At 38.0% G+C, this 72,089-nt stretch overlaps 1 protein-coding gene, 1 long non-coding RNA gene and 1 pseudogene across 5 annotated transcripts in view; 1 reads left to right on the top strand and 2 right to left on the bottom strand.

The window, feature by feature from the left end:
• edil3a (EGF-like repeats and discoidin I-like domains 3a) overlaps window positions 1–8,488 on the bottom strand; it is a 237,402-nt gene extending 228,914 nt beyond the window's left edge. Inside the window, exon 1 of one of the 3 annotated variants that reach the window (XM_065266725.2) lies at window positions 8,061–8,488. In XM_065266725.2, the coding sequence (XP_065122797.2) occupies window positions 8,061–8,124 (64 nt within the window). In that variant the 5' untranslated portion in view covers window positions 8,125–8,488. The remainder of the gene's footprint in view (window positions 1–8,060) is intronic. The other 2 variants (XM_065266726.2, XM_065266724.2) reach the window with 2 other exon arrangements.
• Window positions 8,489–45,483: 36,995 nt separating this feature from the next.
• LOC135744711 (uncharacterized) lies at window positions 45,484–47,232 on the bottom strand. 2 transcript variants are annotated; one of them, XR_012336745.1, is made up of 3 exons: window positions 46,934–47,210; window positions 46,321–46,612; window positions 45,484–45,690 (listed from the first exon to the last, which is right to left on the bottom strand). It is a non-coding gene; the product is annotated as an uncharacterized lncRNA (long non-coding RNA). The 2 variants fall into 2 exon arrangements; XR_010530818.2 differs by lacking the exon at window positions 45,484–45,690 and having other exon boundaries at window positions 46,282–46,612; window positions 46,934–47,232.
• An 11,756-nt stretch (window positions 47,233–58,988) lies between these two features.
• Window positions 58,989–59,105, top strand: LOC135744759 (5S ribosomal RNA; annotated as a pseudogene).
• Window positions 59,106–72,089: the final 12,984 nt, after the last annotated feature.

Below are 72,089 nucleotides of genomic sequence, written 5' to 3'. Positions count from 1 at the left end.
TAATTTCATAAGGTTTAGGTAATAACCATGATGCAGTATCTTGAGTAATGTTGCATACTCTCTTGGTTATGTAAAAATTACAAACAGCACATTATGTTATTTTTACTCCACCAAAGTATACAAACCCAAAAACATAAGATGCAAATATTCTAATCCTAAAACCAAACTGTTTCAGACATCAGGAAGAAAGCAGGTGTTTTCAAAAACATGTTTTAACTTTAAAAGGAAAGGCTGCCAAGCTTGCAGCCTGTTTGAATTTTAAGCATTCCTCCAATTAACATGAGCTGGTGCAAGATGCTGCAACCTTTCATCCAATTACACACCGTCAAACCATCTGGACAATAGCAAAGACAAAAGACTTCAAAATATTTTCACTCCACCCTCTCTGTGATTAAGCTTGTAGGAGTGTTTGCAGTATCCTAGTGTGTCACAGTTTCAGCTCATGAGAACAATTCAGCTGTAATGTCTAACAGCTGGACAAACTCTCATCTCCGGTCTCCAGAGGTTGCGATTGCGCAATTGTTTTGTTGTTAAACATTTTTAAACATCACATGGCAAGTGAAAACATGAATTATAATCCTTTAAAGGCTAAGCTTTGGACTGGTTTTAAAAGTGGAGAAGTTAACATTATCGACTTCAGCCTGCGTGTGCTTGTAAACAAAATCATTCTCTGGGGAAATATTTGGGGATTATCTTCACCGCTGTAAGCCGGAACCCATACTACATCAGCTAAAAGTGTCCCTCCAATCAGATTTAAGACTGACAATAAATTGCACACTTAGCTTGAGCACATTCTGAAATGAGTAGGTGTGTAGAAAGACTTGTGGTGCCGCACAAGATGGCACAGAACTTTCTGAAAAGCTTCTCTTGCTTGTAAAGAACTCCTTATTAATGTGATGACATTTCTGGGTTAGCTTTCAAAGATTTTGAGTACGGCACACACAGCACCTCATTATGCAAAAATACATCTACTTGCCTAGCACACGGTAAATGCACTCATACACGCACACACACAATCACACAACCAAGGAAACTAAAAATATAGCCCCATGTATTCCTATACTATGCACCAGGCCCTGACACATAATTCTTCAACATACATATACTGTACTGTATATTCAGGGGTATTCACACATTAAATTAAATCAGAACTAGCCAACTGAAAGCGACTGCCTTGAACTGGGTATAATGGGATGATGACTTTTGAAACAGAAGAACACAGTTGACAGTTGAGGGTGACAAATCCTGAGATATTGCCAGTGGTTAATTTAGTTAATGTGCCAAACAATGCACTGCACTAGTTGTCTGGGAGCAGAGTATAGTAAAAGCCATGCCACATTGTGCAGATGATTGCTGATGTAAGCCCTGAGCTGAAGCAGACTTCTACAGTGAGTGGTTTTAAATTAAATAGAGTGGAAAAGAATCAGTGAGTAAATAAATTACACCTCTATCTTTTGATATCAGTAAACAAGGCATAAAATAAAATTTGTCTTTAGAATAATTGAGATCCTGATTCAAGGGAATTCGTTCTGATCCAGAAAATCATCATACAATGACACCTATGTATCTAATTCTTATGTCAGTGAAAAGTCTATAATAGCCCCAAAGACACAAGTAAGATGGCGATACCCAAGAGAATGCGCTGTACTGCCGGCACAGCATTTCTGTCCAGAACAGCTTAAAGATGCTCAATGTCAGGGCAGCACTTGGACAGTTAATAAAGTCTGTATGTAAGGCTGTGAGTGACGGTGGCAGTTTTTTACCACGGCGGTGGTAATGCACAAATTCACCGCGGTGGTGCGGTGGTTATAGATTGATTTTGTGTGTGCGTGGGGGAGCATGCGTGTATGCGCACATGCACATTGATGCATATAGGTCTTATACATAATGCATACATATATTTTGAAATATAAAAATGTAAACGGTGATCAGATATACAGTTCTTAACAAATGTGCGTGTTTATAGGCGCCAAATTCTTTCTCCGCCGTTGGGTGCTTGTCACAGCGTCAAGCAATGCTTAGGTTACTTAGCAACGGAAGACGTTGACTCCACCACCGCGGTGGTGCGTTGGTAATTACAACCATCCCAGCCCTATCTGTCTGACTAACCATTTTGTTGAGGACTTAAAATGAAACAATTCTAATTATACAAAAATAGAAAGGATCTAAGATAACACAACAACATAAGTTCAGCTAATAACGTTTGAGCAATCCACCCACTGCCAGTGCACCAAGGCAAGCCAAGGAGGCACCTGAATAGACATGATGTTTGGAATCTATGTTGTTTTAAGATGCAAGCTTTTTCCCCAAAATAAAGTATGCACAGAGCTGATCCTCTCTAAACGCAGGCTACGCGAGCTGCGTAGGGCCCCGCAACACTAGGGGGCCCCCTTTTTCTTAACTTCATGCAGCGCTGCACAGATCAGCTGGCGAGTGACATCATTGTGCCGCAGGAGCCATTCGAAATTATAACAAGCAGTCTGATCTTACGATACTTTAATTTCAGTTGTCAGTCCATCTATGCAGCTCCGCATGCAGTTGATGCGCCTATCAACATGCGTCTTCATTCGGATATTAAAGCTATCCGCCCGGAGCAGGAAAGACAAGCGCCATGAAGGTGAAGTAAAAAGATTAAGAACACAAAATTCCTATCTAGTCTTGACTAACCATGCAATGGATTTATAACAAACACTTTAGTCCAAATCCCTAGATTCAGTTTTAGTCCAGTGTGTTTTGTTAGAAGTGCTTACACATTAATAATCAAAATCTTTCATACGTGTTAAAAAAGCACATTTATTCATGCAAGATGTTGTGTGACTCCTGTTAGCATTTTAAAACAATGCACATTAGGTCTAATGTCTGCATATTTAGTGAATTATTTATGTAACATGCCTTAGTTTTTAAACAAATTGGAAAATCTGTTGAGTTATTTGTTATAGTTTATCTGACAGCTATTTTGGTTTTATTTTATTTATAATTTTAAATTAGTTTCTCTTATAATCTACATCTCTTAAAAAAAATCTAAGTACTAATATAACAAATTAAGGGTTTTTCAGAAAACATCTGTCAATGTTATAATTAGGAAGTATTCTGATGAGTGTAACAGTAATTTACATGTGAAAAAATGAACGGCTATAAGATAATACGTGTTTTAGTTAACATTTTGTTTATAGCTACAATTAAACAAAGACAGTGAATGTTTTTATGAAAACGAGGACAGGGCCCCCTCACAAAGTTGCTTAGGGCCCCCAGAAGCCCAGGATTGGCTCTGAGTATGCAGTGAAGATGAACTAGCATCTTAAAAAAATCAGGATTAAGCATATTTTAAAAACCAAGTGGTTGCTGGACAGTTCATAGTTTTATAATCTTCACTTATTTTAAATTACATTAAATCTGACTGTGCTACAGTACAATTGAATAAATGTCTGTTAATGTCAGCTCTGAGATTAGACTCTGCAATGCCTGTTCAACTGAAATCAAATTTAGTTTTTAAACTGATATCTTTAAAAGAGCTATGGACCTAGGGGAACTTGCGGCACTGTGTAATTTGAGCACAGTTTTAAACTGTTTAAAAATGCAACGACCCTGATCACATCCATCCTCTGTTCCATCACTCTTAGTCACAATGGTATTAAGAACTTCAGTGGTCCTTGTTAACAGGTGCCATGTGAGGTAGACGTGTTCTGAAAGAGGATGATTTCTTTGCCACAGAAAAGACAAGAGTTATTTGCACATCTTCATTCGGTTTCATTTCCTGCCAACTGCTCTGTTCTAATTCATCACACATGAATGTCATTTTATTTCAAAGTGGCGATAAAACAGTACACCCACTGGAAGCCTATCAAAGTATGACAAAAGAAAATAATTTGCCTGATGTGTAGTAAATTACTATAAGGAAATTATTTGTCACAGCGCTGGTGAATTAGGTTGCAGAATGAATTAATTATTCCCTGTCTCTAGTTAGTATGTTATAGTCCGTGGTGTTGACATATTAGGACCATTTACAGAAACCACATGGGTTCACTCGATTTCATGTTAAAGTTCTCTTGGTTTTGACCACTTTAATTGTCAATGCTTCATACTGTAGTGAATACAAAGAATATGCACGGCTTGCAAACATCCCCAGGACACAGAAATTGTGTGAACATCTTTTTTTTATTGTAGGTTACAACTGTTCAAAGGGTTGCTGAATCATTTTAAAGTGACAGATTTAAACTCAGGTGTTACCATGAGTCGAACTGTGTAGCACTGTAAATCAGACAAAAATGACGGTATGCAACCTATAGCATGCCAACATTTCTTTACTGCATGACTGCATCATGCATGAATAGTCTCTTTACAAGTCTTTTTTGTTTCATATTTTCCTTGCTTTGAACACTACCATACTATGAAAAAAATCTATCATTAATAATCAGTCTGACTATTTATGTATTTTTAATAACCTACCACAGTACCTAGTTTGATGGATCTCCACATGTGACATGGCCAATCCCAGAATGCCTCAGAGGCAGAAGGAATCAAAGGTCTCATTCTTATTGAGAAAACACTCCACCATAGGCATATCATTCAAACCAATGTACACCATCTGACCTACAAATAAAATTCTTATACTCTCCACAAATAGCACGATCTGATTTCTGTGAAGAAGATGCCTCAACATAAGACAACATAGGTTGAGTCTTGCTCATTGGCAAATACCACTGGTGCTATAAACCTGTCAAAACATGTGAAAAATGAATTCATCTTTTATTATTAAGAGGATAATGTGGGCACAGACTCCAGACGGTGATAACCACAATTACACCCCAGTGTACAGGAGGCTAAGGGCAATGACTACAGTTCAATGACAACTCATCAGAAGGAAAGGTCATTATGGAAAGATTGAGTTTTGTTTCACCAGAGCAGCCATATTGTGCTTTAGATTCTATGAGGGCTCCATCAATGATTAATTGTGGTCTGTAAGCCAATCAGAGCCAATGATCTGGCAAGGCAAACCCTCTATACACTTATTAAGGGGGGAACTATTAGGAGTGAAAGTGAAGGTGGAAATGAAGAATGACATAACTATCCTCAGCTCCTATCGACCTACGAAATGAGCCTTGTGAGCGCTTAAGACGGTACAATTGTATAATAAAGCTACACATTTTCTCAAAGGGGAAAAGTCATTTCCTTAACTAAGAAAGCGTTTCAGCTCGCATTCAATCCTTAAAAGCACACACCAAAATTACAATCATAACACCTCTGAATTTCATCTACTGTACAGCTACAAGTTCATTTAAAAATATAGAGGTCACATTTGCACCTTTACAAAGAATCTGATTGCATGAGCATCAGATTCATGCAACAAGGAAATCTGGTATGTTTCACAGTTGTATACAGTTGTATCGAGCGAGCCCAAAGTGGATATTTTTTTCCTTGATTTCAAATTACATTTTTGTATTTTTTAGACATAAAGTCATACAATATATAAAGCATGTAAGACTCATGCAGGGAATCCTTTGTAATGAAGTTGCCAGCTGATGCTGACAGCACAGTTCATGTGTGCAGGATAAAGACCTGCACTGCTTGGACTTAAGGGCCCAAAGGCTCAACCAACCAGAACAAATTTGTCTCACATTCTCAACATGGGTCCCCTGTCAAACACATTGCTGTCCTCAAGCTGGGATAAAATAGTTACACCGTAACAGACAGAATGCTCTATGCAAGTCCAAAAATGTGTTACAATGAATAAATAAATCCAATAAATAAAGCAGAGGTTGTTTAACATTTTCCATTACAATGAAAGCAATTTGGGCAACAATAAAAACAGAGTTACACACAACTTTATTTGGAAGGTGTCAGCACACCCACCCACACACAAAAACAGCAGTATGTCATCGGCAAGCATTATTTCACAGCCTGACACAGGCTGTTGGTAGGTTGACAAACAAAATGCCTTTGTATCAGCCACAGAGAATTCCGATACAATGCAAAATAGCATGATACAATGCGGACAGCCTTGCCAGCCAAGACAAGTTTAAGGAGCATCGATTAACTCAAGCTAGCAGCTGTGGCCTATGACACGGAGGGTGTTTGCACGTAATTGCCCCCCAACCGTTGCAGGCATCAAGGATAAAACTGGAGCCACTGAAATCTCCCACGCAGAGACACACAGAATGGGAGGAACACGTGATACTGTATACTGTGTGAGACATTTCATATGTCATACTTTCCAAGTTGAAACTAAGCGAAACTGTGAATACATAACATCTTTTTTCTTGTAACTATGCACAATAAGAATGTCTTTTTTCACAACAGTTAAACAATGTCATCACTGTTTAAAAAGGTGAAATGCGTCATTTCGTTGCCGATATATAGTAGAAGCACTTCACACATTTACGGCAATAATTAGTTTTTATAAAATTTTCCCAAACACCCAATTGCCTCTATTAACCTGCCCCATCTCTTACTTTTATTGTTCAACATATCCAGACAGACTTACAGTAAGCCAAATTCATGTTTTTTAACAGATACACAGCAGGCTGAATCACTGCAATATGTATACATTTTAGACGTGAACCTACAAATGACTTATAATTGTTTAATTTATACAAAATTCACGTGTAACTCCAAAAAGTAATGTGCAACTTGGTTGCACCTTGCCAAATGTGTGATGTCTGAATGTACTGTGATTAATTGAAAAACTGCCATTGATGATTTAACTCTCTTACCATGCCAAGGAACAAGTGCACCCTAAGGTATCGCAGCTAAAAATCCATTATACAAGGATGAGGCTGCGGCTCTGAGCTGCAGATGCACAGTTGACACCAGGAGGCTCTGAAGCCAAGCTAAGTTACAATTATAGCTCCTAGCACATCTAGAGTTGAAGAGGTGAGGACACTTGACTTAAAACCAGAAACCTGTGAAGCTCAGAGAACTGGAAAGTTACAAACAGGGTACAAGCGAATGACCTATGTTCAAATATATCACATTAATATTTTTTATGCCTTGCACACAAAAACATAGCTGTCAGCGAAAGAATATTTGGATACTTCCGAGCTGCATAACGGTTGCCTTATATACCTTTATGTTAGTTATTAATGTAACACTAAAAAATGTCCTTGCTATAACCCCTAAAAATATTATCTAATAAAATTACCCTACACTGTTAAAAATGAATTTCCATAAAGGGTAGTTTGCAATCATGAAGGAACCATTTTTGAACATTTTAGTTAAACCATTTCTTTCTTACATTTTATAGTCTGTTGATCCTTTTCCCACCACAAATAACCTTTTGTGCAAATGAAAGAATCTGAGAGCGAGCATGCGTTAGCAGTGCAAATGTTATAGATTCAATTCCCAGGAACATACCCACACAAACTGACAAAAACGTATAGCTTGAATGCACTGTTGGCTTTGGATGAAGGGGTTGCCAAGTGCATAATGTAAAATACACAGTTTGATTACAGGACACAAGTAGACAAAACTTTCTGTGGACAGTGTGTAGCCTATAAACTAAACATCTTAATAGTTCAAAAAATAAAAAATGATTTTTAGAGGGTGATGAATGATGGGTGCGTGTTATGATGGAACATGATCGAGCGCACAACGACCCCAAAAACTAAAAATCAGGGTTATATCCGAATGAGCGTGCATCTGTCTCGCGTCTACTATAGACGATAACATTCACCCTGATCGATAAGTACGGGGAAGGACATCCATTCATCTCCGGTAAACAGATCTCAAGTCTATCGAGCTTGACAACTGATCAGTCTCCTCCTATTTCTCCAAAATCTTGATGTACAACCGTGAGAGTATAAGGAAAGCCGTACCAGCCTGTCACTGACCGTGTAAATAATTGTCAACAGCACCTGCTATGCATGTCGCAACATACAGTTGCAAACTAATCGTGCATTGTGGATAAAGACGCACAATACACATTGTGACTGAACCCGTTTAAGGTCATGGCAGTGACGCGCTGAAATATTTAAGCCCTGTTAGCTTTTTTTATTTATCTATCTTGTTTTAATTTAAACTTCAGGAAATCTTTCACAAAATACGGATCTTGCAGTGCTACATACCTTGGACGAGATGCGGGACAGCGAGCTGTAGGCAAAGGGCGATGGAGACGAGGAACGGTCCCATTCTCACCAACAGCAGGTAACGTTACGAGTTCCAAGGTTAAAAACGTGCAACGACACCGTCAGGAAACTTCTTTTTCCCGCTAAGTTATACGCCAATCTATTCGAGTAGGTATCTCCTAAGACAGGTGTCAGTTAAGTCCGGTTTTTTTTCTTCCAGAAAGGTCAGCGGAGATATAAGTGATCCTCTGGAGGAGTTTCTCTTGCCCTTCTGCTGCAGTGGTGCGATGTGAGATAACGGAGAGACTCCGCGCGGGTCCCGATCAAACGGTGATTGTGTGTACAAACAGAGCGCGCGGCTGACGGTCACTAAAGCGCTCGAGCAGCGGCGCTGTCTCACTGATAAAGACGAGCCTCGCTCCTCCCAGGCAGCCAATGACCGAACGCTGAAATCCAAATGGGTGGGACGCTCGGTGTATTTCGCTAGACCTGGGAAAGACGGTCTTTCTCCTCTGATGTTAAACAGGTATAGCGGCTTAACTGCTTTGACCTTTCTTCCTCTCGGAGATTTATCGCACATACACAATTCTCCGTGGATGAGATTGCGAGTTGCTTTTGTAGCAAGAGGTTCCCTTATTCTGGTAATCGCCGTTTTAAGGAATACGTGACGTAGTCATATATTAATTCAGTTGAAATAAACGTGGGAATTTGTGCTCTTTGCAAACAACTGGATCTTTGACTGAGCGTAGAGAAAGCTATTACAATGAAATATGAATCAATTTAAAGCAGAAACAGCTCTCAATTCGTCCCATATTTCCCTTAATTAAAATGAGCCAAATTGCCATGTATCTGCTTCATTTGTGGCTAGGGCTTGGTGTAAATAATTTACCAACATAATTGTCAGTTTAATATGACATATAATTCGTTTTAAACAATAGGGCATTTCTCTACACATCACTTTATACTGCTTTCAACATCATCAAAAATGGTAAAACCCAAGCCTCACAGGAGTATTTTAGAGGGAACATTGTTCTCTCTTCCTCTCCTAATTGCTTTCTCTATCTTTAAAGAGTGCAAAAAAATATTTCATACCTTTAGGGATACCTGCAGTATTGATTTCAGGCTGTCACACCCTGCAGCATGCAGTTTTTTCTTTAAAAACGGGGTTTTCTCTCATTTTGTTAAAGTTTAAGCAATACGGCGGACAGTAGCGATCTACTTTTGTACATTTTTCAAGTATCTGTATTTTATCAGTGTTTTCTTTGGATAACCTACTTCACTACATTCGAACGCATGATATCATACTTTTTAATATACTACATTTCATAAATACAAGTTGTCGTTTAACATTTTAGCAGGCTACATTTCACGAGTTTTCATTAACATGTAATCAAATATTAAATAACGCATATTTGGTGTGCTGGATGAGGGGAGGGCTCCAAGTTGCAAAAAAACAGGACAGAGGTGAGGGATGGCAATATATAATGACCTCTTTGCACTGATTGGTTGCATTACACGACCATGCTTCTCATGTAAATCTAATACATTCTTACTTTTAAAACTTCTATTTACTTGAGTGAAAATATAAAAGCACTTGATTTTTATGCAATTATGTATATATTAAATTAAATTTAAACTTGATTATATTAAATATTGAATTATGTGGTCAGACAATAATGCAGGAATCAAAATTTAATTAAGCATCACGTGAATTCAGAGGGGTTTCGACATTATTTACATTATATGTATATTATATACATAATTTCCCCCTTACTAGTTGAGTTACGTGTTTAGATCCCCCTTTTCACAGGCCAATTGCTACCCATCCTTTATTTTTAAGATATTTCATTCATGCGCCCACTTACATCCCTTCTCCCAGGGATTAAAAATGGTCATCGGAATCCTCTGGGAGAGGGACTTTGCACATGCACAGAATCAACAGGTCTTCATTCTCTTCTAACAAGACCTGAAGGTGTTTGCAAATATGGTGGTGGAGTGAAGCGACTTTGAAGGACTTTGCTTTAGCCTGGTTTTCAAGCAGATGTAAAATAGTTGAAAGCATTAAAGATATGTTTTAAGTAGTTAAAGCCTTTTAATCATTGAGTTCTCTTTAAAACATGAATCTTTACCTATTCTTTTCATCTATCTTTTTGCGTTCTGTTTTTGAATTTAGAAAGTAATTGTATCTCTTTGCCATGTTCATTATTACTCAGTTTTACAAACCCCACAGCACTAAAAAGAGAAGAGACAGGAAACTCAGAATAAGAGATTTTTAATTCAGCAGATAATACAGTAGTACTTTTCTCCTCCTGAACAGCAGTGGGACACAGCAGTGCAATGCGTTCCCTAAAGCCCCTGAGCTTTTGCTTCAAAGGGGCACTCTTAAAACTCACTGCGAATCATGATCTTTAAAATATACATTTGCATCAGTGTTTCCACTGACTCGGGAAACTAAATCCAGCATAGACCCCAATACGTTTGAGTGAGAATTTTTTTCCATAAGTCTGAGAGACCATAATAACTGCACTCTAACTGCCACTGTGCTGTGTTCTCCATCTGTTCTTCTGACGTATCTATCCAAGGAACCCCGTGGAAGTCTTGTGAAACGCTTGGCCTAAATTAACAGGAATCTGCACTTCTGGCTGTGCAGCTTGAAAATAATATCTGTATGGTTTTCCTGACTGCTGGTCCTCTTAATGCATTTAGATTAATGGCTATCAGACACTAAACCACTGGGTCAAAATGAAGTTCTTTTTTGTGTCTGAGTGGCGGTTATATTTTCGCCTATTTTCAATAAGCCAAGAAACATAAACTCAAATCCATGTGGATTTGAGGTCACTCACGGATGAAACTTCATTTTTGCTTCGTTCCTTAAGTAGTGACAAAGAATATATGCAAACCTGCACATGTGTGCAAAAGAAATAACAATGACCAAAAAACAAGACTTAACTTTTTTTTGTAATCCTATATTTAAAAATCAACAGTTGACTTAATCACATTACTGATTGGTATTTTTTTGTTATAAATGCACTCAAGGCTATGCCATGTTGTGAATATATTCACGGCTAGAGGGTTGCAGGGTCAAACAATGACCCTCGGGCACAACTATTTCCCAAAATATCACAACTCTTTACCTTGTTGGTTAATTATTCATCTGAAGAATGGGAACATGATTATGTATGAACAGCTCATTGATAATTCTTAACCATATTTGTATTCTATGTGTGCTTTGAGGCTCATCTCCATGACATACAACTCAATTTCTTTCTTTTCTCGTGTTTTCTTTTTTGTTTGCTCTGCTTAGTCAACATCAGATGCCCATTATGTTGAGTTAAATTTGCCAACTAACAAGCAATTACGTAGTTATTTTCTATAAAAGGTATACCTTGTCTGATATTGCTTTTGGGTTCCCAACTGATGGATAGCAACCCCAAAATAGGTTTCAAGTGTGTTCTGATGAAGCCACAGACAACAGGGGAGACAATCCATTCTTAATATGAATATTAAAGAATCCCTATTACATTGCTAAAAATAACGTTATTTTGTACTTTACTGTGTAAAAGCCTTGGGCCACCACCACCAGCTTTGTTGTTTTAGTTTTAATGTCCATCCATATTTATTTTTGAATCCTTTTGGGTGTTTTCACATATTTCATTTATTCATTTCATTTAATCCTCTTCGCCCCTTCGGGAGCATAGGGCCTCTGTGAAGTGTCTCCACCGTTTCCGGTCATGTGTGGTCTTCTTCACCTCCTGCCATGAGGTGTTGGCTCTAGTCAGGTCTTTGATGACCCCTCTCCTCCAAGACAGCCGCGGTCTTCCCCTCCTCCTCTTCCCTTGAGGGTTCCACTCCAGAGCGGCTCTCGTAATGGATGCAGGCGGCTTCCTTAAAGTGTGGCCTATCCATCGCCACTTTCTTCTTCTGATGGTGATTTCCACTGGTTCCTGGCCTACTTTCTCCAGTAGGTCTTGGTTACTAATCTTCCTGGGCCACCAGATTCCAAGGATGAAGCGTAGTCTTGAGTTAATGAAAGTTTGGAGTTTCTTGATATTAAGTTGTGTCAGGCCCCATGTTTCACATCCGTATAGCAGGATGGATTTCACACTTGATTCAAGTATTCGCAGCTTGGTTTTGAGGGAGATGCTCCTGGCCCTCCAGACTGGTTTTAGCTGGGCAAAGGCAGCCTTTGCTTTTCCTATTCGAGCCTCGACATCCTTGGTTGCCCCTCCATCATTGCTAATGACACTCCCCAGGTACGTAAATTCCTTCACTGTCTCCAGCTCTATTCCTCTGCAGCACACAGGTTTGGCCTTCCCAGTTGTTTTGACCCTCATCTCTTTTGTTTTTGTTGCATTTATTACCAGCCCCACTTGACTCGAGATGCGCTCTAATTTCTGCATTTTCTCTTTCATTTGGCTGATGCTATGGCTCAGGAGGGCGAGATCGTCTGCGAAATCTAGGTCATCTAACATGTCCCTCAATGTCCACTGTATCCCTGTCCTTCCTTCTTTAGTGGTCTCCCTCATCACCCAGTCGAGTGCGGTTATGAACAGCAGCGGGCTTAGGAGGCACCCCTGTCGCACTCCAGTGGACATGTTGAAGGGCTCTGTCAAGTCTCCTTCATGGGATACTTGTGCTTGAAAGTTAGTATAGAAAACTTTAATCATGTTGATAATCTTTATGTGGATTCCGTAGTGGGCCAGGATTTTCCACAGTATGGTCCTGTCGACTGAATCGAAAGCTTTCTCATAGTCAACAAAAATAGCATACAATTGTGAGTTAAGTTCTGTAGATTGTTCCAATATAATTCTCAGGGTTGCAATCTGGTCACTACACGATCTGTTTGGGCGGAAGCCTGCCTGGTTGTCTCTAAACTTGGGTTCCATGGCGTTTGTTATCCGGTTAAGGATTATTTTGCAGAGTACCTGCTGGCAACTGAGAGGAGCGTTATGCCACGCCAGTTCTTACACTGGCTCAGGTCTCCTTTCTTTGGTAATTTTATGATGGTACCTTTCCTCCAATCTATCGGTATCTTTTCTTCTTGCCATATTTTTTCACATATAGTTCATTTTAAAATAACCAAACCCAGTTCACTTAAAGTGAACCAGAAAAGGAACTAGCTGAATGTGACCTTAGTCCTTTTGGTGCTCACAATATAATGGACCCTTTCTTGTTCACATCACAACTTCATAAGAACTCAGATCCAAGCTTTCCTGCAGCAGTTGATTTTGATACAATGTCAAAACGACATGCAAAGTGGACCGGGACCTCATTGATGTCACATATCAAAAAGAAATCGAACCACAAAAGAACCCAAAAGCGAACCGGTTCACTTTTGGGTCATTTTAGGGGGGTCTGAGATCACTTGGTTTTAGGGCAGTCGCGTGGGGTGAAAGGTGGTGACAATTATAGGGATTCCCCATATATAGGGGCGGAGTGTGACCAAAAAATCTACCGGGAAATTCCCGGTAGCACTTTATTTTACAGTACGTGTACTTACCTTGTACATATATTGTAAATAAGTTGTACTTACCGACAAATGTGTGGTACTGTATCTACATGGTAATTACTGTCCTTACAAATAAATGTACAATATAAGTATTTAGTATTTACAGGCAAGTTAGGGTAAATGACAGGTATTAATAGTGTACATATATGATAACACCTAATATAATATATAATACATATAATATCAAACACTACTGTACTTACAAATTGTATATACACAATAAATGTGTACTAGTGAATGTACCCAGTAGTTAATGCGTATGATAGTCAATGGTTGGGTTTGCCTCACAATGACATGTATATGATGTTATATCTTAGGTGGTAGGTCCTATGTAATAACTGTGTAAAAAGCAACACTTTATTTTACAGTCCTGTTTCCATGCAGTTACCATAGACGTACTAGTGAATGTACTCAGTAGTTAATGCTTATGATAGTCAATGGTTGAGTTTGCCTCACAGTGACATGTATATGATGCTATATCTTAGGTGGTAGGTCCTATATAATAACTGTGTAAAAAGCAACACTTTATTTTTCAGTCCTGTTTCCATGCAGTTACCATAGAGGTACTAGTGAATGTACCCAGTAGTTAATACATACGGTTATTTAACGTTTGGTTTAAAGAACAAAGATACTGAGTACCAAAATGGCACACCAGTAATGTTTGTTCTTAGTCATCATATACGTATGGTATAAGTATAACTTACACTTGCCTGCAGGTACCACACACTTATCGTGTACAATTTGTAAGTACAGTAGTGTTTCTCGTTAGTTACAGTATAGATGGAAATCAGTCATGTGACCTTTTATGTCAGGCCGCCATCTTGAGGACCTACCGAGTACCACCAAACCACTGACAAGCATTGGCTAGCTTGCTACGATTTACGGATTTCTTATCTTTTACTGTCTATGATTCTTACGGATACAGTAAAGGGCTACGAAAGACAACATGTCGCATCTCGACTGTCATGAAAAGAAACGCTACTTTAAAAAATATATCTTGGTTAGGGTGTGATGCCTACTCGATCCCTGATGCGTTCTTCCAGCTGCTGTCTGCTGCTACCGAACTACCCCTATTTTACAACATAAGAAGGCGCGACACAACATGAAACTTTGCTTGAAGTATAAACTGGATCTCTACACATGAACGCGAGCATTGAGAACATTGTTTGTGTACACGGAGTTTACTAAAAATAAAGGTTTTGTACAACTGACTATGGCTGTTATGTTGTCCGCTCGTCATCTCTGCCAGACGTAAATAATCAATTTCCGAATGTGAATGAATTAATCTCATATGAGGCTCCTTTTTCAACTAGAAGGTCAATATTGTTTTTCACTTGCGCCAAAACAACGAATTATCCGTGCATTTTTATGGAACTATGCTTTAGGAGATATCAATCTTTACTCTCCTCCCTCCTTACGTCGCAATTGAAGATCGATACATCTTGACTGGGAAGAAGGCGGCGAGCAGACGCCAAATCGTCCAAGGTCAGTTGTTCAAAACCTTCTTTTTAGTTAACTCTGTGTTCACAAACAATGTTCTCAATGCTCGAGTTGTCACGGTAGGATGAGTCCATCGTGACTTTCTGTGTTGTGTTTGTTTGGATGACTGAAGTGTGCATGTGCGTGTCTGATCACTAACGATCTGAGTGAGTGCAGGTGTGCTTGATTGCTTTACTCCAGCTGGCGGTGGTTACCCAGGCGGCATATATACTCACTCATTCTCTCCTCTCACTGCCAGATGATTACGCTACGTGTCTTACCTGTGTATCGTGTTCGTATGTTCCTGTGGTCTCGTCTTCGCGTGGAGTTCTGCCTGTTTGTGTATCCGGTTTCACCCGTCAACCAGACTTCACCCACGAGCACCAGGATCAGTCACCGCAGCCCTTTTCTGTCTTACCATTTTCACCATATCTCCTGTGTTATCTGTTTCAATAAACCGTGTTCATCTTATCTTGCATTTGCTTCCTGATTTATACATCCAGACATCACACGAGTTCACGTGTAGAGACACAGGCGATACTTCGAGCAAAATATCATGTTGTGTTGAGCCGCCTTAGTGTTGTAAAAATAGTGATTAGTGAATAGTGATGCTCACAGCATATTGAAGGCATAGCTTCTAGTTCATTTGCGACTACTTCAGGTCCTCAAAATGGTGGAAGACAAGTGAGTGACGTCAGCTGATATTCATGTATACATACACCATTTGTGCCGGTCATTTACTGACACTGGCCTATAGGTACCACACACTTATCATGTATATACAATTTGTAAGTACAATAGTGTTTCTTGTTAGTTACAGTATACATACAGGGGAGACGGGCTTGATAGAGAGAGCGGTGCAGCCAGATACATTTTGGGCGCTGCAGCATATTAAATATATGATAAATAGTTTTTATATAAATAGTGCTATTATCAGACCGGCCCTCGCGGCCTCAAAACACTACCTGCCCACCGGGAAAAGTCCCAAATTTCCTGATCGCCACTAGGCCCCCACTGCCCAGAGGGCCCCACAAAATCCTGAAATTATAATATACTGGCCCCCTTTCTTTTAATAATATGTAGTATATATTAGTTAAATGGCTAAGATTTAACTGAAAACCACAGATAAAAGCGATTTTGTGAATAAAGTTTTTTCCAAAATCTAATTCTGTCCCCTCTTTTAAAATGGTTTAATCTGATCCAACAGCTTTTAAATTATTTAGTTCAGTCAGTGACAAACATCAGAGGTAGCCAAGTCACACCTTCAGCATGTAAACATAACCAATCAAAGTGAGGCTGCCGCTAACTTCGTGGTTGAAGTTTACAGTGGAAGAGCTGGAGACTGACTGACTGACTGAGAGCTGTTGTTTCTTAAAGCTTAACTAAACCCCTGTTCAGAGTCTGACTCCACCCACTGGCAATATTTGAAAAATGCAAGAAAAGTGGGCAGATCCCAACGGAGATAGAGGGGACGAACTAAGCTCGTACCAAGTGTGTGGTGAGATCGTAACAAGGGCGTGGTGAGCTAAACCTGCTTACGTCACAAGTTATTTCTTGGACCCAACATCCAATAGGAAAATTCAACTGCAGTAGCCACCGTTCAACCTGAAGAGGGCAGCACTCAGACGTTTTTACACCATATAGTATTGAAACACTTTATATCCAAATGTCAAAAAACTTACTAAAATCAATGAACAGCACTAATAAAGCATCATTCTTACAGATCATTAACTAAAAAAAGTTGGTTAAGGGTTTAGTTACTCTTTAAGAGATTTTTTTAAAAGACAGGTTAGTTGTTGTCATCTCAAAGCCCGATTTACATTAGTGGGGTGAAGACTTATTGGTACCTCTGCCGGTATTTTCACGTCATTTTCCGCTACTGTACCAGCGGACATTTCGCCGCCGTCGCGAAGATGCGGCAGTTGTTTTCAGAAAGCAATCAAACACGGGCGGTTTCACAGGTGAAGCTGAGGTGGTCCGCTCGCGGTGCCGGCGCGCCCATTCGCTAAAGATGAAAACTGTGTGAAACGTGTCTATTTGTGCAGTTGTGTTTTGAATAACACACCGGATAAAGGGACACAACACGTCATGAGCATTACTTTCCTGCCTCATATTCATGTGATTTATTACACCAAAGAGCAAATGAGTAAAACACACTGTACTAATACAGTACCATAATATCTTCATCCAAAATGGACACTGAGTAATTTAAGTAGTTTGATTTGTACATTTGACTTTATTCTTTTTCATTTCTGAATTTTTACTTCAAGTCTTTGATAACAGACTGACAAAACTATTGGAAAACTGGAAAAGCTATTGGTCACTAAAATGGTATTTACTATTAAGTGACAATTTCTTATCTTTTGTTATTACTGTATTAGTTGCATGGTGATTTAAGCTTTTATTTCCTTAAGATACACGCTATGGCTCAATGGCACTCTTTTGATGTAATATTTAGCCTATATAAATAGTTAGCCCACATGCTCATTTCTTATACAGTATATGATATGGGGTGTTGGTGGTGGGCCCACATATATATCTTTTCAGTGGGCCAGAAATCCCTAGCTACGGCCCTGGTTGGTTTGTTCACATATACACCCTGAACTGCTCCGAGAGCGTTTGGAGGGCTCGAATGAACTAGGTGTGAAAACACTGTTCTTCTGACATCATTAAGATACAAACAAAAAACAATTTTCAGAACTAAATGTCTTCTCCAGGCATTACTCACATTAAGTGTGACCTCTCTATCTTGGCACTAAACACATCTTGGGCTTTTTTGAGGAGACTGAAGTCCTGAAGTCATTAGATTAGAAATTAGGATTTAATTTCATTTAAGTTTAAGATATCCAGCAGTTTCCTGCTATTGCTCAAGTGGAAGGGGAGTTTACCCTAAATACTTGACACTTCAGCTTATACTTTTACACTGTTTTTAATACTACATACACATTTCCTGTATTTTCTGCTTGTATTCTAATAAAGAGACTGATGAAAAATGATTATGACCACTATACAATTGCAAAAACAACTAATCTCATGGTAGCATGGTGGCCTAAGCCTTTTGCACACACTTTTGTACAAAGCTCACTGTTCTGAAAAGCATGGGGTACTCCAATTTGCCAGCTATCCAATGTGTTGTGATTGGCCAGATATCTTAAGCGAGTGCCAGAAATGTGCACTCCTTACTATATTTGAAAGATGAGCTCCCAACAGGAGATACAGTATTGTTCAAAATAATAGCAGTACAATGTGACTAACCAGAATAATCAAGGTTTTTAGTATATTTTTTATTGCTACGTGGCAAACAAGTTACCAGTAGGTTCAGTAGATTCTCAGAAAACAAACAAGACCCAGCATTCATGATATGCACGCTCTTAAGGCTGTGCAATTGGGGTATTAGTTGAAAGGGGTGTGTTCAAAAAAATAGCAGTGTCTACCTTTGACTGTACAAACTCAAAACTATTTTGTACAAACATTTTTTTTTCTGGGATTTAGCAATCCTGTGAATCACTAAACTAATATTTAGTTGTATGACCACAGTTTTTTAAAACTGCTTGACATCTGTGTGGCATGGAGTCAACCAACTTGTGGCACCTCTCAGCTGTTATTCCACTCCATGATTCTTTAACAATTCATTCACATTTCTTGGTTTTGCTTCAGAAACAGCATTTTTGATATCACCCTACAAGTTCTCAATTGGATTAAGGTCTGGAGATTGGGCTGGCCACTACATAACATTAATTTTGTTGGTTTGGAACCAAGACTTTGCCCGTTTACTAGTGTGTTTTGGGTCATTGTCTTGTTGAAACAACCATTTCAAGGGCATGTCCTCTTCAGCATAGGGCAACATGACCTCTTCAAGTATTTTAACATATGCAAACTGATCCATGATCCCTGGTATGCGATAAATAGGCCCAACACCATAGTAGGAGAAACATGCCCATATCATGCTCCATGCTTCACTGTCTTCACTGTGTACTGTGGCTTGAATTCAGAGTTTGGGGGTCGTCTCACAAACTGCCTGTGGCCCTTGGACCCAAAAAGAACAATTTTACTCTCATCAGTCCACAAAATGTTCCTCCATTTCTCTTTAGGCCAGTTGATGTGTTCTTTGGCAAATTGTAACCTCTTCTGCACATGCCTTTTTTTAACAGAGGGACTTTGCGGGGGATTCTTGAAAATAGATTAGCTTCACACAGACGTCTTCTAACTGTCACAGTACTTACAGGTAACTCAAGACTGTCTTTGATCATCCTGGAGGTGATCATTGGCTGAGCCTTTGCCATTCTGGTTATTCTTCTATCCATTTTGATGGTTGTCTTCCGTTTTCTTTCACGTCTCTCTGGTTTTGCTCTCCATTTTAAGGCATTGGAGATCATTTTAGCTGAACAGCTTATCATTTTTTGCACCTCTTTATAGGTTTTCCCCTCTCCAATCAACTTTTTAATCAAAGTACGCTGTTCTTCTGAACAATGTCTTGAACGACCCATTTTCCTCAGCTTTCAAATGCATGTTCAACAAGTGTTGGCTTCATCCTTAAATAGGGGCCACCTGATTCACACCTGTCTCTTCACAAAATTGATGACCTCAGTTATTGAATGCCACACTGCTATTTTTTTTAACACACCCCTTTCAACTAATTCAACTACTTGCCCAATTGCACAGCCTTAAGAGCGTGCATATCATGAATGCTGGGTCTCATTTGTTTTCTGAGAATCTACTGAACCTACTGGTAACTTGTTTGCCACGTAGCAATAAAAAAATATACTAAAAACCTTGATTATTCTGGTTAGTCACATTGTACTGCTATTATTTTGAACAAGACTGTAATATCGTCATTACTATCTTATTAGTATGAACCTGAATTGATTCAGAAAATGCAGATGACCAGGCTGATCGATCAACTTTGCCAGTGTGAATTGAGCAGAACGTAACAGATTGTTAATGTAAGGATACTTAAACATAAAACCAAGTATGCATTTGTGATAGTAGAAACGACAAACAACAAGTGCTACTCTGCATTGCTCAAAACTCATGTTTGAATCATGGTTTGAGTAGTCAGTAGAAAATTCTTTAATGAAAACATAGGCTACTTACAGGCTGTGATTAGAAGCGGGCTGATTTATGATAATGTTCATTGAGTCCACGTTAACTGGTTGCGGAAGAATCCTTGCGTTCATTGTAGTCCAAGAAAAGAGATTTCAGTTAGAGACGGAAACTCCCGTCATGGTAGACTTTGGGATTTGGAACTTTGCAGATTGTTAACACATAATAACACACACTTGTACACCAAAATAAATGAAATGGAAAATAGAGGCTTTTAAAAAAGCAAAGGCCTTCCGTGATTAAATCTAAATCAATGTTTTAAAAGGCAACAGTCACCATCATAAAAACATATAAAAAAATTCAATATGTCAACTTCATATTGTAATCTTACAAAAGGAGTTGGGATGTACACAAGAGACCATGTAATATTTCCCTTAGTAACACAGAGATAAAGGAGCCCCCTTGGAGAAAAAACAGTCAATGTTTTTCTTTATTGGACTCGGTGGATTCACCCACCCACACACCTTTGTCCAAGTTCTCCCTCAATTTTCTTTGTTTATTCTATGCTTAAAAAAAAGCTCTCTCACATCATTGCATCTCTTCACAACATCTTAGAATGCTTTCACTTATTTTCTTCTGCATCTGTTGTCTGTGTTTGACATTGAAGCAATATCCATAGCTTCTTTCTTTCTTTCTTTCCTCCTCGAATGTTGCACAGATGCATTGTGTCAATATTTTTTACTTTTCTAGATGTTTTCACATGCAGTCTTAGCCATATGTATAACCAAGAACGTGTGGTGAAGATGGCTCAGGGATAAAATACCTTGAGCATGTTTTGATGAGTCTTCCTTTGTTCCTTTTTTTCAATGTGTATCTTCGAGTGCTGGCCTTTGCCCACCCCTCTGTTGTCAGTGTGGCCATATATCAACAGAAGATAAAAAGAATGGAAGGACTATATTTCTTTAGCTTAGAAGATCAATAAGCCACACCTGCATCAAATTTACTGCACAGTGTCATGACTTATGAGCATATCATCTGACTCCTCCTTGGCATTTTATTGCTTCGCCTGAGTCACAAACAAGACAAAACCAAACAAAGGAGTGTTACTTTTATAATTTCATTAAAAAGACACATGCTGTGATGCCAAGTTTAAAAAATGTTGTTGCTAAAAACAATATGGGTTGGTAGGAGGTTAAGGACCTGTTATCAAACAATGAATTTTCAACCTCAGTATGTCAATAATACATACTGCTCTCCACAACATTAAAAAGCACACCAAGTTCAGCAAAGCTTGTAGTTACTTCTTCATGTTATTGTTTACACAGTTATTGAGGCTCATTTGCGTCTTCCAGGAGTTTAATGAATCAGAGAATGATACAAAATGATCCAGAAGACCCAATCAGGGAGTGAATGTAGCCACGCCTTCGTTTTCGCAAGTGCTCGTTTTGGTCCATCTACACTGCAGTGCAACCTCAAAGTTTTCTGATTAAAGAGCCCATATTCTCCTTTTCGTGATTTTACATTTCTTTTGGTGTGGTGTGGCCCTATTCAGACAGTAATTGTTTCTCATGAGGATGTCTATAAAATATATGTGCATGTCTCCTCAATTGCTAAAACTCATGCATTCATATGAGGATACATTTGTGTAAGTTTATAGTTCGAAATATTCAAAGTCAGTCCAGTTCGCTATTAGGGGAACAATCCAAAGAGCAGGGGTACGTTCAAGTTCAAAACGGTGCACAACGTTTTGCTACGGTTTCCGGGTTGAACGACATGTTTCCTGGAAAGGGTGTGCAATGGGGACCGGTATGCAATGGGGATTGTGATTCGTTTTCCCTTGTTTGGTGGGTGTGTCCAGAGCCGGATTAACGCAAAGGCAAACTAGGCACGTGCCTAGGGCCCGATAGGCGGGATGGGGCCCAGACAGAGGGGGAAAAAATATACAAATGTCCCATCTACAATTTCATCGCTGTCGGGCAGAATCCTCGAATCTCAAAAAACATTATTTTTCAGGAAATTAAAGTGCCCATCTTATGACTGCTTTTCCACAAGTTATATAGGTGTATGAGTTCCATAAAGCATGTTTCAAAAGTTGTTTGCTCGAAATAGCTTGTAGGAAAAGATTGTTACCCATCTCTAGTAGCCTCTGTTTCAGGGCAGTTCAGATTGTGCCGTTTTGAGCTAGTCTTACATATTTATGAGCTGCTGCTCCTTTGATCACGCCCCACTACTAACGTCATGTCCCCGTGCGCGTGCTCAGTGGTATCGTGAGCAGTACAGACCATACAGTGTTATTATTTTATATATTATTATTATTATTAACGGTTTATGTTGCCAACAGACAATTCATGCAGAAAAGTATCACTAATAAGTACACTACAGGTGAAGAAACTCATGACACACAATGAGTAAATTGTGATGTTACGTTAGCAGTCACAACAATAAACTCACTTTCCCTGGACAATGCTAACATATTCCCATTATAAAACATTTTCAAGCGCATTATTTTCGCAAATTACAGAAATTAAGACCCGGCGGGGGATGTATACTGCTTTTGGGCCACGTGCTAATTGCTAGAAGCTAGCGGGAGGTCCAGACCGTAAAGTTATAAGAGGCTCGGGGGTTAGCATCGTCCCCGGTCTCGGTGTGTCAAACTCATCATGACACAAAGATTCCAGCGTAAATTGTGATGTAGCAGTCTGAACAATACACTCGTTTTCCCTGGACAATACTAACATATTCCCGTTATAAACATTTTCAAACGCATTTTTTTCGCAAATTACAGAAATTAAGACCCGGCGGGGAATGTATACTGCTTGTGGACCGCGTGCTAATTGCTAGAAGCTAGCGGGAGGTCCGGACCGTGTATATATCTATGCGGACCGTAAAGTTATTAGAGGCTCGCCTCGTCAGAAAAGCCGGGGCGTACGGTCTCGGTTAGTTTGGCAAAAAGCTTTTAGCTCTAGCATCATAAATGTAGTATTTTGTGACAGAAGATGACAATATGCAAAATATAACGTGACTTCTTACCTTTGTGATGAAACAACGCGATCGCGAATCGAATCCAGTCTGTTTCAGATGTGTGAATGATCCATGAAAGTCCAATAAAATACATCCAATTACAATTTTTGTCCACAAATGCTTATAATCCGTGAAATATAGATACATAGTCTGTTGTTTACATCAGATTTCGCATGAAGGTCTTATCGCCTACAATCTGAGGACTGTTTGCGTCGTAACACACTGTATATAAGATTACTCCGGGTTCCAATAACCACGCGTTAAAACTTTGTTTTTAAAAGTAGGTGGGAGTATAATCCATAATATCCAAATAGCGCTGTTATTTCTGTGAGACATGATAACAGCACAGAGGGTCTCATTCAAGTGACTGCTCTATGCTCTCTAGCTACCTGGTGGGTGGAGACCTGCGAGTGGGGTGGTGGGCGGGAAAATTCAAACTGAATGTGACGAAACTTTTTGTTACGTCACAACGGAGCTGAGTTTTAACTCCCGCAATCTGAGACTCAAGGCAGAGGACATTCAGAAACCTGTATCTCACTCAAAACAGCATGGATGGATTTTTTTCCAAGTTTGTATGCGTGTGGGAGCATCAGAGACACAAATGAACACCCCAAAACCTAGAAAAAGGGAGTTTTTCATAATACGGGCACTTTAAAAAAACGCCGTATTTTTTAAGTTATTAAACATTGTATCGTTAAAGTTGTTATTATGCCTTATATTGCTATCATATACTGTTGTGTACCAACATTAACACAACATTTTCCCAAAGTCATATTTTATCGGAGATACGAGCTTTATGACTTGGGAGCAGGGAGATACGAGCTTATGCTCTCATTGATAAGAATGGTACGGACACAGACGTCACCGCTGCCAGCAGTGTTTAACAAATGATGCGGTCATTTTGAGCCTTGTGACAAGAGACGAGGCTTCAATAGTTAACCAAAGCCGACTGTAGTTGCATACATCTTACTAAACTCTATTTTAAAGGTACTATCTATAAGTGATGCAATACAAAACACGATGAGTGGACTATGCTGTCTAATAAGTGGAAATTAATCTGCTCGCAAACTTACCTTCGTGGCTCACGGCTTCCTTCTGCACAGAAGCTTTACAGCTATCGAGTGTTAATAAATGTACTCAAACCTAACTATTTTCACTTGTTAGTGCCTAATAAGCAGAATTATTATATTAATTAAACAGCCCTTTTATTTCCAATAAATAAAACCTTTACTTGTGATTAACATGCACAAAATAATTTAATGGGGGTATCCAAAACATTCAATTTAATTCAAAATTGCATTAAATGAAAACCTTGCTACTTGTGTTTTACATTCACAAAATAATTTAATTGTGGTATCCAAAACATTCAATTTAATTCAAGTATTATATTAGATACATTTTAAAACTTCAGTGCATGTATGATAAGCCTAGTAATACGTAAATATTTAAAATACATCAATAAGTGATATCATAGGTTAACACAGATAAAATCATAGTTAAGTCTTACTTTATTAAGCCCATTACTGAGTGTATTTGTGTTTGTGAGTTTGTGACTGTTGTTGTCTGAGGTGGTAACTCGGATGGGGATGCCAGTCATCAGAATGGTTGATTTTCAAGTTCATCGTTCCACTTTGTATCTGACAGAGTTCCTTTAAGTACACAGACATGGTTGCTGCAAAAAATAAATAAATAAAGGACAAACGATCATTTCCCTACGTTATATAAGGCATGTTTACATATAATAATGAGGCAAAAAACAGTTAGCTTGCATAATAATTCATGACTGCAATGGCAGAACTAGCGGGGTCAAGATTTTTTTTCTTTAAGCCCCATGAAAATCACGTTATATATCACCAAACATGATAACAAAACCAATGCATAGTGGCTAACTAAGTCAACTGCAAGCAATCTGTGCTTTAAACACAACGTGAATAGCGTAAAGAAAAATCTAGCAGCCTCAGAAACGATACATTAGACTTCAGCACTACCATTACTTCGAGATAAAACTGTTATACATAATATAAAAACTGTTATTATATCATTCATATAACTGAAACATAAATAACCAGTGTTTTGAGGATATTTACCTCAGTGAACGTGTTGCTCGATGAGGATTTCGTTGCAATTCTCAATCTTAAAGAGAAATATGCAGCGAAGCTCTCCCGCGGAGTGAAGAAGAGGTGGAGTTACGAGGTTTCTCGACAGTTGAAATGTCCAATAGAGTTAAGAGGTTTGCGCTCAAGCTTTTTCAGGACTTTAGATCGGATAATAAATTGTAAAAGTAACAGACTCACATGGGGACTGACCAATAGCATTGATTTGTGAAAAAATATGAATGTGTAATGACGTTTAAATAATAAATTTAGCAAAAAAATAGTCTGATAGACTGGTTAATATACAACACATGACTTAATTTGGCATACAAACAACCAATTTGTAACCAAAGACTAGGCTATGTAAAATGTGAATTAACTTTTATTAGTAACTTTGGTAAGTTTCAGATTTCAATTCATAAATAACCTCGATGGGAGGCCCAATAAATGCAGCCTGCCTAGTGTAGTCCATTTATTTAATCCGGCTCTGGGTGTGTCAGAACTGCAGTCCTATCAGCAGCAACATGTAAATAAATCACGCGGTACTAAAGAGACAGCTCGCACAATGGGTTCAAGTTGAAATGTTCTCTTTTATTCTGGACGGCAAGGGCAGTGACCGTAACATTGAGCGTATTTTACATTATTAAACACATAATTATAACGATTTCATCAGGCTCCAGAAACATTTCAAAAGGAACACAAAGCATGGCCTCTCAGCTACCATAGTTGCAACTTTTGCGTCATCACAACAGAGTGTTTCATGCATCACCGTTTCTGTTAATAAACGTGCAACGTTTTGTCTGCGCTGAATGCAGCCCAGATATGGAGTTAGAGACCAAAAAGGCATCCTGGACCATAGACCACACCTTAAAAAGCATGTAAAAAAAAAACTATGAAAGATACTGTTTTTAAAAGTATTGCTCATTACCAGGGCCGTACACAGAATTTCATAAACGCCGACTTTGAATATGTATTTTGCCAACACGTGTCCCTGGACAAATAGTGATTTCCCTGCTTTAAATATATGCATTTTACTTATGGGAACACTGTATGTGTGTTGCTATAGGAACACATTGTAATAATGCTTTCTCATCCTGGGCACGGTGGACTGGATCAGTAAAGTAAACACAATGTTACCGAGATTATTATGTATAGAATATGTTTCATGAATCATTTTCTAAAAACTAAATTAATAAAGGCTACTTACAAAGCTAAAAGACGTTTATTAAAGGGCCCCTAATACAATGTGTTTGCGTGGTTTATGGTTAAAAACACATTTTTTTCCTAATAGTGTACATTTTTGTACCTCCAGATTTCACTCTCTTCCTGAAACGCACGGATTTTGTACAAAACTGTCCCTGATTGGCCAGTTAATCTGTGCCTTGTGATTGGTCTGAATACCTCTGACGTCAGCCGGAAATGTGACACTTCTTATCATGTTTGAAAGATTCGGTCACAATCTTGGAGATAACTTACAGGCTGTGAGTCCAAGGAGGAATTATGATGACAGCTGTGTCCCAATTCAAGGGCTGCAACCTTATGAGCATTCGACCTTAAAAGGTGAGCACTCGGTCTTTCAAGGTGGAAGCCTCAGAAGTTCGCGAAGAGAACTGAAATGAGACGGTCTAACCTTCGGAGGATCCATAATTAGCATCACCTGCTGCACGCGCCCGCCTGCACGTTTCTGACTTATTAAAATAAATATGACATCAGAAATTTTTTTATATTTTAGAAATATGGCACGTTGATGTATATTAAACTATTCAACAGTTTACCAAATTAATCAACCTTATAAATATACACAACATAAAAAAAATATTATTAACACAAAACATAACTTATAATACTAAAACAGTGACAAGAAAAAATGTTTTCTGATAAATACACTTTTATTTAATAAAGGTTTTAATTGTTTATTTTAGAATATCCACCCATTATATGCAGCCGTTGCAGACGCGCAATGACTCTTGGGATATCCTCGGCTGTTAAGGATCCATTCGTTCTATCCTTAACAGCGCGGAGAAATGAGGACGCATTTTGAGGCTTCATTCTAAGCATCCTTTGAAATGGGACGGCGTTACTGGCCTTAAGTCGCGCTGCTGTGACGCAATCGATCTTAATACATCCTTAGAAGGTAGCAGCCTTTGAATTGGGACACAGCTGACGTCGGTCTTCTCTACATCACCAATCCCAGGAAGTAAACGGTTGCCATCTGTGTGTTTGGTTTAGTCCAAGAAAAAGATTTACGTTTACTTTGGGGTATGTACCTTTAGCATATTGTTAACATGTACTAATACACACTTACACACCAATGTCAAACAAGCCTGTCTACTTTCGAAACGTTCTCGTGATGCTGTGAAATCACGTGCCAATCAGTCTGCACCACAAGCACCATTATGGAAATCACCAAGTTCCATACCTCCGGGACCTCAATGTACTGGCATGATCATTACTGTTCACAGGGCAACAATGGTTTCTCTTCTTTTTTATATGAAACTACTGCCTTATAATAATCCGAATGATATTTTTCTGCACATTATAATGCCTCCTATAATAAAAAAGCAGGGCCACAAACAACTTACCATTAAAACAGTTAGCCTTCTAGATGCTGTGCTTCAGTTTCTTCAGTATTTTAATTTATTTATATTTTTGTAGCAATTTAGTTGTGTTTTTGTCATTTTATTAGTTTTAAATGGGCCTATAATACTTACGTTTATTTGATATTATTTATATTAAACATGTTTCCATTCCAGTTTTTAATTTGGTGTAAGCTTTGATTTAATTTCAAATAAAAACTTATTTCAGTCACTTCAGTTTTGCATGAGACTGGAGCCTGGATGGCAGCTCTGATTCAGTTTCATTAATAAAGTCTGATTTATCGTTGCAGTCCACTTTTGCGATTTCTTTTTCCATTATAATAATAGTGACAGTGACCTTACTAGCTCGTGTGAGTTGCATTTAGGCTAAAACATCAAACAAGAAAAGCCACATGTGTTGCTAAATTCCACTATGCCTTATATTTTTCCTTTGCGTGCAAAAGCCATTCGCCTTAGATAAGAGATAACATAGTTAATTTATAATTATAAGGCTTGTTAAGATTATTAGTGGATTTAATAGTTAAGTCGAATGTGTATAATACATGCAATAATAGGGCTAATAAATAAGTAAATAAATAAATGAAAAGGAGCCGGGAATCAGTCATAATAAGATATAGTTTAAAAAAACCAAGGGATTCAAATGCCCCACCCCCATAGTGATGCCATCATGGTTCTGGGCCTGGTCCTAACTAAATATGGAAAATATTATTGCACAATGCACAAATTGTTTAAACATTAAAGCATATTATTAACACTACTACTATGTGCACATCGGGTGAAGATCATTAGGCTACATACAAATACCAATTACGAGTCATTCTATATGTGACATTTCAATACTTGGAAAATGGATAGTGACTCGTAAATTGCACTTGAATCCCAGTTGCGAGTGATTGTATAACGAGCATTTGTGGTAAATGAACGTAAAGGAAAAATGAACGTTCATAAAGTCGCTCGTAAGTGTAAAAAATTACTCTGGAGGGTGTTAAATACATCCCATGAAAATTTGTTAGAGTTTACTTCCCTATACACTGTAAAAAACAACCTATAGAATTTACTCAAAAAAATTGTTGTAACAATTTGCACTCACTTTGTTTGAGTAAATTATATCCTATATATTTGATTAAAAAGTACCTAAATTTAATTACTATGATAAAGTAAAAAAAATTAGGTAAGGTCTACCTATTTTTTCATAACTAATTACTTATAAAAAAATGAATAACATTAACCCTATTGGTATTAAGGCACAGATCTATTAAATTATTATTAATAATGATAAGCCATTAAGAAACATTACATATTACTTATTCAGAGAGGGTTGAATAAGAAAATAGTCATGCACAAGATTGCATAAATTGCTTGCTTTATTGACCAAATAACATTCTGTAAACATTTAAAACTAATTATTGGACGTATAATAACCCCAATACATTTCAAGTGAAATACAACATATCATAGTTTTACATAAAGCTTCTTGAACATATTATTTCATAAAACAAAATAAACCATGGCTTCATGAGATGTTAAAAAACCATTAAAAGCAAGATTCCTAAATACTGTTCTTCACGTTATCATTAGAAAATTAAAGAAGACAATAATATGAGAGGAAAAACTGATCTCATTTACCTCAGTAGACTAGCATGCTATATCGATACAAACAAACATTTCAACTTCATTTAAAACTTATTAAGTGCAAAAATACAACTTCATATTATGCTATAACTCACAGTACACGTGCATAAAACATTGAACACTAACAAGAAGTACTTACATTCAATTTTAAGTGATTCAACTTCATATACAAGTCTCATATATAACATATGAACTCCGAAATACTTTTTTGAACAGACATTAAAAAGCGAAAGGCAACGTTAAGTATATATCCGTAAATGATAATAATAATAATAATAATAAAATGGCTTCATAAATGGATCCCTTCTAAAACAAAACTCAATATATTAACAGATAAATGCAAGAAAACTTTTACAGTAATTATCTAGCATCGACAGCTTTACCGTTGTTTGTTTTTCTGCTCGACGCCCTCCCGTCTGTATCGTACATCAACCGTCCGCTGCTCTCTCTCGTCACGTGGCTTGCTCAAGTTCAACCACTCATATTGAGCAGCTCCGCTGTTCACGAGATTCAGACATGTAAATAATAATAATGGAAGTTAATATTTTAATCATAAATATGGATATTTATTCGTATTCGCAGGTGCAAGAACTGGGCGATGTTTCATTCAAAGCTAACCTGACTGACATATTCTAACCTATCAATCTGTCAACAACAGAGACAGAGAAGCACGCAAATGACTAAACTTCTGGTAGATTTTACAGTTAACCAACTTAACATTTCCATTCATGATGATATCAACAAGTTAAATAAAAACTTACCTGTCAACAAACCGCAGTTCTCCCGCCGATATGATATGAAAAAATGGTGACTCGAGTCCCGCCTGGATGTTGATTCATGCGCACTTTGCGGTGCTAAGGCCAATATTTTGGGGTATATGTTACTTATTTTTTTAGTATTGCAGTTATTACTGTTAAAAATTGGATAGTGAAGGTAGAATATACCCATTATTTTTTATTTTACTTGCTAGCTTATATACTTAATTAAATTATAACTAATTTTCATGGGTTAAATTTAACACCCTCCAGAGTAATTTTTTACAGTGTATGAGCTACCAAGCAAATACAAAGTCATGGGTACATTCTACCTACACTATCTATTTTTAACATTAATAACTGCAACACTAAAATAATAAGTAAAATATAACCCAGAATATTAGCTTTGACAATTTAGATATACTATAGATGGTTTTTATTGTGTAAGTTCAATTATTATCGCCAAACGCATCCTTGCTCGTCACGCTGAAAAAGTTGATTGATCAGTTTGGTCATCTGCATTTTCTGGATCAGATTCGGGCACGTATTGAAATCTTAAGACCCCTTCAAAACTATATTTTCAAGGGTCAAATATTGTGGACACACTAGTGTACACGCAGCCTTATACTATATGTACGCTCTCAGAAAAGAGGTACAAAAGTTTTCAATGGGATGGTATCTTTTAAAAAGTACAATTTTGGTACAGATATGTACATTTGAATTACCAGTATGTACTGTTCATCTAAGGTACCAATATGCACCTTTTAGGTACAAATATGTACTTAAAAAAAAGATGACAACTTTTGTACTTTTGTACCTTCTTCCTTTTTTTCTGAAAGTATGTATATGACTTTTAAATATTAATTAATTGAAAAAGAATCGTCCACCTTAGTGTAAACATTTCTTTTTCACTTTCTCTGTCTTATATAGAGAGTAAAGAAATATATGGAAAAGCTAAAATTACATACAGTAAAGACATCAAAACTATGTCTAAATTAATAAGGTGTTCACTGAAAACAGCAATGCATTATTAGTTGCTGTTCTGTTGAGGTGTTATAATTGTTCACATCTTTAGAACGAGTTACTGTCATAAAACTTTATAAAGATTTGCTACACATGTTCAGAGTGTAGCCACATGCTGTGTTTTTTTCACTTCACTGAACACTAAACATAATTGTGTTTATTAATTCTGACAGCATATTTTAAAAGTCATGCTCTAATTGAGGCAGTCTCCTGCAGAATTCCAAATCAAAGATGCATGTGATATAAAGTTCCCTCTAGAATTCCAAGGCACATTGTCAGAAAATAATGGTCAAAGATGGTCCCAGCTGTCACTGGGGTGGTACCCTTTCAAGAGAGTTCACCAGAATTTATATCAGTAACGCATACATACCTAATTGGTACATATTGCATATTGGTACTAATTGGTACATAATTGCAAAATTTCTTAAGGATACTGCCCCAGTGACAGCTAGGGACAGTTTTTTACCTTTTTACAAAGTAACAAAAAAAGAGCCCAATTAAAAGCACATAATAATGCTGTACAGATAATGAATGCTAAATACTTTGTTACAGAACTAACTGAATTATCACTTACAAAAATGACCAACTAAATCTAGTCAATATGATGACAAATTTGACACCATGTTACACCAAGTTCTATACGAACCTTGTTGTAAATGTAAAATATCTAGATGTCAAATGGATAGTGTGAATTGGTTTGTGTTTGAATGCTTGTATCCCAGCACAAACAGTTACTCTACACACAACAGCTAGGACATTATTAGAGAACTAGGTTGAATTTTATCAGGTGTTCTGCCACATTAATCCTCCCCACAGGACTCTTAATGTGGACAGGGGGCCATGAATTACAGTTAACTACAGCTAGATCAATCCATTTCTCAGCCTCCAGCTACGTGATAATTGTGTTCTTACTGAAAGGTTACAGCACAGGTCAGCAGCTAACATAATCTATAGTAACCATGGAGTCAAAAAGATTTGATAGTGAGATTTTTATTACAGTCTAGAGATATCAACATAGAGGAACAACATAAACAAACGGCTTTCGTGGAACACACGTAACTTCCTGTAAACTCCTGAATCAATAACAACAGTCCTTTTAGAGTACTTTATTGCTGATAAAAAGCAAAATAAACAAGAAGTAGATTACTTTAGTTCAAATCATAGCAAAAGCGTATCAAAAACTACACTGAACGTTACTGTGTAAAATGTGTACTATATACTATACAATGTTGACAACAGATCAGCTGCCAAACCTCCCTTCACATAGTGCTGATCCATGATCGCCATCTCCTTTGTCCTTAGGAAATCAGAACATTTGTTATTTTTGACAAGGTATTAGTTCCAGAGTTCAGTTTCAGAAACCGTTTATATACTGACTATTTTTGTGTCCTGCCTTAATTGTCTTTTTTTCATAATATACATTTAATATTTAATATTTTGCTTTGCAGTTATGAGGCAAGGGTCTCTCGTTTTATGCAGACTACTGTTAATTTTTTCTTAAACTTTTTTTTAACTTAATAAACACTTAAGAGGCAGTTTCCCGGGCTGGTCTCGGATTAAAATGCATGTTTGAGCTGCTTTCATTTGAAAACACCTTGCACTGACATATCTTAGCACATATCAGTGCCATTATTTTGTCTCCAGATGTACACAAGTATTGTTTTTTAGGCCTAGTCCTGGATTAATCTAAACCCTGTCCAGGAAACCGCACCTAAAAGTTTTAAAGGTATAGCGGAAGATTTTATTTTTCCGGTTGGATCATCAAGACTATTGGTCATCCCAGTTGTCACTTATTCTGATGATATGTTTACGTAAGGCCGACATACGTGCCCGTCCCTAAGTTTGCTTTCTGCGCATGTGCATTTTCAGGTGTATATGTGTGGTGGGCTATGGTTTCAGCCATTAATTGAAGCTCTCATTCTTACCGTATTTTTTCAAAATGTCTGGTCGCAAGAGAAAAAGTGTTTACGAATTGTATGACAAGAAGAGAAAGGCCTCTGAAGAAAGAAACAAGACCAGAGTGTTTTTAGGAGAATATTTCACACATGTTGGGCTTTCCACTGATGCCTCAGTCGAGAAGTTTCTACTCGACAGGTAAAGTTTGGCATGTTGATGTAAGCTATGATTGAACATCTCAATGTATGAGCCATTCCGGCAGCAACTTGTAAACAGAGCGAAGAGAAGAACTAGGCTTGTGCATGCTCTCTCATGCACACTTTAATAGGCGTTCCCTCTTGGGTGGAGGTGGAGTGTTGCGCATGTGCATTTATAAAAAATAGTGTAGGGGCGGTTCCTTTAAAAAAAAATTGAAAATCTTCCGCTATACCTTTAAATATACCAAAGAATTCATTGAAATAATGTTAAATTGTTCTGTGATATTTACAAAGAAACTTTTAATTATCCAGAAACGTTTTTACATGTCCATTTGTTTGGAAGGTTCATGAATAATAATGTTGAGCTCTGCTGTGATTCCTCTGCTCTGAGGCTCATGCCAGTAGCTCACATCTGTAAACAGACCTTATATGTTGGAGCCTGTATCAGATAGAGATACAGATTTTGAGGAACAACTAATTATTTTGAGATTGTTAATGGACATTTCTAAGTGGTAAGTTTGTGTTTTTGTCAGTATGGACCTGCAAAACGTAACTGTAAAGTTAATAGTAGAACTTCAGCCTAAACGTTAACATAGAGCATTAATTATAAGATATTCAAGATGGCGCTGCTAATCTGGCTTTTGTTGAGTTTTTCTGCAATTGAGTCGTTGTCTACAAACTTTGTATATGATCAATATATGATTCGTTTTTAAAACTCTTTTGATTGTTTTGGTTTTATAAAACTTTTGCGTTTTGAGTGAATTTGGTGATTTTCTTGGTAATGTAGTAACTACGTATGATCATATTTTATTGCTTGGTGATTTTAATATAATGCCCTGGTCAGCCATTATCTAAGGACTTTTGTGATCTTATGGACTCCTTCAGGTTTTCTCAATGGGTGCGTAGCCCCACCCATATTCATAGCCACACTTTGGACCTGGTGCATGGTTTTTCCATTATTGACATGGAGATCGAATACATAGCTGTTTCTGATCACAAATCTTTGACTTTCACACCTGCCCTTCTTCGTCGACCCAGCACTATATCTGCTCAGGTTCGCTAGTCTCGATATTTTTCTTCCACAGCCTGCAAAGACTTTGCTACTGCTTATAAGGCAGCCGATTAATTGTCAGCTGTACATTGGCCTACTGAAAGCTTTGATGCTGATCTTTATTTGAACCTTTTTAATAACATCTGTTTGAATATTGTCAATAACATTGCTCCTCTGAAGATTAAGCATTCTGTCAAAAAATCTTCACCCTGGTTTAACGACTCTATTTGTTCACTTAGATGAACGTGCAGACGAGCAGAACACAAATGGCTTAAGGATAGTTTGCAGGAGTCTTACAATATTTTTAAGGAGTCCCTTTCTAGTTTTCAGAAAGCTGTTAAGTCTGCAAAATTTAAATGCCTGTCAGACTATTTCCAAAAATCATTACAGACCTTAATACAAATCCATATTGTTGATGTTTTTCCAGATGTGTCTTAACCTTTTTTATAGAGAAGATAATCAAATTGTCCAGCCCACAATCATTGCAAGCTTTGCACTTATCACCTGAAACAACTGGGTGTTCTTCTACTTGGAGTATGTTTTGTCCCAAAACTGAGGTGTTACATTTCAGTCCAAGTATTTATATGATTTTGGCAATTTGGACATCGGCATTCTAAGCTCTTATGTTACTCCATATACAAAAAATCTGCTAAACAAATTAATGCTGTCGTCAAATCATGTTTTTATCATTTACGACGTTTGGCAAAAGTTAAACCTGTTCTATGTTTTAAGAACTTCAAACTAGTTATCCATGCATTTATTACTTCACGCCTCAATTATTGCAAGTCACTCTATTATGGAACAAATCAATCTCTAATCGGACGCAGGGGCGGACTGGCCATCTGGCAAACCGGGCAGTTTCCCGGTGGGCCGACGTACTTTTTGGGCCGATACATCTCATAATATCTTTGTCTGAGCAGCCCAGTTAGCGTCTTTTTTTTCTAGACAGACGGCCCACTGACATTTAAGCATCAGCCCATTGGTTATTTTTTTTAAACGACATTAAGCTGGCCCAATGACTGACCAGCCCAGTCATCGTCCTTTTTTTCCCTAGATAGACCGGCCCACTTACATTTAAGCAGCAGCCCATTGGTTATTTTAATTTACTGACATTAAGCTGGCCCAATCACCGCTTTGGTCTCTGTGCAAGCAAGCGTGCATCGTCGGTCAGTTCACGTGTCAAAATAGAGAGAGAGAGAGATGGAGAAAAAACGCAAGGGAGGCGCAGAAGAAACAGGCAGCAGGACATTCAACTCGCATCGGTTGTGATGATGATGATGGTGGCGGTGGTGGCACTGGCAGCACAAGCATGCAAAGTGTCAGTGAGGAGAGGGTGAAAGATGAGGGAGAAGTAAGTGTAGTGCCTGCGGTAAGCAGAACTGCTTTCAAAACACAAGTTTAGACAGATACTCCTTGATAAAACTGAGTCAAAACACAAAATTATGGTGATAAAGCTGCAATAAAATAATTGCACTCTTTGCTCTGTGACTATGAGAGTATATCTGTTTCGTAGATTTTTCGTTGATTGTCTGTTTCAAGGAAAATCAAACAATCCCGGAGATCTGCTTACAGAAAAAGATTTGTTTATTGTAAAAACACACCTGACAGATAATGTTACAAATCTCTATTACTGTAATCACACAAGTTTAGTTCAGTGAATGTAGTGAATACTTTCCTGTAAGTACTTCAAGCAGGGCCGGATTAACCATACGGGCAACTGGGCAATTGCCCAGGGGCCCAAGACCTCTAGAGGGTCCAGGGCAGCAAGGGCACGAGCAAAATACTGTATCTGGTAATCTCCCGCTGGCCGCTTCATATTAAAACTGTCAACACGGGTTTTTGCGCTCTACAAAGAAACGCTGCGCTGCCTATGACTTTGAGTTGAGAGCGGTTGATTGTCAGTCTCATGTGGACTGCCCAATGAAGAGAGGGCCTCAAGTTAAGATCCTCTCCTCATTGGTCAGTCCGCATGAGGTGGGTCAAAGGTTCGCAGAGCGTACTTGACGCAAGGCGATGCTACAACAGAAAAAAGAGACATGGAGAAGCCAAGTAGGAGCGCGAAGCCGAAATTAAAAAAGGAAAAGGACATCAGAAATGCAGAAAATGTAAAGTATAAACAGTGGTGTAGTCTACGTTATACGCAGGTATCTCCGCGATCCTATCGGCGTATCAAATCAAATTACTTTAGCGGCGCGAAAGTGACTGGGGAGCAGACTGCTGTGGCGCAACAAGAGCCCACTGGCGAGTGACAGCAAAGTACCGCGAGAGCGATTCCAGTTATCACAAGGAGAAATCTGCTTTGAATTGCTCTCGCTGTACTTTGACATCACCAAGAGGTCTGCTTAGCGCCAAATGAAGTCAAACATGCAGTGTAGCTGCTCACGCGACACTGTAAACAAAAACAGTCCATGTGGAGAATTGAACGAGTGGATGAGTGCTGTAACATAAAATCCGGAGAGTTAACAACGCACATGTGAGTAAACAACATTTAAACCATCAGTCCAGTTTAATACTTTATCTGGAGGTAAGGATCCAAAATGCAATAAAATAAGCCAGTGTTTATGCCCTGATGGTTTTTAGTTGCCTTCAGTTCCTCTTCAGAATGTTTGCTTGTGCTATAGTGTTAAACTTCCCTTCTCTGTGTTCATTTATAAATCTAACTTCAAGATGTATAGGATCTTAAACTTCTGTGAGGAAATTCATGTCTGCGTTGATGTTCAGTTCAGTTCAGTCTTGCAAATTATCATTTCCTTCACTTTGGTTTGGGTTTCTAATGTTAGGCTACATGATGGTCTTGTAATAATACTTGTAAACAGTTTATTTAATTTAAATTAACAGTTGAGTAACTTTTGGCCTTGAGTTAGATGTTGATTAACACTAAACCAGTCTAAAAATCAGTCCAGTTTCCCCAGCTGTAAACCTGTTGGCTGTTAAAGTCTTTTTTTTTCTTATAATAAACTGACATGTTGATAACACATTCAGTTTATGTGTTTATGAATACACTTCGGAAATTATATTGATGCTGCTGTGTTTTGTTTTCATAGCATCATATGTAAGTGAATGTCTTTGATAGGGGACATAGTAGTGCATTTGTATGAGCATTTAAATATTTGTAAATCAAAATACACCCGATGACAGTTAGAATTTGAAGTATTGAGTATATTTACTGTATATTACAGTAATATATTCTGTATATGACCATATTATGGTGATCCTGGAGTCATGATGATGGGGCCCTTGAATATTGTTGCCCAGGGTATAACAAAGTGTTAATCTGGCCCTGACTTCAAGTAATAATCAGTTTTCAACATTACTGTAAGCAGCACTTGTATTTTGTAAAAAGTCAGCAATTCAATTTTGCCAATTGCATGAAGCTTGTTTTAGGATTCATAAGTGTGGATTATACAGTTTTATAATAAATAACACGTTCTAGCAGTGTTTGTTGTGTCAACTCTCACTCTTTTCTACTTGATATTAATTGGGTTTAGTGCTTTTATGGAATTGGAGTTGCTATTGCTATACATATTTAAAGGCGTGCAAAGATGGGTGGTATTTGTAATTATATACACTGCAAAAAAAAGATTTTCAAGAAAAAAAATTCGGTAACACTTTATTTCGATAGTCCACTTTAGACATTTTACTAATTATAAGTAACTTTGCAACTACTTATCAACTACCAATCTTTAGTGAATTAGTAGACTGTCTGCTTAATATCTACTAACACTTTATTGTTATGATATCTCAACAGATATTCAACTGTCTATTAGTATCTTTGCAGGTGCATGTCAACTTATTCCACTAACCCAAACCTCTTCCCTAACCCCAACCCTAACAGTCTACTAATACACTAATGACAGTTAGTTGACGTATAGTTGCAAATTATTGAAAGTTAGTTGACATGTAGTTGCAAAGTTATTTATAGTTAGTAGAATGTCTAAAGTGGACTATCGAAATAAAGTGTAACCAAAAATTCTTATTACTTTTGTCTTGTTTTCAGTAAAAATATCTAAAAATTCTTAAAATAAGATGCTTTTTCTTGATGAGCAAAATGACCCAAGAAAAAAAGTCATTTTGTTCATCAAGAAAAAGCATCTTAATTTAAGAATTTTTTGATATTTTTACTGAAAACAAGACAAAAATACTAAGAATTTTTTTTCTTGAAAATCATTTTTTGCAATGTATGTAGTGTGGGCCGATTTGTGCCAAAATGCCAGGGCCGAATTTTTGTCCCAGTCCAGCCCTGATCGGACGTCTTCAAAAAGTACAAAATGCTGCAGCCAGACTTTTAACAAGAAAACTAAAATTTGATCATATTTCTCCCATTTTAACTTCTCTGCATTGGCTACCTATGAAACTTCGTACAGTATAGAATTTTAAATCTGGTCTTTGTTTTTAAAGCTCTACATGGCCCAGCAACAATGTATCTTTCTGAGATTCTACATCATCATAATCCTCATAGGTCCTTAGATCAGGTACTCTTGGAATGCTCTTTGTCCGCAGATCGAGGCCAAAGCATCGTGGAGACCAAGTTTTTCCAATAGTAGGCTCTAAACTTTTGAATAGCCTCCCAGTATCGATTTGTATGGTGTCGTCACTCTCTTCTTTTAAATTAAAGTCTTAAAACACATCTTCTTAATCTAAGCTCTTAGGGGCCAATCACACCAAACGCGTTTATGGCAGGAGCCTTTTTTGAATGATATTCTATGGGCAGTGAGCGTATGCGCGCTGAACGCCTTGCGGTTTTTACCGCCGGTCGAAGCATGCGTTTTTGAAGGAGCGCTGGGAGCGGAAAAGCAGCCGATGTCATTCGCGTCTTTTCTTTGTCCAATCGAATGAGGGGAGAGGCGGGCCTTAAGTTGTGGTGAGGGAAGTTTACAGTTGCTTTGAAGAACCGGACTTCACCCTCTTATGGTACATTCACACGGGGCGTAAGCGTTAACGCTTAACGGAAGGCTTGTCTGAAGCGTGGCCAACAGCCAATCACTGTGGCCGCAACACAAGCTCCGGTCTTCCATAAACGTTATTGGCTGGCTCTGCCTAGGTTATTTGCATAAGGCGAAATGATTGGCTGACACACGCGTTGCCGCTTAAAAGTTGAAGAATGTTCAACTTCTGCCGTGAGCAACGGCACTGACACGGTGCCGACGGATCCACAATTCAGTTCGCCAACGCTTGACGTCACCCATTAAAAGTGAATGGGAAGCGTCAACGCTTCCGCCCCGTGTGAATGCGCTGTTACTTTCTCCTGCGTGTCTGTGCACCTGTCACCCTCAAACAAGGTCAGAGCAAGCGCCCTCTTTTTAAAGTTTCTGCTAATATGACAGTTAACAGCAAAAGAGCGCTCATGCTTCAATATTTGATTGACAAGACAGCTGCTCTTTTTTCTATCTGTAATGTGTATTTTAATCTGATCATTCTAATTTGTACAGCACTTTGGTCAACCTTTGGTTGTTTTTAAATGTGCTTTTATAAATGAATGAATTAATAATTAGCATGTAGTGCTAACTCAGTAGTCGCAACTTAGTTTTTAGCATTTTAACAACTTTGTAATTAATTTAATGTGTAATTTAATGTTGGGGCGTACATCTCAACCGTGACATCACAGTCAGTGTTATGTTCAGATTGGCCTGTTTTCAAGCAGTATTTTGCGTGCACAAGGCTTACATACAAATGAGGAAACAAACGCGTTTGAGGCTCACCTTATGTCATTTGGATATACAGAGCTCTTATTATTCATCTACTGTATGCCTAGGTAAATGCAGTTTTTTATTCTATGGCACCCTTAATGGTGGCTATACCCCTGAGTTTTCTGCAGTCTGATGTTTATTTGTTTACTGTATATAGTGCTTTTGTATTACCTGTCCTATATTCATCTCTAATGTGTTACTTCAATAAAAGTGAATGTCATAAAACAGTTTGACAACTATATATCAGCAGTGGACATATATTTCTCCAAGGTGAAAGCAATATTGTCATTAATGAAATGGGGAAGTGTTGCAGATCCCTGCAGTTTAAACAGACAATATTACAAAACATAGGTCTGGTGTGTGTCCATGTCCGCACAGGCACAAGAAACAATGACTGAAGAATCACATAAATGTGTCATGGATGAACTATAAAAGGAAATTACATTGTCACAGAGGCACTCATTTTAAAATGGCAATAACTTCTTTAGCCAGTCCACAATCTTACATGTTTTCATTCACAGAGGCACACACACACAGAGACAGAATAACTGTTTACTGTTTTATATAACAGTAAAGGAATAACTCAAAGGCATTGCTAATATATGATTTAATCATTGCTTGTTGTTTCATTTGCTGAACATAAAATATTCTGACCCATAATCTGTAGATCCTGTAACCCCCTGTACAACATACATCTTGGAGGAAAGACGTGTTTGTCTTACATATGTATTATGTGTTTCCACACCCAGATGTCCTGTGTTGCAGTGTAATTCCCCATCGTAACATGCTGCTTGGGCAAAAGCACAAAGGGATCAGAATTTCCTGTCTTGGAAGATATGGATATTCCCTACACGCACACATAGTATTTCCCAACATCCGCACCCTAAATAGATCAATCATTTGCATTTCCCATCTCTCATGCTAACACAGACCCATTTATCATGTTAGACAACTTTATAGATGGGTTTTTCTTTCACCCGGTAATATTAATCAAGCACAAATGAAATATGAAAAAGGGTTGAAATCAAAAGCATGTAAATATGAAAAGCTTCTGATCTGAGCGGGCTAGTTCAGCTTTTGAGTAAATATCACATGCAAATGTATTGTGAGGGTAAGCAAAAACAACCACCGCACTTTGGCTCAAAGACGGGATTCTCAAAATCAGCAGTTTAAGAGGGTGGTTGCATTTCTCAGATACATCTGATAGAATTAAGGCACACTTGATATGCTTACAGCAAAACAGTATCTTTTTATTTTTATTTTTTTATTTTTTTTTGCATTCAGAGCTGAGGGCAACAAGTATCGACTAAGACACTAATGATTCTTTGATGCCTTTTCAGTGAATATCTAAAAGAGCAGAATATCAAAAAATGTATATGGGAGGTGTGGGCCTAGTGCAATACTGATGGATCTTTGGTTATCTTTTTAAAGGATGTTTAGAGGATACATACGTATCAGGAAATGTCTGCAACTGTCAAAAACAGGCATCTTGTTTGTAACAGTTTACTTGCAGATTCCAGGTGCAAAATCCATAATTGACAATCATTTCCCACTAAACACGCTCACAGACTTAAAAATGTGTTATACTTATTTAGATCACAGGTAGAGATGTTAAGAATATGAGGTTTAATATAAAAAGTTTCTGTCAGAACCACTATCGTCAAAAATTTATTAACAATAACTATTCTGAGCATGGCGTCAATATACGACTATCCTGGGTACGAAGAGGCGCGGATATACCAAAATGCCACAGGTGGAAGAGACGCTGGCGAGTTATCTCTCACCTGGCTCGGAATCCTCATTAAAGAAGCCTACCCTGCCCACGAAGCCGTGTAAAATATCTTCAGTATGGATGCAGCACTGGCTCCATTGAGACTCCGGGGCATCCGCATTTTAAATTACATGGACGATTGGCTAATACTAGCAAAGTCGTGAGAGCCATTGTGTTAGCACATCTACTTTTTCTAGGGTTGAGACTCAACACCAAGAAAAGCCTTCTTTCTCATGCCCAGAGAATGACTTATTTGGGGATAGTCTGGGATTCGATTACGATGCGGGCACATCTGTCTCCCGCACGAATTGCGACCATTCAGCATACCCTGAGCTAGGCTAGGCCAGGATCTCACTGTGAAACAATATCAGAGGATATTAGGGCTTATGGCATCAGCCTCCACGGTGATTCCTTTGGGGCTGTTGCATATGACGCCGTTTCAGTTGTGACTCAGAGACGGAGGATTTCATCCAAGGGCCAACCCTCAAAGGCTAATAAAAGTGACGCGCCACGGGCTTCATACACTAACTATGTGGATAAGACCCCGGTTTCTTGCCTTGGGTCCCACGCTATGGGCAACTTGTCATCACGGACTGCTGATAACAGACGCCTCCCTAACGGGCTGGGGTACAACCTTAGATGGTCGTCCAGCTCGAGGGGAATGGGAGGGTCATCAGCTCAGTTGGCACATCAATTGCCTAGAGCTGACGGCTGTATTTCTGGTCCTGAAATACTTTCTCCCCCAACTGAGAAGCTGTCATGTCCTAGTGCGGGTGGACAACACAGCGACAGTCTCATACATAAGTCACCAGGGAAGTCTGCGCTCGCGCAACTTTAACAGGATAGCGAGGCAGATTTTTCTCTGGGCTCAGGACAAGTCCCTGTCACTCAGAACAGTGTACATCCCGGGGAACCTGTACATAGGAGCAGATTTACTGTCCAGGCAGACATTATCGACTGGGGAATGGAAACCCCACCCAGACATAGTGTCTCAGATATGGACCTGATTTTACAGAGAGGAAGTGGATCTCTTGGCCTCTTTTCAGATAGCGCAGTGTCTCCTTTACTTCTCTCTGAGTCCCCCAGCCCCCCTGGATCTGGATGCAATGGCGCACACATGGCCGGTCAAGCGCCTTCTATGCGTTTCCTCCAGTGGTACTGCTCCCACAGGTTCTAGCCAGAGTTCGCCAACAAGGCTCTTGCCTCTTACTGATAGCACCGCGTTGGCCGAACAGAGTCTGGTTCTCAGAGATAATATCTCTCCTCAATGGCTTGCCATGTGCGAGTCCGGAGAGGAGGGACCTTTTGTCTCATGTGATAATGCATCTCAGGCCCGACCTGTGGAATCTCCATGTTTGGCTCCTGAGGGGTACCAACTGAGGGACACAGGTGTGTCGCCTGATGTTATTGACACTATTTTGAGTGCTAGGGCTCCTTCCACTAGAAAGAATTATGTCTTTAAATGGGGTGTCTTTAAAGCATGGTGCACGACACATAATGCATATCCTGTTAACTGCCAGATTGCTACAGTTCTGAGTTTTCTGCAGGAAAAGCTGTCAGGAGGCTTATGCCCATCCACTCTCAGGGTTTATGTGATCGCTTTTTCGGCTTGCCACGCTTTGGTGGACGGGGCGCCGCTCAGGAGGCATCCAACGATTGAGGCCTCCAGCAAGAACTAAGATTCCTTTGTGGGACCTAGCTATAGTCGTTGAGGGTCTGGTTCAGACCCCCTTTGAACCTCTAGAGTCAGCAGCTGATAGACTTCTGGCACCAAGAATGGTTTTTCTAATGGCAATAACTTCTTTAAAAAGAATTGGGGATATGCAGGCTCTGGCGGTCTCGCCATCCTGTCTAGATTTTGCCCCAGGAATGATGAAGGTGTGATGCGGCGGGCTGGTCCTTTCTGCATACGTTCATAAGATTTTATAGCTTGGATGCTCATGTCACTATAGGATCTCAGGTCCTCTAGTCAGCATCTCAAGCTGCTCTCTAAACCATTTGTTCCAAGAGAGGGTATCCCCCGCTGCTACTATTAGTAAGGGGTGCCTTGTTATAGGTGTTTGTGAGGCGGCAGGAGCATCCTTTCCGCACACATACACTATTTTTAGCTTGGCTGTTTATTATGGGGTCAGATTTGTTTCGTATTTCTGAATAAATATACTATGATCCACAAATAAATATAGAGAGTTTCATAAATATTTTTTAAATCCACAAATGCACAATAAGCGAACCATAAATATATGTTAGACATTTCATAAAAAGGAAGGAAATTCACAAATAAATAAAATGGGATTTGCAAATGAAAAAATATTTATAAATATATATTTTTATTTTATTTATATGTGAATGGCTTCCTGCGCATTTGTGGATCGCTTTCTGTGCATTTGTGAATTGCTGCACTCATTTGTGGATCGCGTTCTGTGCATTTGTGGATTTTAAACATTTCTAACGTCAAGATGTGACCAAGAATCCACAAATAGGTGGACTCCGCCCACCGTCTACTCCAGCCAATCAGACAACAAGCACACTGTGCTGACCAATCGTGGCAAGATTTCCCTCCAACCAATCACATTTTGTTTTACTGTTAGGTCGGGAACACACACAGTTGAATTTCATCAGGCAATCTTTTGTAGGCTGCATACATCATCAAGACTGTCTTATTTTAGAAAATTAACTATTATAAAGTTGACTATTATTCTCAGTTAGTCGTTAATTGTTGTAAAATGCTTATGATTTGCGGATGTAATGCTCAGTTAACTTAAATTAAGCAGACGTGATGACTTATGCAGCCTGCATATGCGACCTCCGGAGGTTGCATCCTTCCGATTGAGGAACGGGCACTGTTGACAGTTGTCAATAATTCTTTACTAGGGATTCTCTTAATACACTTTGTGGTAAGGTATGTCAAGGTTAATATTTGTCAAATTAAATTGATTAAAACCGGTTTTTAGCAGTAGTTTACTCCACACGTGGCTTTTTGGGTCCTTTTGTTGCCGTGTTGGTTTGTTTCCTGGCTGACAGTAACTAAGTTTAGCATTTTGTAAATTCTGTTAATATAGCATATAGCCTTTCTTGAAATAATCCGGCTACAATCTTAAAGACGTCTTGGTTTCAATTTTGCTAATCCCTTTTGTAATATCAAACTCCTGTTCTCAGGTAATTTTAATCCTTTTAAGGTTCCATTTTAATGTGAGGTGGAAATTGGAAAGGCTTGTATAGTTTGGTCTGTTCCTGATTATTTATATTATTTGACTAAATTATCAATAGTTGAAGAAAAAAATACTGTTTTATTAGATTATAATCTATAGTTTGGAATAATACTATATAACCCATTATATTTACTATTAATTTAGTAATTTCCCTGGTTTTTCTTCTTTCTTGTAAAGCTGTTTTGAAGCAATGCAACTTTGTAAAAAAAACACTATATAAATAAATCTGGCTTGGCTCAACTTAAAATTAAATTTACACCCCATTTAGAAATTACAGATGTGTGTGTGTGTTTGTTTACATTTAATATTTAATTTACTTAAGATACGATATTGTGTTCTATATAAATCTGTACTACTTATTTCAGCACACTCTAACAAATGTCTGCATCTAAGCTTACACAAAGGATTAGCTTATTTATTTGTTCCTTCAAATTATTTATTCATAAATAAATGAGTTCATTACACATTTCATTCATTCACTCCTGTCTACTGCAATTGCTGATTGAGAAACATGGCATTGACCTTCAGGCCTTGTTCATTAACACAGTATGACAAAAAAATTCAATATCCTCTTGAACTTGAAATATGAACACAAATTCATCCTTTACTTCAGAGAATTCCCCACTCAGGACCTTCCACAGGGCATTTTGTTGATCATTTGTAACACCTGGTCAAGTAAAGATGCAAGTCGTAAAACATATAAAAATCACATGAAATTATATGTAGCGTCTGTCATATCCCTTTTAGGCAAACATCTAAATCAGCTGAATGCACCCCCACTCCTAAAAAACACACACAATAAAAAACAAATAACATACCAGTTGTTTGATTGCATACTTGTGTAAAAATCCATCTTACTTCTATGAATTTTACTGTTAATGACAGTAAGAGCATAAGCTTGTTCAGAGCATGAAGGGAAAATAAAAACAACACTGTAAGACTATCTAACAGCTTTGACATATTAAACCTTCTTGACATTAAGATGTAGACACCACAGGAATTTCTTGTTCATTTAAAAGATACCATAATGTATAATGTGTAATTAAATGATCAGTTCTTTAGTAGGAGATGAGGTAAAACACATTTGTTTTGTCATGTCATAATAAAATGTACCACGTTAGATACAAACTATCTGTAAGCAAATGTCACTACATAACTATAATGGTAGCGAAGACTACTCTGAAATGTAGGGGGCTAGTTACGAATGAATATAGCAGTGTACCAGGGTGTCTGTCAGAACACAATAGAGAGCGTTGAACCAACTTGAGCTGTTTATTAGGCACACAAGAGAACATACATTAGATAGGAGAGATCCAGCATTCAGTATTTACGAGGTAGCACACACCGCACAGAACTCTGAATGAGAGGCACAACTTGGATAGCAGAGCAGTCGTTGATGAAGGTAATGGTGAATATTGGTAGTAGTCCTTTAATGAAGCTCTGCACAGGATGAGGGTATGCTCCTTTAAGAGAGATAGGCCAGAGCTGTATTTATGAGCTTGGTTGCATGGCATGTGAATGGAGATGCATGAGTGCCTGGCTATATTTGAGAGCTTAGCCAGATCATAGGCAGGTGTAGACGTGGTTTCCTGCAACAGATTACAACAGGATTCCCAAAGTAACACTAATGCTAATAAACATACATAACATTGACAAATTAGCTACAGCTTCTCCCCTCATACATCATCAAAATAACATAAACAGACGTGTCTCAAATGACACATTTTACACCATTAGCAGTGTTTACACAACTTATGTAATATAACTGACATTATTACAGGATAAACACATTGATGAACAGCTAAAGAAAGTGATTTATATAGCGTTACAGCGTAGTAGATTCACAGTTTAGCTAATAACATGTTAGCGCTATTAATAACGGAAATTTTAGCAAATCTAACTGTACTCACTCTTATGACGCACATGAACACCCGCGTAACAATCTGGTGCTATTGTCTCCACAACAACACGATTCATGCCTCACACAGCGAGACACTTGTACAAAACTAGCGCTCTTCCGCCATTGCTTTGAGTGAGCGATACTCGCTGTCATAATAAAAGTCCTCCTCCGTCTGAGTCTTTTGCACAATGTTTCTAGAAAAGACTCTGTGATTGGTTGAAGGGAGATCGTGCCACGATTGGTCAGCACAGTGTGCTTGTTGTCTGATTGGCTGGAGTAGACGGTGGGCGGAGTCCACCTATTTGTGGATTCTTGGTCACATCTTGACGTTAGAAATGTTTAAAATCCACAAATGCACAGAACGCGATCCACAAATGAGTGCAGCAATTCACAAATGCACAGAAAGCGATCCACAAATGCGCAGGAAGCCATTCACATATAAATAAAATAAAAATATATATTTATAAATATTTTTTCATTTGCAAATCCCATTTTATTTATTTGTGAATTTCCTTCCTTTTTATGAAATGTCTAACATATATTTATGGTTCGCTTATTGTGCATTTGTGGATTTAAAAAATATTTATGAAACTCTCTATATTTATTTGTGGATCATAGTATATTTATTCAGAAATACGAAACAAATCTGACCCCATAGTTTATGTCTGAGATTTCCTTGCGGTCCTTGTGCGCACACTTACACATCAGTGAGGGGTCCAGACATCTCCAAGCACGGAAGCGTGGGTATTGTCGTTTCCCATAGCGCTTAGCAGCGCAGCATTGAGTAAAGCTTTTGATAGGGAACAGAGGGGTTACTTGAGTATAACCTTGTTCTCTGAAAATGCGGAACGAGATGCTACGCTGTCTTGCCGTTCAGTAGATGTCCCAGGACTGGTCTTCAAACAAAAGATCTGATGACACAGCTGGTGCTCATCTATTTTATAGCCTCTCATCGGGTGCACTGTGATGTCGTCATCAACCGAGGCTATATACCTCCGGGTCAATTCCATTGACGTGTTTGCACACTATATTCAGCTGGTCAACAATAAAGACGTTTCCCCATAGCTCTTAGCAGCGCAGCATCTCGTTCCGCTTTTTCAGGGAACAAGGTTACACTCAAGTAACCCCTCCGTTTTTACATATTCATATAGACTAATGAGTAGCACAAAACATATTAACAGGACATTAATAAGTGACTATGAGAAAAAGGACAGGGATTTTTCACCTGTTTTACACTTTACCAACTCATTGGAACAATGAATGTGGATTTTAATACTTTATGTGATCATATTCAGACAATTACATCCCTTTAAGTAGTGGCACACACAAAATCTTATAAACATCCTGAAATATTGCTCTTATCTTTGTGACAGCACTAGTGCAACTAAAGAATTGACTCCAGACCATGGTCAAATACTTTGTTTAGTGTCAGAATGCTTTGAGGAACTTTCTGCCTGTTACTCATCAGTTTTTCCCATAGCAATCCATGTATGACATTCTTCTCTGCTTTATTTTTTTCACTCATGTGCATGGCCGTACCCACCATTGAGGTCTTCGTCTTTGTCTTATTTAACCCAACGCTCAGCGCTCGTTTAGCTTCTTGCGCCGCCACGCAGACTGATCTGCATGTGTCTTAGCACAGCGAGACCGTTTCAATAAGTAAATGACTCAGTATGTATTTAAATCGATCTCGCGGTCGTGTGATGTCACAAGCCAACAGGTCTGCGCTGCGCCCCATTAAGTAAAAAAATTCAAATTGACTCCCAGATGACGAATCAAATCACAGACAGAGGTGCAACTTAAAGGAGGACAGCTGCACGATTCCTCAGAAAGTGGAAGTGCAAGAAAGATGTAAGTAATTAAACGCTGACTATTATACAGCTGTATAATGATTAGATTCACAGCCTTGAACTTGTAAATCCGACTAAATAAGCCCATGTTCGTCTTTTGGCTTAAACGTACAAATTCACATAACGTTTGTGAATGTAGCTGTTTTAATGAGTATCATGGTAAACAACTGATTATGTCTTAACATAATATAAACATTTTATTGCATTCTGTCTAAAGCCTGCCTAATAAACACTATCCATTTTGAAGTCATTTAAGTAAAACAAAAGAAGAGAAAATCACTCACTTGTATTGTCTGTAAATTCGGTAACTTTGTAAAAAAAAGGATGAATCCATATTTACTTTAAAATAAATTATTTTTTTTTGCTAAAAAAATCTTAGTGTTGACTCTTCTATTGAAGTAAGTTTAATGTTTATTATGGAATTTAGTTTTCCTGAACAACTTTTACTAAAATTACTTATTCATTAACAGACAGTTAATCAAATGTGAGAAGTTTAAAATGCAGCCTTGCATTATATCTTAAAGCAGGTAAGCTCAAAGATGATTATTTGTTACACCTGACCTAGATAATAAACATGTGAATATTAGCCAAAGCAAAATTCTTATGACAGACAGGAGGCTAATGGACAATTCTAAGGGCCCAATATAGTAATTTCCTGAATATAAGCACCATGCATTGTTTTATTCACCGTGTTTTATGGAAACAAAAAAACAAAACCATGTATTAACCTCATCTGTGTATTAACCTCAGTTTACTTACACAACCTATTGAATCAGATCATGACTTGACGATAAAGTAGAATAAATGCAATGCCATGCATAGTCCTCACTCATGCATTAACCTCATAGATTATGACCTTAGTTAATCAACCATACTTATTCAGGGGAGCTTGATGAACTTGTAGCTCTCTTTCAGCAATGCCCTGATCAAACAACCACATAATAAATCAAATAGTCAAAGTAACATTTAACAAAAAGAAACTTATCAAAACAAAAAGAAACTTGCCAGAAACACAAAGAAACTTATCAAAACAAAAACATCAAACATTTGGAAATAAATGTAGTGGGTGCCACTGGTCCCCACCACTTTATGCCACCACTGCCAAGTCGATTTTGTACTGACCACTTATTAAAATACCTTTTAAAAGAGTTCTTGTGGTAGGCGTGCTTCACGTGCTGTAATGTGCTGTTGCTCACTCGCTAAATGTAATAAAAGTGTTTTTTATATGCGCTATAAACATGGTTGTACCTGTACGAGTGTGGAACAAAAGATGCGTGTCACTGATCAAACCCAACAACCAATCACCGGTGTAAAGGCCAAAATCTTTAAAGTAAACTTGACTTTCAAATGAATGTTTTGCAGTTACGAGAGCACAGAAAGAGTCGAGCGAGCGCTCATTCTAACACTTGTGTGGCTGCATTTGTGCGCGCTGAGCAGAGGTGCGCTTTCCTGTAGAGTTTCGCTCATGAAGTAGCCTATATGTGCCCTCGCGAGGATGCGCGCAAATATTATTCTGCGTGCATACGCACACATATCTCGCTCGCGCGAGTTTTATCCGTACCTTAGATTTGGGTCTGAATAAACGTAACATACTTTCGCTCATCTTGTGGCCAGTAGGGGGCCCCCCAAGCCCATGGGGCCCAACGCAATTGCATGGTTTGCGTGGTGGGTAAACACGCCACTGCTTTTCTTGCATAATATTTTTTTGGTATTAAAACCTTTAATGGGCATTTTCTTTCAGTCATGGAAGAAAAATTAGCAGGCTTTTAATTGCTGTAAATGAATGGATAGCCTACATGATCTGTGTTATCTCAAAAATTTATTCATATTATTTGTAAATTATTTTTTTGAGATTACACACTGTAAAAAAAATCCGTAGAAATTGCAGCTGGGTTGCCGGTAATTTACCGTAGATTTAAATTTATGTTATTTACTGGCAACATTTTGTTCAAAGTTAAATGAACATTAAACATTTCCAAGTCTTTGTCTTTACAGAGTAAAACTAAAAAACAGCATCAAGCAAAACATTCTGGGAAACAAAATCTGAAGCAAAAAACTGAAAAAGGTTGATGATGATTTCTGTTTCCCAGAATGCTTTGCATGAGGCTGTTATTGTATAGTTTTATTCTGTACAGATAAAGACTTGTTAATATTTAAAAATTATTTAACTTTGAACAAACTCTTGCCAGTAAATAACATAAATTTAAATCTACGGTAAATTACCGGCAACCCAGCTGCAATAACATTGTAATTTCTACGGATTTTTTTTTACAGTGCACAGATCATGTAGGCTATTCATTGATTTACAGCAATTAAAAGCCTGTTAATTTTACTTCCAAGATTGAAAAAAGATGATTTTTAAAGGTTTTTAATAGATCTTCTTCCTTGGCTTAGTTTTTCAGTTTACAAATTCAACCATCTAAATAGGAAATCGGCACGACGCCAGCGCAACTGGCTTTTAAAGGGGATGAGAGCTGAGATCTCATTGGTTTATTGCACGTTACGCCCAAAACACACCCATTACTCATTACAAGAATAGGAACAACCCTTTTAGGCCGTGCACTTGGCGCACAAACTATTTTTCCAGTTGGTAAATTGTCAAAAGTGGCATCAGACACACACGCTTTAGACAAACCAAAGAATAGGTGTCATTTTTTGTCATTGGAGTTTTTAAGTGCAGTGCACTGCAACAGCCAAGTGACCTTCCCCGATTGATTCTCCTGTGTTCTTTGTGTGTTTGGGAACTACTGATATGAAAACTGGAGTCAAAAATCACAGCGCTATAGCCAAAGGGGGGACCTGAAGGGCAGATGACCACACGCTTTGATAAACGTTACCAAGTTTTCACATGAATTATTTATTAATGTTTTGCTTTTTATTTATCTTTGTCCCCACCACTTTTCAAAACATAGTTACTCAACTAAGTGAAATTCTATGAATTTAGGATCTTACGATGTTTCAACATTTATCCAAAACCTAGGACGGGATTAGTTTTACAGGGGTAGATGGAGTAATGTAAACATTTAAAAGTGGGAGGGGTAACTCGATTACGATTACGTCACGTGCATAAGCCTGTGTGCACACCTGGTGTGTCATCTCATGTCTGTGTAAACTTTGTCATATTGTTAGTAGAAGGACCACTAACCATTGTATTAACCAACATATAACATAATTAATAAATTCTATTGCATAATACATTTTGGAAGACATCTGTTTCCATTTAAACAATCCTACAGTAAGTCCAAGACACAACAGGTGAGACAACTCTACTTTCTCTTTCCTACACACATTATTTGTCTTGTCTATTTTTATTTTGGTCTGATAAGCTGTCTGATTTTCGACATAGAAATATCTTGTAACATTTATCAAAATGTCTGAATTTTTGTTTCTTAACTGAGGTAGCATATCAGCTTCATCTGTAGGTATTGTAATACATAACCACAGAGCACATGTTAATAGATGTGGCTGTTGCCTTATCCTTCTCTCAGCATTGTGCGACATGTGCGTGATTTATACCACATTATGTTTCCATGCACCTATTTTTATGCACATTTTGGAGATGCGCATAACAAAACGCTGGATGGAAACGCCAGGATACACATGAATTAAAAAAATGCACATAAAAACGTATGCATAATTGAGTCGGGCAAATTTCTTATTTGATAAGAAAACGTGTGCATGAGCTATGATGGAAACTCTGGATAAATCCCTAGATGCGCACCAAAAACGGTGTGGCATAACTGGACTAATCAGCTTACATAAATGCACAGTATCTTTTATCTTAATGGTTTGGTAACATTACTTTACAGGACATTCTTACTTCACTGTCAACTCAAACAGCAGGAATCCACATCTGAAAGCAGATAATAACTGTAGCCTACAGTTTTTGCAGCATCTGCGTCAGTTCCCAAGATGGCAGCCGGATCTGAGTCAGTTCCCAAGATGGCCGCCGCATCTGAGTCAGTTCACAAGATGGCCGCCGCATCTGAGTCAGTTCCCAAAATGGCCGCTTTTTTAGTGTTTCTGGTAGTGTTTCTGGTAAAGCATTCTGAACTCTCTGTCTTTTCCCAGATAAACAATCCTGAACTCTCTAACCTGGCCAAATAGGCCACTTTGTGTTTTGTGTCTTTTTCTCTGCCCAGGTTGCTGTCACCCCCGGTGCCACCATGGTCTCCAGTTGCACCCTGGTTCACCTGACCCACTGTGGTGTCTAGTTCCATCTTGGTTCCTGTCTTGTCCAGTGCCTCCCTGTTCTCTGGTTCTGCTGGCTCCGCCCTGGATTCCTGCTCCACCCTGGCTTCCTGCTCCACCGGCCACACTCGTTGTGTAACAAGTCCTGTCTGTAGCTGTTTCTTAATGTCAAGGATACTTCCTTGGCAGGACTGGTCCTTACAAGTCACTTCCTTCAGAGGCTAGACAAGGGTCCTTTTTAGCATTCGGAGAACAACGTAAATGGAACAGGCTAGCAAGTGCACGTCATTGCATCATTACGTCAAAGAAAAGGTGTGCTTTTGTCGCTGCGCACATAGGATTGTGGGTGATTTCACACATATGCATCCTTTCCTGGATATGGGATATTTCTTGAACGAAGGAAATTATGAGGATCCTCGACATTGGAACAGTCCTTCGACGGATGGCGATGACGTAGCATCCTTGAAATTCTTGCTTCCGAGGATCCTTCCTTGACATTTAGAAACGGCTTGTGTCTGCCCTGTTTTAAGTCTGCCTGCTTTCCCTCCTGTGTTGCTCCGCCCCCTTGTTTGTTGCCATAGTTATTAATTTATACTCCACCCACTGCCTACCTGTTGTCATAGTTATTCGTTGGCTCTGCTCTGTGATTGGTTCTTGTCATGTTTAAATCCCCTGCCTGTTCATTTCCGGTTTCTCAGTCGTTGTTTTATGTTTGCTGTTGGTGTTAGATGTCATGCATTCTTGTCTTTATTCCTGTTCCTGCTCCTGTACACTGTTTGGATTTAATAATCTCTAAAACTGCCTTTGGATCCACTACCCTTGTCTTGCTTGCCTTTACTCTGACAATATCCAAGAAAAAAATAAGACATTACAGGTGAGCTTGTCGTCAAAGTATGTGGTAAGCATTCAATCCCATTTATCATCTTTTGAAATAAGAACTACAATATGTATACGATAATGTTAAATTATGATGTTGAAATACACAGGATTATTGCGAGGCATTAGGGTTAAATTCATGACAACCTTTAGACTAGCAGAAACAATCAGTAGTTGCAAATAGATCTATATACATTAAGTTTAGAAGAGCGTTTTTCCAAAAAAATTTTTATTATTGATACAAGAATACAGACATGGGTCAGTGTTTGTTTGAAAAGTGTGAATTTTCTATATAAACATGATAAAATATGTGCATCTACGCAGGGGCATCATGCATCAATTTTTTTTAAGGGGGCACAGTGTGCACAGTTCCAAGACATTTGTGCATACACTGACATCAAATGAAATATGAAAGAACTTTTAGTCTTTTCCATGGCACTTAAATGTCTAACAATCTGAGCGCCCCTGCCTTCATGCAAAAACCTACAAAATAAAAGTTTTGACTATCTTTAATATCAAATACCTGTAGCTATTATTCAATCGGAATAATGACATATTGGCATCATATTTCCATCTGAAACGGCATGTTTCGTTTATTTACGTTTTGTTTAATAACTTGTTTAATTGTGTCATTAATACATTTTGCATAACAACTGCATTATCCTATGAAATTAATGTAATTTTAAATCCATAAAGTATATAAACAATGAAAATGACATAAGCTATAGCCTCGTGATTGATTTTAATGTTCACTAATGATTAAAAAGGTATATATTTATATAAAATTATTAGAGGAACAGATTTTTTGCATAAAATTTTACCTTATATGTGAACATGTGTGATTCTGCGCCCCCATGAACTCTGGCGAACAAGAAGATGAATCTAGAAATCTCTACTAATATAACGTCGAGACGGTCACATTTTTCTACGCAGAGGAGGTTAACTGCACATTACCGTTCTAGCGCTTTGAAATGTTGTGAGCGTATCTTACACGTTGTAATTCCTCAGATAGCAAAATGCAGGAGCAACAGCAAAGCTCGTGAGCGTGCTCAGATGCAGATGATGTCTGCGGCTGCGCTGACTGCAACGCCTGCCGCCAGAATTAAGTAATGTAACACGATCAAAACACTATCAAAAATGCAAAAATCTCTGAAAAGTGACAAGGATTCAGTACAGAATTGACAATATGTGTATATTAAACAGATTAAAAGACAAGTAACACATCAATGGACGCTTCTTTGGTTTTAAGGTTGCATGCAAAATCCATTTGGCTCAAATAACACATGCCCCTCAGTTTGAATGGGCATGGCGCCTCTGCATCTGCATATATCAGTATTGGGTCTTGTGTGAGAGTGCATTAAGTACAGTATATAGAGCTGTGTAGTTGTTCACTAAGATCCCACAAATACAAATATACAGTACAAGCAGTCATCAACATATTGAAAAATAAATGCATAATTTTTTATCCTTTTTATTTATGTCCCAGTAGGCTCTCTGTTTCTATAGTAACAGGCATTGATTATGAGGTACGGTGAGTTGAGGAAAATGTTTTACTAATTTTTGAGTTGCTTCAGAGTTTATTGTTTTTAGCTGCAAGTTCAACACAATTCTGGCATAGTATTTTGCAAGGTGAACCAATATGACCAAATTTCAGACTTGATAAACAGTACTTAAAGCCATTGTACTGTAAAATAGCATTTGTGACAGTTCCTCAGTTAAATCTCAAATATATGGTAGGTATATACTACAGGTTATTACTTTGCTGTAAACAACTAAAGTGTTTCACATTGTCCTTAACAAAACCCCTCAAATACAATTTCTTCCTTGTCTTGGCTTGTTTAAAAATGTCCCAGGCTGTATTTTATGATTAAGCTATATTTCTTCATCACTCTCATGCGTAAATAACATAAAACAGTTGAGCACCACTGATAGCCATGAAATATCTTCTACAGCATAAGAGTATATAAAAATCTCTGTCGGCTGATAGAATTTCACTGTTGCACAATATATTTTGTGTATACCACACAGCCCTAGGATTTTGTATTTAGTTATGCCCTTGTACAGATGGCTTACGTGAAAAATACCTGTACATTTTATCATGAAATGCTACATGGAGGCAGTATATTTTTTCAGCTGATACACTGAAAAAATATTAATTGTGATTAATAAACATTTAAAATATATGAGAGATCTGTATTGCTACTACTTAAAGTAATTTCGCAAAGATGGGCTATGACAACAGGTATTTATTTGGGAATGTTAGTTATAGTTTTCAACCACAACATTTACTCATTATGAAAATGTTTCCAAATCTCTTAGACGAGTTTTTGTATTAGCAACCCATTTGCCACACAGATGTTTGTTCCAAGAGTGTTTGTTGAAGTGCGATATGGCACATTTAAAATTCCTTGGAAGTTCCAATCTACTTTAAGATAATAAACCAGAAGACTTTCATTGGCTGCCTTTACAATGCTTCTAAAAAATCTGTTAATTACCCTGCTGCTTTTTCATTGCTGTTTTCCAAACCAATGAGGTGGAAAGAGAAACAGTCTCAGTAAGGTTTCACACTTATCAAAGATTTCTCTGCACCTGGGCCAGAAAAATGTCAAGTGTGTGGGTTTTGCAAAACGAATGAAATTGAAAATTCCTGCTCCGCACTCCGCCGACCAGTCTTTCAATTGACATTCTCAACCTGGGGCAATTTCTGGCACAGTACTCTACATATTTACATATTTGACTTATGTAGCTTAAACACAGCTATTTCGGTTAGATTTGAACAAATGAGTGCTAACCTGGCCAGACTAATATTAATATGTAATTTGAAAACGTCCAAGCCAAGACAGATTAGAATAGATCAATTTTCAGAGTTCAAACCATATCTCATCTGTATTTCTGGCTATGCTTCGTTTATTGATCACCTAATGGGTTTTGATGAGTAAGCCGATGTCAATACTGAGCTATAAACCTCGGTGTTTGTCCTTGCCAAATAGAAAATGACAAAGGTGCCAATAACAAGTATCCGGTTGTTAAAGATGGTATTACAGGAAATATTGCATCAACCTATCTGTAAAAACAAGACAAAATTGTTGATGTGATTCTTCTTAAGATGTCTAAAGAATCAGTGTTTAATAGATACAGAACAAGCGTTGAATGTTTGACAACGGTAAAATATATTGGATTGCATTTATTCTAGCGCTAACCAAGTTTGTTAAAATTATGGATTACTAAGAAATTACTGGATTATTCATTATTATTATATATTATAGTATATTATTATATATAACAAATGTGTTTTTTGGCACAACAGCATGACATGCACATTTTGATGAATACTGATAATTGCAAAGTCGATCGGAAATTAAATGAAAATAATGTGCACTGTAGAAGAGTTTAAAAAGCATCTGCCTCTAAACTATTTTTTTTTGTTTTGTTTTTTTGTGTATGTACAGTACCATGTTGCAAAGATAAATATTGCCAACATTTCAAGATGTCACGAAATCCTTTGAGCTGATGTTTTAGAAATTCAGAAAGAAGAGACAATTTTATGATACACTGAAACGCTGGGTTGAGCCTTTTGGGACATATTTGGGTTATTTTCTCAGTCTTTTGTAGTTTTGGGGGGTAGTTTGGGGTAACCATTCATTGGGTTAATATTTGGGTTGTTTTCACTGACAGTTGAATGAATGCACCCCTCCCTTATCCCGACACCTCAACCCAAATGTTGGGTCGAATTAACTCAGTGTGTGGTGCTGTTGGAATTCCCTTCAGGTGTGGAGAGGATATGGTTTTTATAGACAGATTTATGTGGCTAAACAAGATATGTATCGATACATTTATCCATAAACCATTACTGTTTACTAGAAAAAGCAAATAGCCTATGTGTGACAACAGTCTGGTTTCCATGACGTGAAACGTTATTACATGCATCACTATGGTTATTAGCAGTTAGCTTGTTACATCAACAGGATTGTAAATACGTTGGTTACTCTTTATTTGATGTTTAAAACTCCTACTTTAATCAAAATCTGACATTTTCGTCATAAATATAAGTGAGGTTTAACTACATAGCCTACAAAAACCTAAACAAATAACATGTTGCAATAACGGATTACGTGACGCGTGACGTGATTAATGTCACGTAAAAACATAATCTGCTTTTTCAAATAATTAAAAATAAAGTTTTTAACCATTGCATAAACTGCTTAAGCAGCTCTCACAACACATTTCTGAACAGCTTCTTGTGTCCAGATAAATTTGCTTATCCTGCACCTCAACTGTGTACACTTTTTGCTGAGTCAAATCAAGCCCATTGTTAAGTTACCTGTCGCGGGCATTTTGGACCATTGTCAGAACAGACTTCAGTCAGCACTTTTCAAGAGCATATACTAAAGCTATCATTTTTTTTCGGGTGAAATAAATGTTTACAAATGTATTTATATTGTGATTAAGTTTTATTCTAAGTTTTTAGATATGTTTGATTGATATGTACACTGTATCACAGTTTCAGGAGTTCTTACATCTAATCTAATGCGAAAGAAAGCATATTTTGGCGTGCTCTCCTGTGGGAGGGCTCGTATGGCCCGAATCCGGAAAACTCCCCCATCCCTAAGTGGGATAAAAACAGAATAGAGCGGGGAACTGGGGTGGTGGAGGGTTGTCGGAAAATGATCTCAGGACTGAGGCAGGTAGGACCTATATGTAGTGCTTCCCTTTCGAAAATTAACCATGGTTTTACTACAGTTAAAACCAAAGACCATGGTTACTGTAGTAAAACCATGGTAACCACAAAATAACCATGGTTTTGCTGATAGTAATCAATACACCAAAAAAAACATGGTTAATATACTTTTAATATACTTTAAATCTTCTGGCTCAAGTTAGCCCAGCTTGTGTTCTATCGTATATTTACCCGGCCGTTGAACTAAAAAAATCCAGTGTTTATTAGAGTGTGTGTGTGTGTGTGTGTGTGTGTGTGTGTGTGTGTGTGTGTGTGTGTGTGTGTGTGTGTGTGTATATGTAGCAATATCAGATCATAATTTTAGGGAGAAAAACATTTGATTCCCTTTTGGGCAAAAAATGCCTTATTTAAACAAAATTAGACAATGGTGTGCACATGCAATTTTGTCTTTATATGTCTATCATTTCACAGCCAGCAGCCATATCACCCTGTAGCCCAAGACAGCTTGCCCACTGAAGCTAAGCAGGGCTGAGCCTGGTTAGTACTTGGATGGGAGACCACCTGGGAAAACCAGGTTGCTGCTGGTAGAGGTGTTAGTGAGACCAGCAGGGGGTGCTCACCCTGTGGTCTGTGTGGGTCCTAATGCCCCAGTATAGTGACGGGGACACTATACTGTCAAAAAAAGCACCGTGCTTTGGATGAGACGTTAAACTGAGGTCCTGACTCTCTGTGGTCATTAAAAATCCCAGGATGTCCTTCGAAAAAGAGTAGGGGTGTGCCCCGGCATCCTGGCCAAACTTGCCCATTGGCCTACTAATCATCCCTCATACTAATTGGCTATATCACTCGGTCTCCTCTCCACTAATAAGCTGGTGTGTGGTGGGCGTTCTGGCGCAATATGGCTGCCGTCGCATCATCCAGGTGGATGCTGCACATTGGTGGTGGTTGAGGAGATTCCCCCATTCATATGTAAAGCGCTTTGAGCACTGGAAAAGCGCTATATAAATGTAACTAATTATTATTAATTATTATATATTATTATATGCCACGGTCATGCCACAGACCAGAGACTTCAACATGATGAACGCAAGAATACTGTATTATAATAATATAATACTGCTGCTCGAAGCACTGTCATAACAGATCATTCAGCTCCAGTGTAATTGGTTTTAATTAGTTGTAAGGCTGGAGATAAAAACTATCAACATCTATTGATTTTTTTTTCAGAAAACATTTTAGGTACATATTGCTTTATATTGTGATTTGCTGGATCTCTCCCTTTACATGCTGTATGAAGCATGAGATTAAATTAAAGCCTTGATATCAAGATCTTTCATGTGAAACATTCTTGTTATGAAAGAGAACATTTCGAGGCAATGGAAGACTCTGAGGTTCAGAAAGGGACATGAGTGGGCCACACTGAATACAAAACAGAATCCAGTTGAACACATGGTACCAAGAGACAGAGCTTGCTAAGCCTGATAAAGGAAGTGAGCGCTATAAAGAAAAAAAAATACACATACTAGAGCTCTGAAACCACAGAACTGTTGTGTTCGATCGTCCTCTCCTTCATGCATGTTCCAAAGGTATGTATGGTATATTTGAAGTTCACACATTCTATAGACGATTTGATTTCAAACCTGGCACCTTTTTCATTTAAAATCTCCAGGGGAGTGAATTCAATTTTCATCTCAGAATCCATTCGAGGAAAACCTACATGTACAACAAATAAGGGTGAATGTGAGAATAATAACGACTGAGAGAATGTGTGTGCTATATACTGAAATTGCCTTACAGGTTTTCTAACAGATACAGCAAATGACATGACATAGCAGAGGACACTGTGTGGAATGAACAGAAACATTTTTAATGAAACAATATTTTTGTTGTTTCTGCAAAATGATCAGGAAACATAAGACCGACTACTTTCATTTATAGAGGTGATTCAGCTTTCTTAAAGTTTCTCAGGTATATCATTATAAATTTCAACCCGTTTGCTGCGCTGTGGCACATGACAAATGGCTCTTCAGAAAATTGAAACGTGCAATTTTAGATTTTATGGGCAGATATGGAGATTCTAGTGCAATGCTTTTTTCCATTAACCTTTTCCAACAACACTGCAAAAAATTCTGTGTTAATTTTTGACACTATGTGTGTGTCATGCCATTTAAGGCGTTATTGCATGTTAATATAAATGAAAGGGACAACAATGTTAAAAACAGTGACGGAGTAATGGTTACAAAGTAATTATATTACTGTAATTCCACTACTTTTAGCGGTAATGAGCATGTAACTTGATTTATAAAAAAAATATATTTTGTTACATGCTCATTACCGCTTAAAGTAGTAGAATTACTTTGTTACCATTACTCCCGTCACTGTTTTTAACACAACTTGTGTTGTCCCTTTCATTTATTTTAACATGAAATAACGCCTTAAAGGACAAGTTCGGTATTTTACACTTAAAGCCCTGTTTTCAGATGGTTTATGATGAAATAGAACGGTTTTGACTGAAATTTCGGCATATGATGCTGGCCCGAGAATTTTCGGGTGTTTCTTGTATCACCTCCCACCTCTATAATGGCTATATAGGTGGACTAGAACAATCCTTCCTAAAATGCATTAAACTTTCATTTACAAAGACGTGAAACTCACCGAGTGGTCAGCAGTGTTCACTGATATGCTCATGCAAAAATCGCTGCAAAATACGCATTCCAACAGGTTTTATCGTAGTTTTGTCCAAGTCCATTGACTTGTATTAGATGTGCTGTGAGGTACGGTACAGGCCTATTTCACAATATGGCGGCCGAGACCGGATGTAGGTAGAACGCTTCTCCGGTCGCGCCGTCGCCATCAAGGATCTCATTCATTCATTCATTCATAATCATAATCATAATGGACCGCCAACAGCTCGTTTTTTCTCAGACATTACTAAAGTAAGAATAGCAGATGTTGTCCGTTTTGTTGATAGTTTTCAGGGAGAGGTAAGAAGATCAAAATTAGATAAAGGGTACCATTTTTTTGAGCAATTTAGTTTCGATTATCAAGGTAGGTATTATGCTAGGCAGTTATCATGGCAGAATGATCAATGTTGTTTTATGGATGATTTAAAAGTGTTCTTAATAAAAATAAATAAAAAAAACTTGTTAACTGTGTATGGTTGTGTGTGTTCAGTCACAAACATTATTTCAGGGAAAATTGTTATTAGGGCCAGGTGTTATAGGTCGTTACAAAAGCGAGAGGAACCACATCAGCTTGAGGTAAATAATAAGTTACTGGATGTAATGGTATGTTTTCTGATAAACAGATTGTTTCCAATGTATTACTTAGATCAATGTATGTATTAAAAGAAGCTAAATAGTTTTGTAATAACAGCACCAACTGCAGTTACCATTAACATAAGCTTTTACATTATTAATGGTCATTGTAACCCTTGTACATTGTTTAGGGCATTTAAAATCGTATTAAAAAGTTGATACTATAAATGTACACACAAAATAAGTAAATAAATAAATTAGAATGATGTCATTGTACGTTAGTATGAAATATGTTATTTTTAGTGTTTTTCCCCAGTAGATGGCAGTAAACTTTGACTAGACTGGGTCAATGCAAAAATGCAAATCTTTACATGGAATTGGACTAGAAATTTTAATATTGTACAAGTAGAATTATCAATATAAAATGTAGCTACAAATACACATTGTACTGTTGGGAGTAAATGGTTCAATGTACTTCTTAAATGAACAGCAAAACAAATAAATATGCAAAATACATGAAGGTCTTTCTTTCATGTTCTTCATATCACACTTGAAACCATCACCCCACCTGAACTGACAGCATATACACGCTCATGTGCTGCTGGAAGAAGTTTGTGCAACCATCTGGTTGCATTGCTTTATCAGACACAGGGCCGTGCACAGACCTTTTGAGGGGCATGTGCTGAAACTGAAAAAGGGCACCCCCCCAAATAAATAGCACATAATAATCGTCTTAAAAACGTTATATTTATTTACTATTAATGATTGAAAAATTCCCTATTAATGAATGAAAAATGACATTTTATGGCATTATAAGGATATCTGGCCTTCTAAGTTGGCTTTAACAATTTGCCTCCTGGGTGTTTGTCTGTATTAGGCCTATTTGTAGTCATGTGTTTGTGAACTGCTCTTGTGTACTCCCTCTTATTTAATTGTGTAATATATTAATTTTCATTTTTTTTCCTCTGCTTTGCATACATAAAGTTAAATAAAAATATGTTTGAGGAAAAAAGCTATTATTTTTGGTTTTATGATCTAATTTTTATTATTTGGTTAACATGTTTATGTATGTCATTGATAAGAGGGGAAATATGAGATTTAAGATAAAAAAAATATAGTAAAATATTATTCTATTAGCCATACCATTAGCATATCCAACATGTATCTGCCTACCTGGCAAAAACTGTGCTGAGGACCAGGAACGTTGGTCTCTTGAAGGTGCACTTAGGTTGGTTGTTCTCTCTCGTGAACTACACTTTCCTTAAAATAAGCCAGCAATGAAAATGTATAAAAAATTTAGTCTAGTCATTCAGGGCTAACTTTTTGGTGATTTGGAGCACTGTAGCCCCTGACAGAAAATGTTTAAAGCGCAAGCAGAAAATTTTGAGCACACCTTAAATCAGCCTGCAATTATTCACATTTTCCCAAAAGAACTGCATTACTGAAAAATACTAAACAGACTTAACTTTGTGCAGTTGATTTCAGAATAAAAAGTTATGAACTAAAGAATCATACAGCCCACTTGGCTATATCTAGGCATAAGATACATAAATATCCAGATAGCATTTTGTATTGAGATGAGTGGCAGGGCAATACACATACTTGTATCCTTTACAAGTTTCTCATCTTCTATGATATCCACAGTTTTCCTTAACTGTGTGTTTCTATCTGTAATGTTTTTGTTGTTAATGTAGGCTAGAAGTTTTCTCTATCTCACATCTCTGCAATGTTTAATTTTAAACCCGCGCGGGCGCATCTTCTCGCGGTTCACCCGGGCTGCGTAGACCCATCGGTAAACGATTGAGACGCGTCATGCAAATAAGCGGTTAAACCCGATCCTGCATTCCGTATTGTTGTCACGGGTGCCCTGCACATGCGTGAACAGCAGTGAAAACTGCTCGCGCTGTGTCAAAAACTCATTTTGGTCACAGTTTGGAGCCCTTAAGGGTGCCTCCCTGGTGCCTCCCTGATTGCCCTCTCGCCCAATCTCGTCTAAACCGGCCCTGCTCAAATTTATAAAACATGCGCCGTTATAGACATACTAGTGTTTCATTCGTAATGAGACGGCATTGTACTCAAACAACAAGATATTTATTTACCGTTGCAAGACGTTCAGCTGCTCTGCTGTGGAACTTCAGCTCGTCGCAATCAGGGGGCGGAGTTAAGAGGTTTGACTGACAGTTTGAGCGGATACAAAAAGATTTTGTTTTTTAATAACTTTTATTTGATAAATATATTTGTAAAACAGACAGACATACGTAAAGGGTTACCAATAGCATTGATTTATTAAAGAAAATAAAAAAAATCGAATCAAATTCTTTAGAAAAAAGGGCACTTCGGAGTGTAAGGACAAAAAGGGCATGTGTTCTGCACAGGTTGAGCCCTATCTGTGCACGTGCCTGATCAGACAGCACATTTTAGTACGCTAGGCATCACTGTTCCAGCTGCCATTGCGTGCACAAGCAAGGAAAATATAAGGTAAAATATAATAAAATAAGACAACAACTCATCTTTCAAACACATTTAATAAATCATCAGTTAATCATAAAGTTGTACTAAATAGTAAATCAGCAGTAAGACTCGGGTGGACGCGGACTTCATTCTCCGTGAAGTGCATGGTGTCATGACTGCTGGGTGATCGATGGCTGTGTGATCTGTGTGTGTGTGTTGTTTACCTGTGGTGCCGGTTCCTCGTGTGTTCACTAACTCCGCCCCCTTGTTTCGGTAATTGTTCACCGGTGGTGTCTCGTTTACCTTTTCCTTTATATTGCACGTAGTCCTGTCCTTCGTTGCGCGCTCATTGTTTTATCACAGTCCTGCTGCCCTGCGTTGTCTTGTCAGTCGCTCTCTGTCTCTTCCTCTTGTTACCCCAGGTTTGGTTTTCGGCGTTCGGGGACTCGTCTTCGCCCGGACCGCTCGCTTGTGGATTACTGGAACTCATTGACTTTGTTTGTCTCTCGGAACAGCTGGTTCGCTTCGTTTCTAGGCGGTATACCAGCTGTCTCTGTTTCATCGGTTTGCATCATCGCCCGTGAGTGGAGTACACCTTTTACCATTGTGGATTACTTTGACTCTAATGACTGTTGTTTCTCGGAACCGCTGGTTCACTTCGTTTTTAGGCGGTGACCAGTGGCTTCCGGGTGGCTTCATCTACATCAGGATTTCACAGTGGATTACCCGTCTGAGAACTTGGATTTACCACCTTCCATCTCCGCCTGTCATCCACCTTCAGGGCGGCGTGTCTCATCCCTCTGTTGCGTGTGGTGACTGTGCTGGTGTTCTCGACGGGGTGCGTGGGTGGCTCTCTCTCTTCCTTCGGATCTGTACTGGACTATCGTGTAGCGCCGACTCACTCTCTCCTACTGTGGGAGTGCTTCATTCCCACAGTAGTGTTATCATCCGGAGTGAGTCAACGGGCGTGTGCCGTGTGTGGATCTACCAGTGACTTTGCTCTCCAGATCTCTCATTCTATTTTCTAAATAAATATTGTTAACTTGCACTTGACTCCGAAGTCTTTCTTGACAGCATGGCACACACAAACTGCTGCCCCTCCTCACTGTAAATGATGCTCACTCATCTCTTCGAATAGCCCAGATCAAAGGCTTTTTTGCATTTTCATCGCTCGGAAAGCTGTGAAATGACAAGTAAGGTTGTTTTCTCTTTGAATTTAAAAACAAAGGCACGCTACAAGACTGACTACTTTTAGTCTCCGCCATCGTTTTGAATAGACTTTCACCGGAATAGCTTTCACCGGAAATGCATTTTACCTACATCCGGTCTCGGCCGCCATATTGTGAAATAGGCCTATTACTCCGCGCCGGGAACTTTGTTTCTATTCTTGCAATTGGCAAAGGCGGATTATCGCCACCAACTGGGCTGGAGTGTTTATTATTCAAGCCCTCAACGGAAGAATATACGGGTGTGAGGCGTTTGGAAAAATAGGTCCACAAGTTTACAACGAATGCTAAAACACCTGTTGGAAAGCATAGTTTGCAGCGATTTTTGTGTGAGCATATCAGTGAACACCCCTGACCACTCTGTGACTTTCACGTCTTTGTAAATTAAAGGGATTGTTCCTGTGCACCTATAAAGCCATTATAGAGGTGGGAGGTGAAAAACAAACACCCGAAAATTCTTGGGGCAGCCGCATATGTCAGAAATTTCAGTCAAAACCGTTCTATTTCATCATAAACAATCTGAAAACAGGGCTTTAAGTGTAAAATACCGAATTTGTCCTTTAAATGGCATGACACACACAATGGGTCTCATTTATGAAACACGAGCAGAACGAATTTTTGTGTAAATCGTTCGTAAAGTGCTTTTGGCGTACATTTTTCGGATTCATGAAAATGTTCGTGTTTTCCAAATGTTAGTTAGTACGAAAGAAATCTACACCTGCTCCCAGCCACGCGTAAATTGTGTGTTTAACATCCGAACGTTTTGCTCATCAATAAGGCTGTATTTTAATTCACTGTAATCATGTACATATTACACAGCATTTTGTAAAAAATATTATACAGTAATTATATACGTTTTTTCTTTTGACTTTTATGATAAGCTCCAGTAATAGCATCTGCAAACGGAACACTTTAATCAAATAAATTATTGATTTCAGGGCTGGGCAAATGAAATTGTTAAGGAAATTGTTTCCTATAAAATGGCCAAAAACAGGCATAACACATTTACGATGGCTAATATAGATTTGGCAGAGCGCTGCGCAAAAGGCGTATTTTTAGAGACCGCGCAGACTTACTTGCCGAGAATGAAGACTGTTAATTAGTCGTTTCATGCTACCCAGACCAGTTCTTTTGTGAAAAGTTCAATCTGCTGAAATGTAAACTGCTTGTGTATTTCCTCTAAAATTATATATTTTTTATTTTTGAATAAGACGTATTTTACAGAAGTTAACTAATTCATAGTTAACTAACATGGAACTGTTTGATTAACAGATGAAATTTAATTAACAGCATCTGTAATGTGCTGCCAAGCTTCCTTTTTTTTAGGACCCGAGACGCCACTATGTATGCTTGAAAATAAAATTTGGCTTTTTGAATTAACTTCTGATAATAAAACTTCAATTTCTGCATCTGATACATTTTTCTTTTTCATTTGCTTTTAAGAAGACATGCTGAAATCCTTCGTTTGGTGTCATAATATGATGCCCATATATAGTTGTCAGTCGGATTTAATGGGCGGGATTTATGGTAATTGAGAATAAGCGTGTACGCGCGTCCCATGTACGACTGATTGGAATTCATTAACAAATACACACATTTAACTATCAAATCTGACGTTTACGAAGTATTTGTGAATCAGGAGGAGAGTTTTCGGGAAGGTCTGTTTACGTGCAAATCACTCACATATTTACTCATATATTTACGAATGTTTCATGAATGAGACCCAATGTGTCAAAAATTAACACATAATTTTTTGCAGTGTGAAGGCATGGCTAAGTAAACAGGTTCATTATGTTATATTCAGTAGAGTAGTAGCTTAACATATAATTAATTGACATCTAACAAAAATAAAAGCTGGGAAATCTAGCCTATTTGTCATAAATCAGATGGTTATGCCATCTGAAACTAGCCCTATTTAAAAACAGTTGTATTGACCCTTAGGTATCATTTGTTATTTATCAGTAAATTTAGCATTTGGTGTGTTCATACAACATTTCTGTTTGACTGAGTTCTTGTTTATGATGCTAGTGATTTGAATACCACAGAGGCAGTCTTATGTCTGGTTTAGAAGATCACATTTGGGCCCATGAGAGAACACTTAATGGCAAAAAGTTGCCTTGTTATTGAGAACAGGATTAAAGTACGATCCTCGCAACAGTGTTTCACAATATTGCTGACAAAAGGCTGTTATTTTATAGTTGTAATTTGTAAAGACATAGACTTGTTAATGTTTAATGATCATTTAAAACGTTGTTACCAGTAAATAACATAAATTTAATTCTGCAGCAGGGCTCAACGCAAATAATTTTTTAGACTGGCCCGATTGGGCCAGTGGTTCAGGTTTTCACTTGCCCTGCCAAAATTTTCACTGGCCCCAATAAAAAATGTCAGTGTCACATATTTAAAAAGAATAATTCAAAAGTCAAAAATATAATTGTATACATATACAACAGACATGTTCCCCAAAAAAAGTCTCCCAACTTTTCTGCTTTACCTCTAAACTGACTAGCCCGACTACGTCAGACTTTGTACTTCCGCTAAATTTCATTACGCTTCTGTACTCAGTCTGAGATACCTCCCATTCAAACAGTTTTCCTCCGGCATCGAGACGGCCGTCAAATCAACGAACAGAGGGCGGGCTGAGAGCCATGACGTAGACGCTAAGCGGCAGCGCCGAATGTACGGTTGTGGACATGGAGGCACAGAAAGCTATTCACTTTGTTGTGGAGAACCGGCACTTGCCAACTTAAGCTCGAACAAGAAGAGTGTTTGTTAAACATTTTGAATGGAGATTATGTTGTTGCCCCACTCCCGACAGGTTTTGGGAGTTTCATTGTTCACAGTTAATGGTGGAGGAGGCGTGGTTTAACATTCTTTCGTGACGTTCCTGATTAATCAGAAAATAAGGTAGGAAGATTTAATTTACATGTGGTTATGGCTGTCTGGTGGAAGAGTTTGAGAGGAGAGAGGGGCGTTCCTCCACTTAGACGTGAGTGGAAAGACACCGTAAGGATAGTGTTTACCTAGCTCTGGTCCGATTTACTTTACATAAAACAAATGTCGTTCACAGCCATGTTAACTTCGGTATTTCGCTCGATGGCTTTGTTTTCACATCATACGTGTATTTTACAGCAGAAATTTGATGCGGCTGAGCCGGCGCATAACGCACATCATAACCAAACGTTATGTGATTGGCATACGTCTAGGCCAATGATTTTAAACTTCAGACAAGCCACTCCCACTAGAAGGAAAACGATTGTCAATTATGCCCAGCCAGACTCTGTCTATTAGGGATGTGCATCGATGCATCTAATTAAAACCTGAAAATGTACTTCTGCCCTCTTGTGGCGATCATGATTACATCAGCTTAATGGCTAGGACGGGAACATCTGTTAACTCCGCCCAGTCAGTCTGCTGCAAGTTCAATTTCTGAATAAAACGACTCCTTTTATATTTTCAATAAACTCACAGTGGAAACACAAGCCAAGGCCACTATTTTCTTCGCATAATATTTTGTTTCACTTGGAAATATGTTACAACACGCAAGTAAAGTCGGTCATGATTTTAATATTAACAGTACTAATAAATGTGTCACAATCTCCATTCGTATACATCCGCTTTCCTGTCAGGTGACGTGAAGCACTCACTTTGACACGATCATTTTAATAATATTTTGTAGTGTGTGATGTGCCATGATTATGTAGTAAGAGCATGCTTACAGAAAAAAATCTGTCAAGATTCTTCTGATGTGTGGGTTGCAACCTGTATTCATAATAAAATTTTTAGAAAATCTTGTAGTGTGAGCCAGACCGTAGGTTGTTGAGGTAACAAAATCATGGCTGCAATGAACTAGGTACAGTGAGGGGTCAGTTAACTTTATTACAGGTCAGTAGTCACGTTTTATGTGTTATGAATAAATAATTCACTTTGAATATATAACACATTTAAATACTGTATGTACTATTCATTACTGTCTTACCCCAAAACATCTTTGACTTTTCAGCAATGGGTACGTCATGTAAAACAAAGAAGAGACAAATGTGTGCATAACACTTTCACAGCATAATGTTTCATGTCTCATTGAGCCATAATCTCCAGAGTTTAGGCTGATATGTATAATTGTGGCATGACCAAAGTGTCTCCATGATTCACATTCTCACACACCTGCATTCTTTATGTTAATCTCCCATGTCCTTTAGCGCAGTGTTTGCACTGATAAAGACTGAAATCTTGTTATAACCACTGGCTGATCCATTTATTCTCTTTAAACTTCAGTCACATGGTAAAGAAAATCAATCGATGTGCATGCATTTAGATGCACTTTCATGCTCCTGCTCTTTTACCAAAACCCTACTCAATAGCATATGGCTAACAAACAATAACAAAACAACTATTATGAGGCAAAATTACTTTTAGCAAGATGGTGTAAAATTGCAACTAAATATTTTCGGTGTACGTTTCTTTTTTGTTTCTTTGTTTTTATGTCCACACCACTCTACCGGTCTGATGAAAGCTACAGCCCACCTCTTAATACAGGGTTAAATTACATTTAGCTTTTGCTGCTTTTTCTTCTCAGTTACAGATAAGTGGTTGCTATGCTTGCGCAAATTAGCATGTTTATTGCTTACTGTTGCCTCATTTCACTCATTTCCATATCACACTCCCTCTGGCCCAGCCTTAAGTTTGAAAATGGGTATTCATTTTTCTAAGACACCTCACCTCACCTCCCCTCCCCTCTCCATGGAAGTAATCTTCAAGCTATGCTACCCGTATCATGGTTGAATAAGCTTGGCTTAAATTTAGCAATGCTAGACTGCCCTAATGGTAGTACTTAGCACTTTCCAAAGCCATATCCTCTTAAAAAAGAACACATACTCATCTTATTGCATTAATCTAATTCATATTATTTGCTGAAATTAGTTTCTTGAGAAGGGCAGTTGGGAATTATGGCCCCTGATAGCTCTCATTTCCCACACTTTGTCCCTCTTCCTTAATACACAGATCTTGAATCAAATGAAAATAAGTCTGAAGAGACATCATGCAGCATGCATAGCTAAAATCTATTTTACTCACTTTTTTATTATGTATGTACATACTGGCAAAATCATTATATAATGCCAATATTTTACTGAATAATCAATGTATACGTTGCTTTTCACAACCAGTGGCTTAGTTACATCTTATGGCACTTTTCCATTGCATAGTACCCAAAACTTTTTTAGTACCACCTTGGTTGGGGTTCCGATGCGAAAACACTGTAGATCACTGATTGGTCTGAGAGAATCATCACTATAGTCATCGCTATAATGTACAAGATTAGCTTTACCTTCGTGCTAGCTTGAGCTGTCTCGAGCAAACATGTTGTCATCGGTGCTCTGCTATAAGTTCCCAAACTTCCCAGGCTTAGCGGAACGCCTCGACTGACGCCACTAGTGTTTGTACAGAAACTGGTATGTGAGACAGAGGTAGTGATAAATGCAACGTGCAAACATCTATTTGTGGTGGTCAATTTTAATTTGTTAGCAGACTAAGAAATAAATGAATTTATGATGTATAGCATTCCGACAACGCTCTCACTTATATGATGTCACAAGCAGTAGGCAGCGCAAATATAACGACACGAGTCTATAAACCCTCCCACTCCGAAATGTTACTAAACTCGATGGAAAAGCTAACCAAGCCAAAGTGAGGTGAGCTGACCTGACCCAAACCAAACCGTGGTGTACTATGCAATGGAAAAGCTGCATTAGTTTGGTGGGTGCAGCAGGACCAAATTAATATGCACTCATGTCTCAAATGCTTATTTTAATTGGAAATGGAAATGCTGTGTTATTGTAGGGTAAAGTGGGACACACATCATTTATCTCAATATAGCCTATTCTATTAATGAGAGAAAAATTTGTATAATATATTTTTAAAAATAGAAGTCTTTTTAATGTGTTTTCCTTATGACTTATTGAGACTCAATCCTCAAATCTTTAAAATGGTAAAAAAAATCTTATTCAAAATTGCTTTAGTGTTTTAGTGGCTCGGTACTCAGTTTTTAGTTTTATTAGCTTTGGTTTCAGGTAATTGCTCTAGAAGTTCTCAAAATTATGCAGACAACTTTTGATACTGTACATTAGTACATACAGTAACCAGACGTTTTGCTTGAAAGATGATATATTTCTTCTTTATATAAATGTGTAAATTATGTAATGTGTGCATTCTTTAAAGGACATATTGGGTATTGAGTGCATTAAATAATACACCTTTTTAATATATTTTACTTTTAAAATTTGCTTTGGTTTTGGTCACAAAATTACTTTCATTACAAACAGTCACTCTTTCAATCACTGTCAGTTCATAAAATGGCTACAGAGTCAACTTACTAAATCTGCACGCTCAGCTCTTCCAGGTGATTCTATTATTCTGCTTGTCCTAAATGACTCCATTACTTTGCAATAGTTCCTTTAATGCATTGCTTATGTTAAAATGCATGATGCATACTAATTCTTTGACTTTCCATAAGTAAACTTTGTGAGAAAGAAATCTCACACCATAGCTGAGCAGCTGAATATTTTCAATGTGTTCAGCCAACTGACTTGTAAATATATGCATAGTAAATTAAATGACAGTACTTGTCTGCTTTTGGGAG

This window comes from Paramisgurnus dabryanus, chromosome 5 (genome assembly GCF_030506205.2).
Source record: "Paramisgurnus dabryanus chromosome 5, PD_genome_1.1, whole genome shotgun sequence".
In the NCBI taxonomy this organism is placed as follows: Eukaryota; Metazoa; Chordata; class Actinopteri; order Cypriniformes; family Cobitidae; genus Paramisgurnus; species Paramisgurnus dabryanus.
Note: the sequence above shows the minus strand (reverse complement) of the source record. Positions and strands in the feature narration are given on the sequence as shown.